Here is a 67,672-nt window from a genome sequence, read left to right as displayed (position 1 = left end):
AACTCTACACCATTTGCTTCTGGTGCTTCTGCAAAGCTGAAACAAGGATGAACCAAACATAGCTGGTGCTTCAGGCTTTTTAACATGGGAGTCTGCTTGAACTCATTCAGCCTGCTGTGAACTCATTCAGGAATCTAGCACCAGGCTTCTAGGGAGTACCCAAAAAAGAGAGATTTCATTTCCAAAAAAGATATTCCTTTGGATTTACAGTAGTCATACCTCTTTTTATCAGACATACTATCTGCTCCAGAGACTGTATATGTATAGTGTGCACACTGTGATCTTTCCATTTTCCCTAAGTCACCCCCTTGGTTTGATAAACCAGTATTTCTGCAGCACTATTCTACCTGGAAGCACAGATCCTGGGCATCTCCTGATGGGTATTGTGTCATTGCAAGCACCTCTTCCTCCTCAGTTTAAGAAGCTGAGGTGAGTCAGGTAACAAAATACCACTCAAAGGCTGTGGCTTTATTGTTGTTTTCTCTGAATAATCGAATAATAAAAAAAATTTTCCTCCTATTTCCCCACCTTAGAAGTGTGGCTGAGTGACCACTTGCATGTCTGACAGTCTGGTCAGGTAACTTGTAAAATAATATGTACAGCAATGGTGTAAGAAAAATTGCCCATGACAGCCACCCAGTCAAGACAGAATTTTCCAAATCTTTTTCATTACTAACCTCTGGATACTCTGACCTTGCAGGATGCAGCAATAGAATTAAACTGTGCAGAATGCCAAAATACCTGCTAATTAACTTCCTCCAATATCAGTCTGCGAACAGGATATGGTTTCACATAATTAGGCATGTAAGATCTTTAAAACTTCCTAAATTGTTTTATTTTCTAACTGTGTTAGCTGAATGATTTTTGAAGCCTTTGGATTTGTACATTGTTAGAGTTGATGCTAGTGAAGAGGTGCTCTGTGGCTTGCCTTCTGTGGGCAAGAGGAATCTATCGTTAAGATTACATTCTTAGCTCAGTTTAAAAGCAGGTTTGCTGAGCTTTAGAGAGCAACTGCACAAAATAATCCTATGTAGTAGAAATTTAAATCAAGAGACTGAGCATATTTCTTTCAATTCAGAGAATGCAGGTGGATCTGTATAAAAGTACAGACAAAACCCTCACTTTTCATACTAAATTAAGAAAGGAGTACAGCAATAATCCCTCTCTGCAGCTTACTGAACCATCTGCCTATTTATGATACTGCTGATTCTGCCTAGATCTGTTCCCTAATTTCACAGAAATCAAGGAGAATCTTGGTGGTTTTTATAGACCATTACACAGGTTGGACTTCTATCTTTGCTGGGGGAATTGTTCAATTCAAGTCAGCTGCACTGTGACTACACAGCTGCAGTAATTTCCCTTTCCAGAGAGAGAAACTGCTGAAATGCAGCCTCCCTTTGACAGGACACCATATAATCTTGTCTGAATCACTCATTAATGCCTCTGAGAATAGTGACCACTAAAAACATACAAAGTAACTTTTGCCAAGTGAGATGCTCCTGGTTCTATCCCCTTTCCTCTGGGTTTCTGATTTGGTTTTCATTGTCCCTTGTAGTTTCATTGAAGGTGCATTGGTTGAGCTGCACCACTGAAGTGTTGAAACTGGACAATAACCATTATATTTGGGTTCTTCATTATACCACTTACAAAAGAATGCTGCCTGTCCCTGCTCTCACATACCACATATGATGGCAATGAAAGGATGTGTGCAATTGCTAAGTACACTACAGGAGGGAGCTGGATGTAGTAACCAGCCCTTGTCTCGTTTTGTTTCCTTATTAGATGTGATTGGTGGACATAGAGAATTAAAACAGTCTTTCCATAATTCTATAAAACCCCCTATCAGCCACCTCAACAGAAGAAAATAATAATGTTTCACTAGAAGCTAGTGAGAATGAATGATGAAGCTCTCAGCAGAAAATACAAGAGTAGATTTGTGCATAACTGGAAATCTGTGCAAGTGTAACACAACTGATATTTCAGTGAGCAGCAGAGCAGAAAGCAAGAACAGTGTGTGCTATTCCTAACAGTAATACAACAAGAAGACAAAAAAACTTCAATGTTAAACATTTCTGTTTTGGAAACCAGAGAAAAGAGCCATAACCTTGAAAAAGGCCTTGTATTTTTCTTATGCAACATTTTTGCACTGACTGAATTGCCGCAGCCTCCTCTCTGAAAGCTTGAGGATAGCCAGAAAATTTCTGGAATAGAGATACTGTGCATAAAGGTGGATAAATGTATGAGAAATTTATGGTGCATTAAACACCAGTAAAAAACTATATACATATACATATACATATACATATACATATACATATACATATACATATACATGTGTGTATATATATATGGAAAGTGCATATTGGACGTCCTGTAACATGTGACGTTGCATTTACAGTGGCATGTTGCCTCCTACTTAGAACTTGTATTGTGCTAGGCACATGTTACCATTAAGATAGAATGACAAAAAAAGACATCTAGTAAGAAGCACGAGGTTTTGATGGGATGGATCCTGCTAGTCCGAAGGCAAGAGCCACTTCTATTCTCTTGGTCTTGCTCAGCACTATTCTCCTTCTCTAAATCACTTCCCTATAACAGTAATAGCCCATCTGGGCATAATAGCAAAAAAAAAAAAAAATTCTGGATCTGCACTGAGACTGATCAATGATTCATGAACGTGCTCTAGTTCCTTCCTGGCCTGAGCATGCCTTTATGATTACCATAAAGCAAAACCCACCAAAATGTAGATCTAATGTATGTTTGTGCATAACACACATAAACACTTATGATGATTTGGCACAGGGTTAGCATATGAATCAAAAGTAATTGTGATTCAACAGTTTAGATATAAAATTCACACTTTGATGCATGTTCTTTTTGACTTTATCTACAACACTCCTGCGAAATGTTCTCTTTAAAAAATGGAAGAGGAGGGGGGAATTTTTCCTCAGAAAACCCTGGAATATTAAAAACCTTGCTATTGACTTATACCAATATCATCCCTCACATATTCATGGGATATTGGATTTCTCAGGCAGAAAAATTAGTGCAGTTGTACTGCACATGGGGTTTGTTTGAGAAGTAATGCAGGGACTGTGGTAGCAGTAGGAGCAATAATGGGAAGTCCATGTTGTACCAATCCCTTTTTTTTCATTTATTGAAGGAGACATACCAAGAGACACTGTTTGCATCACCCTGTGAATGAGCATTATTTTGCAGCTGGCAGGAAGAAATTGCCCTTTTATTAAGAATAGGCCAAAAGTTCTCTGATAAAATAGTTCTGCATAAGAAACCCCAGGATGTGGGTCATGCCAGGGTTGTTAGCTATGGCTGCAGAGTTGCCAGGAATACTCACTGGATGAATACTCACTTCAACATAGCCAGAGATTTGCTTTCATTAGATAAAGTCCTATATGGGAGTAAATGGATTTATGAAGCAGGTGCTGCAAATGAACTCTCTTGTGAAAATTCTAGGAAAATCACTGGAAAATTATTTTCTATTGGAAGAGAAATTAATCATCACCATTTGTCTTTATCTCTGGTGTATGCTCATGACTACTCTATGAAATAAACCTGCATGCATTTGTCATGTCAGATGCTGAGTGCTTATCCCACCTCTTTGATGTTTTCCCTCTCAAGTGATACAGGGCTTGATCCACCTTCTGTGACAACCATGGAGCTGAATAAGACTCATTTGCAACTGGTACAGGCTATTTTAAACCATGTAAAAACAGTCTTCATCACAGCAGAGCTTAAATGGCTTTTGTTAGGCATCAAGTGCATGAATAAAATTATGTGGGCTATCTTCAGGATGCTTTTAAAAGAGCTTCCCCTGCAAAGAAATTCGTAGTGTTTTATGTTCTAGTACAAGCAGTAGATTCACATTGAACAGAGAACGTGCTGTTCTCTCTCATGATGCACTCTGAAGATGGATGTTGCACTTGGTGCTGAAAGAACGTGTGAATTCACTTGACTTCTTTCAAACAAAGCTCAGTATGTGGAAAAAGCTTGGCATCTTTGCTTGGAAACAGGCTGAATTGCAACAGCAACCTTTACTTGACACTGCACCATGGAGCCAACATGCTAAACAAATAGAAATACAGTGTAGCAAAATACACATAAGAAAAATAAATTAAAGAGTTTGGCACCATAAATGATAGCATTTGCTGTGTACTTGACAAACAAGAGGGGACAGAGCCCTGCTGTCAGCAGGCTTGCAGGGCCCTGCTCCATTCTGTACCTGCTGTGCTGCACCAGGCACTTCCCCTGTACCATAATATGGTATGAAATATTGTAATAAAAGAAATACATCAAAAGGAAAATGCTTTCTTCTTTAATTTTTTTTAAATTAACTATTAGGCGAAAGTATGTTATCCTTTCTGTGAAAAAGATGTTTTAAAAACAGGCTTTGTTTCCATTTACAAAAAAAAATTGACAATGTGGAAAAAAAAATTACATAAAGAGTCCATGTTTTAACTGATAACAAATAATCCATAAAAACAGAGAATTCATGAATAACAGTTTAGGAAATCCAAATTAAGGCTTACAATATTTTGTTAAAACTATTACCCTGATTTGAAAGCAAGGAAAACTAAAACATGGGAAACTGTTTTTTATTCAACGAGCATAAGCAATCCCTCTGATTTCACCCAAAAAAAAGAATAAATTTGATGTTAATAGCTCAGGAAAAATGAAGACCCCAGATTATACACTGATATCTGTTGGTGGCTCCCAAATTTATAGTGTTAACACTAATTGAGGCTTGCTTTAACTATGAGTTTAAATCTAGAGTAAGGTATTATTAGAGAAAAATTATTCTTCCTAAAGAAAAGACAGTGCACATTTGTATATGTACACAAAAGACATTCATGGACTGCTAGTTTGTGTGAAAATTATTATTTCTGTTGGAACATTTTTTTTAAATCATGTCATCATGATGAATGGTTTCCATTATCCCAGGTTTTTTAACATTTCTTTTAAATGTCCCCCATCATATATTATTGATTTCCTTGCAATAGCTCTGAAACTAAAGAAAAAAAATATTTCTTTTACTGCAATTCCTATCAAGACTTCAGAGGAAATGTTTTTATTATAGGTACTTTGAATGAGTATGTAGTCTTCTAATGTACTTGGGAGTTTTAAAAACCTTCTGACTTTTTCCAAAATATTCTCTTCAATGAACAAAGGTTTAAAACCCCAAGGATTTAAAACTCTGTGGGGACACAAGGCAGGTTGCTGCAGGTATTTTGAGTTACAAACAAGACTAAACTAAAAGCTGTAAACCATATGGGATTGCTCCAATTTTGAATTAGAATCCTGCTGCTCCTTATAAAACCAACTCCTCTACTAAAGCAAATTTCTTTCCATGAACCTCTAGAAAACAGCATTATCCCTGCCCTTCAGCTTTCACAGTGCTGCAATTAACCAATTGCATATTAATTAGTTACATATTGTAAAGATTTTTTTAATCAAAGTACTCTTTTTATACAAAAAACTGCCGCTGTTGAAGACAAGACTGAGCCAACGCTACCAGAGAAACAGCCACTGTGTGCACTCTGTTAAATGGTACATGGTAGGACTACTTTTCTTCCTGATTTGATCTGCAGTAGACAGAACCCACCAAGAGAAATAATGAAAATTTTACCAGGGATATGATTTAGGAATTACTTTTCAGCTGTGTTTTCATGATGACAAATGGACAGAGAAAGGAAAAAGGATCCAATATCAGGTAAATTTGATTTGCACTAGTATCAAAAAAGGATAAAATCCTCCCTTGATGCCCATGGATAAGTTTTAGTGCAAGGTCCTTTAAGCAATATCTTGCTTATATATATATATATATTTATGTGTGTGTGTATGTGTTTGTGTGTGTGTGTGTGTGTGTGTGTGTGTGTGTGTGCATCCTATGGATTTTCTTGCAACATAATTGCTCCATACACTTGTCACATTTCTGTATCATTACCATCTAGTCTTCATTTATATTTGTTGCTTGGTAGAGAGCAAGCATTCAAGATCCCATCTGTCTTTGAAGGTGATAGCAAAATGTTCACTGCTAAACTATAGCAGGAATTCATTTCCAGAAAGAAATGCTTTGTCTGTGAGCATTGACAGTAGCTGTCTTGACTCATACAATGCATATGTATACTTAAAGGATGTTTGAAGAATCTCACGTAGATAAAACTATGAGTCAGGTTTCAAACTGAGATAGACAAAACAGTAGGAGGAAGTACAGCCTTCTGTCTCTAGGCCTTTTGAAAACACAGGATACTTTATTAGACTATATGTTAGATATACAAGTCCTCTGTCTCTATCTATCTATATCTATATCTATCTATCTATCTATCTATCTATCTATCTATCTATCTATCTATCTATCTGACCTATTCACACAGCCCATTGATCTGTAGTTAACACTTGCGCCAGCTCTGACTTCAAGAGAAAACAAAGCAGGCCTGTGGCCCTGGGAATTCTGAGATGAAAACCAGAATTGACTCCAAAGTGATCAAGATGTAGAAAACCACACCATATCAGCATTCCTTTATCATGTTGTAAAAACAAAATACATCTGAAATTATCAGGTGAAGAACACACTGATATCAAATTGCTTTGGGACTTTTCTGAAAGGCTGAGTGTTCAGATTATTTGATTCTGGCACCTTGCTCCAGTCAGTAAAGAAGGATTGAAAAACCCCATAGCATACATAATTGTATGCTTCATCATTTGTGGCAAAGGCTTGGAGAATGGTTCAGTGTAGACAAAAGCATTTGTGTGAATGTATAAACAAGGGAACTGTATTTTGTTAAAAATAAACTCCTTTGGAATAGTTCTGCCAATTAAACAGTATCAATAAAAGATTACTTTCCTGAATTTCTAGAAAGAAACATGACAAAAAACTCTGAAATTCACTTAATTCACTTAATCCATTTCACTCTTATGCTTTAAAGGTGGTCACCACTACAGTTCCTGCAAGGACTTTCCCTCCCGTACTCATTGGGAATGCTTTTGCTGGTCCTGAAGTAGGTGTTAGAAAGCCTCACAAGGAAAATGACTAGTACCTGGTCCTCTAGAAGCTAGGCTGCTTCTACCTCTCTATCTACACCTCTTTTCTCTTGCTACATACCCCTCTTTCTCACATCTAGCCAAGGAGGCACATTTGTGGTACCAGTTAACATGGAGCCCAATATTCAGGTGTGGGGGAAAATAGTTATTCTGGCTTAACAGCTTAGCCTCTCCCTTCCCTCACCCAAGCCCCAGGGAGAACAAAAGTTGGGCTGTCAAATACCAGAAAAAATCTTTGTTCTGCTCCCCTGTGTAACAGTGGGACTTCACTGGGAGTCGTTGCATTATTAGACCAGGTACTTTTCAAAATAAATTGAGTCAGTATGGAATATCAAATACATTTTTCAGTCAGACTAGAGGGTGAGATTTGCTCAGTAGGTCTTTTTAAACTAAATCATACAAAAGTGGTTTTTACCATCATGTAGATTTTAGAGAAATGGATCATTAATAAAGAAGAAATGCATTATCACTTTTTTCAGGTGACTATGAAGATAATGACCTTATCTCCTATGAATAATTGTACAAAACTTCTTCAAAAGTGCTGCACAATTTTTGATCATGGTATGCAAGAACATTCAACTAAGTAAATAACAAAAAATGCTATCATATCTTTTTCATGTCTCTAGCATATAACTAAAATGTGCTAAACTCTAAAATATCTGGTGGCAGGATATATAAGCTACATCTTTTCAACTTCCTTCTTTAGATATACAAAGAAATGTAATTAAATGAATCAGTGTAGAAAGCCTCACACTTTGAAAAGCACAGGCAGAAAGGGACATTTCTGGTATCCATGACCCAGAGCAGAACTAAGTCATATAATGAGCATTTATTAAATAATATTAGCTTAACAGGTCAATCAAATCATATCCTCTCCACAGGGAGTGAGATTAAAGAGATGGCTCACAGTGACCAACTTTAAATGCAGTAAACTGATCCTTATAAGCTCTCTCTCCTACCTTCCTTTTCCTTTCCTCTTCCTCTTTCCCCTTCCCCCTTCTCCCCCTGCTCCATGAAGTACCTATTTTACAATGGGCTCAATAAAATTGTTTTAAGGATACCTCCCATGCTCCCCCATGCAGTTCACCAGAGAAGTCAAATGAAGAGATCAAGAAACTCTCAGGGCAAATGACTCCCAGAAAATTCAAGTACTCCTAGTTGGAATGTGCAGCCAGCAGCACCCTGCTTGCTCAAACAAGTGGCTCTGTGTAAGCAGCTCTTGGGAGCAGGTCTGCTGGTTGCTGTATTATGGCACAGAGAGGGAAGGGGAAGATGCTTGCTTAGATAACTGATCCAAGACCCCACTGTAGTCAGTGCAATCACTTACTTGGAGGTCAGTAGAATTTAAAAGGAGCCAAGTTTCTAAAACATAGACATTCCTAGGTGTAATTAGTATTTCCTCAGTGGTTATCCATTTGTCTTGAGTGCCCCCTTCAAAGATTATAAAAGAAAGTCAAGAACATCTTCAAAAAATATCCTTTCCAATTGTCTGATTCTCAAATCACTCTCTTTACCATGCAAACGTATCAAGAGCTGTCTTGACAGATTTTGACAGACCACTTCTAGCAAGAAGGTAGCCACAAGTGCTTTGATTAAAACAGATTTACAAAACTTCAGGCATCATAGATCTGTTGGATTTTCAACTTCTTTTGAATTTACCATTGGAATTAACATGTATTATTAAGTTCCATAATCTACAATCCTCTGCTGGACTGCTGGCATTTTTTATGCTGAGCAATGTCTGCAAACCCCATGAGCCCTTTTATGCAAGGAGAAGAAGCTTATTCAGAAAAACTCCCCAAACCAAAAACCAACAATGACCTTTGTTTTAGCTGAGTTCTTATTTAAGTTTAGCAAATGGAGATAAAACTTTAAGAAGAACGAGTGTTCTGTTTTAGGAGAACAACTACTCCTGCTTTTGCAGCTTCTATGAGGAATTACCTTCCTGGTGCTTCAGTTTTCTGAGGTGCACCTAAACCATTAGATGTGTTAGCATGATCATTGTATTTGAATTTCAGATAAGAGATTTGTCTTTTTGACTCTGAGGGGAATACCTTGACTTTTATAAAGCAGCACATAAGATCTGCATCAGCATAAAAGTAATGCAATTATTATATCCCAACAAACAAGACAGGGTGAGGAAAATAATTATCAAGATGAGGTAAAGCTGAAAGTGGTGTGTTGCAGCAGGAACTGGAAGCTGCAGAGGAAAATTAGGTATGAGTCCTTTAAAAATGTAACCCTTTACAACTTGAGAAGATGATGTAATGTGGAAAAACATCATCAAAATACCACCTTTGGTCCAATTTTGCTTTCAGTTGGATAGGTGAAAGCCAGCTAAACCAGTGGTGCCAGAAGGCAGCACTAATATGAAGAAGAAAGAAGTCCAGTGTCTTCTGCAAACTGCTGTTGAAACCACTGAACTCAGGAGTAGCAATCACACACCTGCTTACAGGGGTTCAGTCGGTCAATTGGCACCACTAGCAAACACTGGAGTTAGACACGCATGCAGCAATGTTTACACACAAAAATGTTTTGTGTGTGTAATAGAAAATGCATAATTAAGAACATAAAAAAAGAGAAAAATATGAGCTAAACAAAAATTCTCTTGAGGAGGAAATTTTACCGGTTTTGTTATAGTGCTCCAAACACTTCACTGGAGATTTGTGAAATAAAAAATATGCGTACCTTGGCATAACTCTGCTAGGGCAGACTGAAAAATGAAAAGACAATTTCCTTCATAAATACACTGACAGGAAAATGGAGTTCTCACAGTTATAAAAGTGAATAATTCTGGAGCTGTCCCCCAGAAATATATTTTGCTGATAAATAACCCAAAAAGACTGATCTGGAAGAGAGCTCCATTAATTTTCAGACATCACATTACAGGAGGCAAGCACAGGGAGTAGGTGAGTAGTCTGGAATCCATCCATGTAACACGCTCTAATTATAACTTGTTTGTCATCTTTCCAATAGACTGTGTGTTTACAAGAAACTGTCACTGACTTTTGACATATGGGAGAGCAATTGCGTTGACCAGGGGTTTTAACCTATGGGATCTTGAGAGGGTCCTATTTCTGTTTATGGTTTTACTTCTCAGTAGAGTGGCATACCATCAGGTGCTGTAGAGCTCCGACATGGGTGAGTAGTCTAGTTTTCCTTGGTAGTCAGCAGAGAGAGATGACCTCTGGAGGCCATTTTAGAGCACTTGAATTTATCATTGTTGTTTACTTATGGAACTTAGATTCCTGAGAGAAGGCACATAAATCAGGTCATTTCCAAGCATTAAAAAATGTCTCACCATTAAAATTGCAATAGTGTATATCGATCTCACAAGTAAGTGCAGAGCTTGGTCAGAATTTGCTTTTATTCTTTTTCTGACAAGGTGAGCAAGTCAACAAGAGCTTTAAAGCAGTTTTATCTTGTGACCATATTTTTAATGATTGATTGCTATAAAATTAGTAGAGTGATCAGCAGAACATAGCCTTGTACAAGTGAATGTACTTTAAGAGAACACCCCCTTTCATACAAATTACTGGAAAGGTCTTTTAAATAAGTGTCTTGAAAGTGTTTGGCTTTTTTCACCCATTTTACTTTTTAGATTGACTCATATGAGTAATGAGGTGGTATATAAAGAACAGCATCCTTTGCTGCTGATTTGTGCCCTTTGTGCAGATCCAAAGAATGCTCATCATGGATCAGTATTTAAATTCCTTGAGAAGGAAACTCAACGTGATGTGAGAATTTGAAAGAATCATATGAAAGTGAACTTTGCAATTAGCAGATTGAGTGCCTGAGCCGATCAAATTTTGATTTTCTAGTCTCATGTCTTTAAAACTAAAGTAATAAAAATATAGAATTTCTTTATTAATTAATAGGGAAATTACACAGGTGATTTCAAAATCAAAGTCTAGCCTGGTGAGCAGATGCCAAGCAAGTTAAGTACTCAGTGAACTTTTCACTTGGGCATTGAGTTCTTGATAAGAGTCTTGGAAATCCAGCAAGACCTCTGTTGTTATTGGTTGCTCAGATTTACTTTTTAAAGGTTTTTTTAAACATGAATTTGATTTTATACTGTCTAGAAAATCATTCGCATATTTTTGTCATAGTTCCAAATTTGATCTAAAACCTTTCTCTTTTCCTGGACTGAAGAATGCATGGCTGCCCACGCACAAAAATACACTGAAACTGCTCTCCACCTACAAAATACCAATAATGAAAATAACTGTATCAAACCACACATGTCAAAGTCTAGGTAGACAATCAGAGAACTGATTTGGCACATTCTCTTTAGATTATTTAGGTGTTCTCCAAGATTAAAAGTATGTTGGGTTGTTTTTACTCACCATTCTCTTAGGACAGTGAACTTATCAAAAGGCAAATAAAATTAGATATTTTCAAGGAAGCAATGTTTCAATAATAATAATACTGAAATTCCTGCTGCTCCATGACACTGAGGGGACTGTACCTTATCTTTCTACAGTGATTACCTGGAATAAACTGACATAGAAGGCCCTTTCTGGACCTGTATTTCTTTATGTATCTGACAAAGAAATTAATTTGAAGAATTTTCAGTTCTGCTTGGTATTTCTAAATATCTTTACTTGTGTGTTTCTTGTGAAAGAAAGAGGGAAAATACTGGGCATTTTTTAATGAGCAAACCCACAGCTTCAGCTGATTATTATTTTTCAGAGAACAAAGCTTATTGCGAGCTATTATGAGTTTGAAGTAAATAATATTGTCGTGATTCAACCCCAGCCAGCAACTTAGTACTCCCCCACCCCTGATGGGGAGAAGAATTGGGGGGGAAAAAGCAAACCTCGTGGGATGAGATAAGAACAGTTTAATGACTGAAACAACCCCAAATATACTAATAATACTAATTAAAATAATAACAATAATCATACCATTTTTATTTAAAAGGAGAGAGAAAAGTAATAAAACCCAAGAGAAATACGTGATGCATAATTAAATATCTCACCACCCACTGACCAACGCCCAGCCCATTCCTGAGCAGTGCTTAGCAGGAGCTGACCAGCTTTCCCCAGTTTATTGACTGAAAACAACATTCTGTGGTTCTTTGCCCAGTTTGGATCAGCTGTCCTGGCCCTGCTCCCCCTGCTTCTTGTGCACCTGCTCCCTGGCACAGCATGGGACACTGGAAAGTCCTTGACTCAGGGTAAGCACCACATAGCAACGACCAAAACATGAGTGTGTTATCAACCTTATCATCGCACCAGACCCAGGACACAGCACTGTACCACTGACTAAGAAGAAAATGAACTCTATCCCAGGCAATGCCAGTGTCTGGGCCTATTAATATATTATATTTTATGTGATTAATTAAGTAAAATATTTTAAAATTCAATATTTAAAAACTTTAAAAATTATTTTATAAAATGTTATATATTATAAATTATCTCATATATTAGATATTTATACATTATATAGATTTAAATATATATTATATATTTATAAAATGTAATATATATAATATATTATATAAAATTTTATAAAATATTTTAAAATTTATAATAATTTAAAATTAAGTTAAATATTTTAAAATTCTCTGACTTGTAACAGCTTTTGAGTAAAAGGAGTCTAGCAAAGCAAGAAGTTAAACATAATTTTTTTCCCGTTGAGCTATGTTTCTTTAGCACAAATTCTTAAGCAAATTTCAGGGATGATTAATCAAAGGAGTAAGTCATGACCTGTTCAAATCTGTTGTTCTTATGAATTCTCTTCTAAACACCACTTCAAATCTCTAAGATTACTATTATGCAACTCCACTTATTATGAAAGACTACAATGAGCTGGGGTGGCTATCTGTTATTATTCACATGTCAAATAATAGTGTCATCAATGAAATGAGGAAGTTAAAAATTCTGTGTGAAAACATTTCTTCATTTTTCGAATGTTTTTTCACTATTTGTCATTAGTGTCAGTAAAGGAGGTACTAGGGCAGATCCACTGCCAAATGTAACCCTCATTACCCCATGCAAACCATTGACAAGGGACACTCAGGCCACTGAAATGTCAGCTGTAAACAGCTCTGCTTGAGTGACTGACTTAATACTTGTTCACACCAAGCACAGCAACAAAACCTCTTCCATTTATTCTACTTCTATAAAATGTCCCCACATTTACAGTAAGGGACCTCACTTTGGCGCGAATTAAACAAATTATTTAACCTGTGATTACTGCTCTAAAAAGATGATTTTCATCCTGCCTTCAGGCAAGAGCTGCATTTTTGCTGTATTATGGGACCAAGTAGCACTGCACCAGGGAAGCTGGTTGGCCAAACCACACAGTTAATTCTGGGGACCCAAACTCCATAATAAATGTATTTCCAGCAGTTTTACCCTAAACTCACTCAGTCTGCTTGAGGTACTGGACATCCACCTGCTGCTGCAGCACACGATGTGTACTCTGTATCATGTCCCCAGCTCAGTTTCAGCTGTAAGGCAGCCTCCAGGCTGAGCCTGAGTGGGAAGAACTGAATTACAGGAACCAGTGTCAGCTGGGGATTTGTTTCAAAAACACACTCCTGAACAAAATTAATATGCTAATGCAGACATAGCCTAAGTGAAGCCCTGATTTGCCTTGCATTCAGCCTTAATTAATGGGTTTTCTATGCCCTTCACTTCTGTCCTTGACAAGAATTTAGTGAAGATTTATTTGGAATAAATCTCCAGAGCCTAATTTATGCAGGCTTAAGTCTGAGGCTGAACAGCAGCAGTAACTTCAGGGGAAGTGACCTTATGCAAAGCTGTTTGGATACACTGCATTCCACTAATACAGGGATTGTTCTTTGTCCATAATCCTTTAACCAGTTTCTTCTTATATTTAAACTTGCTGTTTTGCCCTTCCAGCAGATGAGCTGCTTGGTGTCATTCAAGGGATATCAGCCTTTAAAATAAAAACAAACCCAGTTTATTTGCAGGGATCTAACAATTCTGTATGGATCTGTACATCTAATTCTGTTCAAGTCAATGATAATTTCTTTCTTGCTGTGTGTGAGAAAAATTTGAAGTCTGAATCTAGACAGCAAATTTTAATCCAGATGTCTTAGAGCAAAATATTGCTCTATAGTATGACCAGCATGAAAAGTAGGGACTATTTGGTGCTTAAGATTAATCAAGAAAGGTCATTTTATCGTTCAAATATTTCTGCACTGACCTGAACCTGACAGAGTTCAGTATCATTTAGCTTAGCTTTATGCAAAAACTGAATCTAGTTCTTAAACAAAAATGCCCAAACACAGGAGACAGCTGAAGCAAGACACATTAATTGTGGGGTTAAATCTTAAGGTTAAATCTAATAAACTTTATGAATAAAAAAGTTAATAAATTATACTTAGCACAGTTTGTGATAAGAATGAATGTTTATAACACAAGTTTTAATGACCAGTTTGGCATGTAGTTCAGTAGGCTGGCACTACTCTGAAAGTAGAATCTGACTCATTACCAAAAACTTCATGAGATACTGTCAGCTTTTGCATTAGCTACAGTAAGATGGCACGTTCCTAGCATGATGCCTTGCCTTTCTATCCATTTTGCAGAGGGATTTGATCCAGATCATGAGTTTGATTAATGTGAAGAATCCAAAGAGGGGCGTGTCACTGAGGGTGCTCGATGCCTCTAAACTCAGCTTCTCATGCATCTGGTGCTGCAGCTCACAGCCTCATTTCATCTGCTGCCGTCACAGATCTGCCTCTCCACACACCCCTGCATTACACCAAGTAATTAAAAACCTGTGAAATGCTTAATATCATTATAGGCTAAATAAACTTAAGCAATTTCCTTCATCTTTTTAGAGTTCTTGATGCTTTTTCATAAGATTTAATATTGGCTTTGAAATCATAACCTATGATGCTTCTTTTCCACTATAAACATAATCTCCTTTGAGTAATAAGTGATTGGAAAAACTTTATCCCAGAAAAACAGCATATCAATTTTATTTTTACCAGTGAAACAAATCCCCAAAGAAGCAGATATTTACAGAAAAATTACCCTAAAATTAGAATTTTGTCAGGAGATTACATCTTATTATACTATGTTTTTCTTGATAAGCATATCATGATTTTGAGCATAAAGCTGGTAGCTCAAGTATAAAAATCACTTGCAAAAAATCTATCAGCTTTATGACTCCTACTAAACATCATCCCTGTCTAGTACCATTTAGGCTTATTTGCAGGATAAGGACCTTACAAAAAGGCTCAAGATAATTGATAAACTGGAGAAATACTTAATTAATGAAGTTTTGTCCAATTTCCTTGAAAATTATTTTTGAGATTCTAGTTCTTTCCTTACAAACTTATTTTTCTAATTTTCTAATTTTCTACTATTGCCCTTACAAGCCCATTTTTTAAAATACATTTTTCTCTAATTTTCTATTATTTGTATTATCCTTATAAAATAAACCAAGTTTATTTTATTGCCATTCCATGGCAAATCCCTCATTAAAAGGATTTGTATTGCACTAAATATGTAATTCAACCCTAAACTTTCCCTAGGCTGAGAGATTTCAGGCAGTAGATGCACAGCCATCATCAGGGAGTTGTCCTCTGGTCTCTCCCACTTCTAATCACATTTCTATGCTCTGCTTGTTCCTATTTCTTTTTCTTTTTTTCTCTTTTCCTTTTTTTTTTTTTTTTCTCTCTGACAGGTCATAATGTTATATGCAATGCAGGGAACTAATGCTCTCTGCTGTAAGAATTGACCTCAGCCCAATCTCCATCTGTGAAGTGGGATGTAATGCTCCTGCTTTTCCAATCATGGAAAGTAGCAAGTGCTCTTTTATAAATCTTCACAAGCTGACAAGAAATCCAGTTCCAGTTTATCTGTCATTAGTGATAAAAGTGTACTGATTGAAAGGATTTTTTTTCTCTTTTATGGTAGCAGTAACATCCTATTTATAGGAAATTGTTAGGAAGGGAAGGAAAAAAGGAATTAAGAGCTTTTGATCTTAAGAACTGGTTATCTGGCTTTAGGTCTGGGAATGCTTTAACAAAATGCCATTCAAGTGGTAGTACCACCTCTTAAGCACATGATTAGCTGTTCTGCTAGTCCTAAAAAAATCAGTAAGGTCTCCTATGATACTCCTACCTGTGGAAGGCAGGTAGCTACTTAGAGGTATTTTCCATATGGTTGTCTCAGTAGTAATCGAGTTTTTGCATTCCCTTTAAATATAAATATGAAATAATCAGATACTGTTTGATCATGTCAAAATGTCACATCTTATCAAAATGTTAGGAATATTAAAGTTAAATAAAAGTTGAAGGATTTTTTACTGGTTTAGGACAAATAAAACCCAGATGAATTTTCTGAATAGCTGTTTAAAGGCTGTTGTTTAGGAAGATCAAACAGCTGCATGTCTGAATTGGAGCACAGACCACCTATTCTTATCAGTAATTTACTCACTTTCACTTTGTGGGAACAGATAAGAAAATTATTCTTGCTGGGTGGTTTTATAGAGAAATTATTAAGAGAAATGATAAGACACAAACATAAGCAAAGGGATACACAGCTCAATTCACCTGTGGCCATTAGATCCAGACAGGAAAACTATATTGAGTCTGGTTTTCATCCTAATGAGAAACATACATGTATGTAAAACCAGACTCAATGTAGCAATGTACCTGAGCAATTGAAAAACTCCCTGGGAATTTACTAATGATAAGGGAGGGGGAAAAAATTAAATCTGATTACTTGCTCAATATATAGCATTAAAAATGTTCATGTAAAATAGCTGAGTGTACATGTACAGCTCTCAGACACAGTCTCCCAGCTGCAAGCTTTTCCCAGAGATTGCTGGTTTCTTTTTTTTTGGGTTTACAAATATAATTGAAGTTGAAGAATCAATCTATAGTGCTAAAATGTAACATAGGCTGCCTTTTTTTTCTGTCCAGTTTAAAAATCTAGTCATGAACAGCAACTTCAAACAAAGAGAATTTCTACTATTTCCTCCTATTTTTTTAGTGGAAGTGCAGAAGCTCCAACGCCAGAGAAGCACTCATTCCCTTCTGCTCCTGTGACAATCTGCCATCCCTCATGACTGGATCTTGTCACATTGTGAAACAACTTGTGAATCAGAGAGTCTGTACCATAACACAGAGAGTGGGAGGCTTAGCAAACAGAAGCTGGGTTCCTGCCCACAATTTTTGAGGCTTGTTTCAGCATGTTACTCTTTATTCAATACCCGCTATCACTCAGAGAAATTGCCAAAGAGAAATTGCCACACAGGTTACACTGTTTGTAAGGTAAATGTACTTTTACTGTACATTTCAGAGGATAAGGTATGAACATTCAATAAGATGTTTGGGACTGAGGACAAGGTATCACAAAAAAGCCAACTTTTACCTCTGAGAGGAAGCAAGTACCATTCTGCTGGTAATTTTCCCATATAATACAAATATTATGAACTCCAGCTAATGAGTAGCAATCAAAAGGCCAACACATCTGTTCATTAATCATTGGACCCTCTTGTGGGGTACTTTCACTGAATTAAGTACATCTACAATTAAGCAGTACTTTATCTGATGTTAAATCATATTATATTCAAATTCTTCAATCAATTGTCTTGAATATTGATCTTATTGTATGAGCTACCGTGGAATTAAAAGATTATTTAATGCCACATCCACAGTGCAACCATAAATGATTGAAACAAGAAAAACAAAAATGTTCTTGTACAACTTCCACAATTTGTGACAGTACAGTCAGGAAGTTAAAGAATTCTCATATTCTCATATTAAAAACTTGATTCACTTTATACTGTTTAAAAATACAGAAAGAGCCAGCACTAATTTTACAAAATGGTGTTAAAACCCATCTTGCTGGAAAGTGAACCCATGCCCTTCCACAGAAGAATCTGGGCCTGCCCATGATATTGCTGAATTCTTCAGACCATCATCTTAAGAAATCTTATAAGGAGCATTCATTCTAATTACAATCCCATATTTCATCTATTGCTAGGAGAAAAGGTTAAGATAATATAGTGGTTCACTGCCATTTACATTTAGAAATGTATATCCCATTAAGCACATTCAGATCCTAACTTTTCAAAATGCAGACATCCACATACACAGATGAAAAACTTCAGACTTCAGATTCCAAATTTAGTCCAGCTGTTTTATTTAGGTGCTTTCAAAAGCCACATTATTTTTCTCTTTGTTCAGGTAAACATTTCACTATTAGCAGTCGCTTAAAACTGGTTACTCATCTTTATTCTAAATATGTGCAACCCCAGCAGTATAAAGCAGCTTCTGCTTCACATTAAATCAATCAACTAGTAGGCTTCCAGTAATTAACTTCTTCTAGCAACTAGATTTTCAGTAGTTCACAAAGTGCACTGTAAAATTAAATAAGTTTTTTTTTTTTTTTTTTGCTTGAGCCAAGAATTTCAGGAGATTTTTTATTTTTATTTTCCAGCGTGTATTTGCTTTTTTTGTAATAACATCATGTTGTTCTGTACAATCCAGCCTAAAATCCACTATGATCCTGAGATCTTTTTCTACAGCAACTCTGCCTCACCTGTTGTTCCTCACTGAATGAGAGCAGATTTTATTCTGCCACAAAGGGCACTGGTGTTCAGTTTTTCTCAAATCTTTTTGATTTCTAAGCTTGTGCTTGAATGTGTTGACTACAACAGTGTCTGCAAATTTATTGAGTGTAGTCTTTATTCCACAATTCAAGTAACTAATGAAATTACAGTGAAGGACATGTCTGAACTAAAACTTTTTGCAGTTATCCCATTTGGTACATGAGTTGATTTTGACATTGAACGATCGTTAACCCTGAAAGCTATATTCAGAAAGAATATGAATGTTCTAATTTCATTTATACAGCTGTGATACCTCGGCTTTTCCTGTTACCACAGTGATATCAGAGAGTTATTACCAGTACGGAAAGAAGAAAACACATTTCTGAGTCTTCAAATTAAATGTCTTTACGTTGTTTAGTTGGTTGGATTAAAGACAGCCCTTAGGAGAAGTTAAGGCAATTTATTTCTTTTTTTTTCTTTTTAAAAAAAAACACTTCAGCTGCTGTGTACACAAATCCCCACTAACTACTTAATTAAAAAAAATAATCTCTAGATGCGGTTTAAAGAAATAGATGCATCATTTAGTCTTCATTGTCCTCCTGCAGGATTTCAGCCAGGAAACCATTCAGCCATACAGATTTCATTACTGAAATAGATGGAAACATCAGCTCGTGTAAAAGCTTCGAGCACAGGAGCAGAAAGGCAGGATCAGTTTTTCTTTGTCGATGTTTTTTTTCCCCATCTCCCTTTTCTGCTTTTCCGCATGGTTTGTGGGACGCGCTGCTTCTCGGGCTCCCTCTGGCGGGTGCCGGGCGCAGGCGGCGCCTCCCCCGCGGCCGCGCAGCAAAACCCTCCGGACTGATGCCATTAGCGTTTCGTGCTCCAGTAATAATTAAGAAATCATCCACTTATTAAAGTATAAAGATCCGTGTAGTCTACGTGTGTAATCTAGATCATAATATGCTTCCTGAGCTAAAAAGTATTTGAAAGCTATGCAATGATTCCTTCCCCCCGCCCACCCCCCAATTTCTTTTGGGGTTTGAAAAGTGAGAAGTAGAAGATGCAACTAACCAGTAGATTAATATCCCATAATACCCATACTAATAATCCAAATGAAACACCTAAATACAAAACTTCGGGTAAGTGGCTTTTAATATCTCTATATACTCAGTCAAACTTCTCCAATAATCTGGATGTGTCATGCTTTCTCTTAGCTGGCATTCTTTTCTCCTAACTCAGGTGTGGATGTGCATTTTCTCTTGATCCCCAGGATATTGCAAGCTAGCATGGGAGAATTTCTAGATCAAATCTCAGTAGACAAGTCCCTCTTTTGGGCAGATATTCAGCCGCTTATAACACTACTATAAATTTCTAAAGTATTTCTATAATCGGTATAATGAAAAGTCTCCTCCAAAGGCTCAAGAAAGTGAAGCTGGTTGGTTTTTGTTTTTTGTTTGGTTTTTTTTTTTTTAAGTAGAGTAACAATATTAATAATTTTATATGGCAATTCTTTGTATTAAACCAGAATTATTTAAAATCGGAAGAAACACAGGAAAATTTGCAGGAGGCAGCCCCCAGATCGCAGATCATATGCTCAAAAAGTCTTACTTGGATCACTTTTGCAGGTGAACAGAATTAAGACTAAGTAAGTTTTCACTTTGGTCAAGCTTCTAACAATTATTGCCTTTTCAAAAGTTCTTGTGGTTCAAATACCTGTATTTCATTTCCAAGAAACAGCTAAGTACAGAGATAATGAGAAACAGATACTGAGGGACAAATACATATTTCTATGATCATGCCTTCAATACCAAGAAGCTGCCTGCTCCTCCGTGTATCCAGAAAATAATGGTCTCAGGTAAACTTTGATGTTAGAACAAACCTGTGGAACGCCTTTAGGTGGCTCAACACATCCCTACTAATGGTGCACCCCTGTCCAGGGATAACATCTGCTGGTGGAAGTGTCCCGTCCTGAAGTTTATGATGGTCAGTCAAGGTTGTGTGAGTATGGACACAAAACTGAGTTTCACTGAGAGAAGCTTAAAAATGACATCTCATGCAATGGCTGTATAGAATGCCTTGAGAGAATTTCAGCTTTACGTCCTTGGCAATATGCATTACTTTGCATAAATATAGCCAAACTGCCGAATAAAATATGTCATTTATTGCACAATTTTGTCATGAAAGCTTTCTATTTTAGTGATGACTAATAAATACAAAAATAAATTATTTATATGGCTGTGCAAGTGGCCATGAGTTAGTTTGGTATTGGTTGTTTCAAGTTTGTCTACGTTAGGTTTTCTGAAGTGTTTTAATGAATATTTGCTGCTTTGTTTTCTGTAACCTAAGGCAGCAAAAATTTCAAGCATTGAAATTTTCCTTCAGAACTTTTATAAGGAAATGTGTACTACAAGAGCCCAGTGCAGAATTGTCCTAAGACAATTTAAACACAAACCATTCTCTTCAACCATTGCTATGTAATATTGTCCCCCTCTTTGACACACAGGTTTTCTCATGGTGTTGCAAAGAAATCGTATTTGCAAACATCGTGCTCTTAGAAAAGATCACAGCATAAAATAATAGGAAGAAAGGCAGCAAGCTCATGAAACAAAATCCCTGAAGTATTTGAATTTCATTAAATTCAATTTGGATAAGCTCTGCTGAGGATTTTACAACACTACTCTGGGTTCTCTGCAACTCAGAAGAAATGTTTATCTATTGATTATTTTTCATACATGGAAAAAATCTGAGGAACTAATTATATCCCCAGGAAACAACTGATAGATACAACTGATGGAATATGTTCTTGACATGATATTTTTGGGTAAGAATAGCAAAAGGTCATATTCATGAATAAAGTCATCCTTTCACACCTGAAACAAATTATTGAAAATTCTCAGATAGATAAAACGAGCTATCGATTCACTCCAGATGTCTCTTTTGAATATTTTTCTTTTAAAAGTCTTTAATAGAAATGTGTACAAAAAAAAAATAACCTGAGAAATATGACTAAAGTAATTGAAAAGTGGTTTTAGTCCTTAGTTTCTCTGGCCATACTTTTCCCTTCAGTGTTTCAGTTTGTCCTTAAAAAAGTTAAATCAAACACTGGCCACCATTACAAAACTAAAAGGTTTGCATTTTAACTTTTGTTACCATATTAAATTCTTAAATGAATATGTGAATATAGGCTGAGGATTTCTTTAGTAAATAACTTTTTATAAAATGTCAAAACCCAATAGAAAATTGGTACAAACTGACAAGGTTCCAGCTGAGCCAAATTTCATCAGTGATATATTTCAAACTCAGTGAACCTAAGAGTTCCCTCTCACCTCATTTTTTAAAAAATGGAAAAAGATTCACAAAGTTATGTCAATTCTATAATCTACTAAATTGATGCTGTGATTGTTTTATTTCTGGACAATTACTTGTGGGATATCAGTGAAAGATGAACATAATTAGAACTCAAAAAATTTACTTTTTATTAAAAAATAGAAGTCTCAAAAGGTGGTTTCTGGAGTTTTTTTAAAAGGGGAAAAAAAAAGATATAGCAAGAGTCTAATCAAGATAAAATGAGTTAGTGTGTCTTCTTTTCCACACCAAATCCAAACTAAAGCTAAAAATCAATTTATTAGAAATATCAAAGAGAATACAGGAATAATTTATCTTCTGACACTCAGTTTGTCACTATATTAAATATGAAACCCTATCTGCATGTTGATTTACACATGTTACTCCAGGCTTCCTTGGGGTGAAAGACCTCAAAAATAATGTCCTGAGGGCATTTGATGACCAAAAGCAAGCACAGCTTCTCAGGCCAAGCTGTTGACACAAAGGACTGACAGGAAAAGTTGGATTTGTGAAGGCACAAAGTATGGATGCTCTGCCATCGAGCCTACTTGAAATGCTTCTTCTGGGTAGTTTATATAATCCTCTGGATTCACTGTAACTGATCATTGTACGCCAAGGCACATTGCTATTTTCCTTCCAGGAGGAAAAGCCAAGGAATCTTTGTATGTTGGATCAAATTTTTACCTCAAGTTCCTCCACCAAGTGGGCACATGTGAATCTGAACTGTCTCCAGCAAGGGCTGGTTGTCTTCAGATATTGAATAGTGTCTGCAAAAACAGAGAGAATACACCATTTTCCATATTCATAGATAAGAGAGGAGTATGCTTAAATTGCTGCACTAGGAATGTAAGTAAACAATAACAGAGATTTCTGGTTGCAAATGACAGCTGAGCACCAGGAGGGTCTACAAAGGTGGGTGTGGGAATCCTGGATGCTGAGAATTTTAAACTTTCTGTGCTTAAAGGCACAGACTCACAAGTGAGCACTGCATTTGACCTGAGGCCGTGAAACAGACTTCCAAAATTAATTGATAGTACTGAGATTACAGGTGTGTAGTTGGTTAGAAGTGAGTAAAATCACAGGGTGGAAAACTTGGAGTTTGGGGTTTTAGAATATAGAAATAAATATGAAGCAAGATGGAGGTTTTAGGGCAGAAGCAGGTTTCTCTTCTTTTCCTTCTTCTTCCTTCTTCTTCATGGGTTTGGGTGATGTTTTGTGATTGGAGAGAAAAGTCCACATTGCAGGCTTACAGGGATCAGTTATTGGTTTAAAAGGGAAAATAACAGATGTCCTTTCTTATTTGGATAGTGTAGTCATAAAAGACCTCGTAACAAGAGATAGTTGGCCATTTTGTGCCTTGCTAATGAAAGGCTGCAGAACTCAGGGTTGTGAGGCTGATTCACTGATAAGAAATAATAAACACCTGAGTCCGAACAGGAACTACCGTCTCAAGTGCCTTCAGTCCCGACCCTGAGAAACCAATAGGTGTGGGGGGGTTCCATCAGTGCTGTTGTTTTATGATAAATAGGTATTTGTGAAGATTGGTTACACATAATTAATTGTTCTTCTTTCTGATTTCAGTTTGCCTTCGGAGATGAGGGGCAGATAGATTAGGAACTCTTCCAGCAGAACCCTCTTCCATGGAGCTCTGCACATGCCCAGTGAGTCTTGAGAGATGAGGGAAGGGAAGGCAACCACATCTATAATTTTGGTGAACTTCAAATAAACCCTGTGTCATAACATCTCCTGTGAAATGTCAGAAAAAAGAAAAATAAGATCACTTTAATGATCTGGACTCTGAATGAAACCCTCTCCCAGAGCAATTAAAACGCCGCACAACTGAGTCTGAACCCAGAAGCCGCAACTTAGGCAGTTGCTAAAACCAATAAAAAAGAAAAGTCTGGCTCAAAGCTTAAGCTACCTCCATCCACTACAATAAAGTGTTTCAGTAATTACCTGAAAGTAAAACTGGTCTCTGTTCTGTCAGAAAAAAACATTACAAGAGCTGGGGAAAAGATTCACTAAAGCCCAGAGAGCTGGCAGCCGAAATTGGCTTCTGCAAGACCTGAAGCTGAGACCTATGGCAACTATGGAATGAATTTGCTATGCTGAATTTGTTGGTTTTGATCTCTGTATCTTAATTCCCTCTCCTTGAATTCTGATGCAACAAAAGTCCTAACAGCAGTAAAGTGATGTGCAGCATACAAACCTGTAAAGGAAAATAGTCTTTTAATCATCCCCAGAACTTGGTAACTGAAAATAATTTTGTCAATTTGCCTCAAGATAGAAGATATATCTTATAAAGCAGACAGGATTTGATAGTAATTCTAATAGTAGTTCTAATGAAGACTATTAAATCTGCATTAGGGTTTTTGTTTCCTGATTCACAATTCATATGATGACAGTCTAACATACAAAATGAAAAGAAATAGTGAACTAGCAGCTTTTATCTACAAAAACCCTGGTTTTCTTTGCTGCATCTTTGCACAGCTATAGAGGTATATTTTACTATTTTCCTACACACTATAAATCTCTGCTTATATAAGTATCCATATAAAAAAAAGTCAATATTCCAAGAATAATAAAAATTATTATTTACATGCTTTTTTGGACATGTTGTCTCCAGGAAATTGGCAATCCACTCACATTTTTTTCCTTTATAGCTGTATTTAGAGCCATCTCCATGCTCCTTGGCAAGGTGTATAAATCACATTTTGCTTCTCTTGAATGAGGAAGACTGGTATCAAGCCAAGTCCGGGGTGCTGCTGACACACAAGCCCTTTCTGAGTGCTGTGGAGAGCCTGAAGGAGACAAGGTTGCTGCAACTGCTGCTGCCAGGATGGAGGAGAGTGTAGAGGGAGCAGTAAGTGCTGGGAAAAGTGTCCATTGCCTCTATCCACTGTGCACTGCCTACCTGTTATTTCCCTTTGCCACAGAAATGCCCTGGTGACCAAGGTCTCCAGGGCTGGACAGTGAGGTCCTGGCCTTTTCCCTGACATCAGATGTTCCCTGCCTCTGCCTGTGCCTGGAGCTGGCCCCAGACAAGGCAACCTGCAAACTCCTGGCTGCTTTGCCAGCAGCACACCCCTGCCTCAGCTGGAATCACGCTGTCCAAGCTACTTCTTCCTACTGCTGCCTCTTTGAGCCCTGATAATTTTGATGTTTGCCAACATCATGGCTAAGGTAGCTCCTTGAGCCTGTATTTCTGCTTTTCCTATATAGAAACATGATTCTCCTTTTACAGAACTGAAGCCTTTCATAAGCCCTATGACCTCACTCCAGTCAGTTGTACATTTTACAAAGCAGTTTGAAGGTGGAGCAATTTTCCATTTAAAAGACTTCTGCAGCTGCTGTGCCCATGACCTGGATACCTGCTGCATTCTCCTGAGTTTAGTAAGACCTGATCTATTGTGTTATGTTGTATTACAAGTGTTCACCAAAATACACTTGGTTCTGTTTTAGACAAAACACAGCTGTGTTTCCATGCACAGGCGAGTTGCTTCTGCAGCCAGCATTAAAAAGCATCCCACGGGGTAATTGTCACAAATCAAGGAAAATGAAACCAGCAACTCTCTTTAACAACTATAAAGCAAGTTCAAGTTGTTAGACCATGGTGTTTAGCTTCTGGCATTTTTTACAGAGAAAATTTCTGGGTGTTGAATAAAGAATGGATACATGTTTTTATGTACAATTTTTAAGCCTAAAAACTTGAAAGCACAAAATATAGAATGGGATTTTGGAAACTTAGCTCCAAATTTATTTTTGATTGCCTGCATTTTAACATTTTTTGGAACTGATTTTTAAGAACTGGAGTAGAGAACTACAAGGACAAAAAAATCAGCACAGACTCAGGGATGGAATGACAATGGCTCTCAAATGTATATGGGCAGATGTTTACTTCTTTTTAAATGGCAGCAAGAAGCAATAAACTTCAATTTATTGGTGACACTTCTTCACTATGGAAATCTGAATGTAGTGACAGCTGTGACGTGAGGGTTACATTATTCCCAAGAATATAGATAAAAGGGGAATAAATTATATAGATGCTTGACTTCTACATGCTAACTTTATAGAAGGTGAATCAAAGGTTGGTTATGAATCATGCACTTTTTTATTTTGAATTTTGAATTGAAGTTCCACATCCACCTTTAAAAGGCAAATTTCTACTCCAGGAACTTGTCACAAAGGAAAATAACGGGGCATGATGGACATGACTGTTGCATCTGATCTTGTTTCATGAATAAATTAAAAGAGTCAGTCTTCAAAATAGACCTGTTTTCAGTCTTGTGTTTTATAAACAAAACATGACCAAATCTGGAAAATCTTTTTTGCAGCAAAGAAAAGTGAACAATGAGCTAAGGACTGAGCTGTCAAAAATTTCTAAAAGTCAGGGTTACTCATAGGCTTTAGTATAAATACACTTCAAATGGTTTTTCTTTACTGACACCGTTGTGCAGTTGAGAGCCTTGAACCTCAACTCCAGCTTCAACTTCACTATGGAAAAAAGCCTGAAAACACTCCCAAATGGCCCCAGTAGAATTTATACAGGATTTTACTAAAACTCTTCTCTGAAGAAGTTGTGTATCTTATTATTTTATTCTTGTGGAATGATAAAATGCATACAGACATCGATGTATGTATTTGTATAATCAGATGCTGGTTTTTGTGCCTCAGTTATTCAATGGAATCAAAAGTGAGACAGTGGCTAAAAAGTGCATTTTTTATTGTTTCTGAGGTGCTAATAAAATGTTCATTTTAAAATATAAGTGCATTTTTCTGACATTATATTCACTATATGTTTATTATACCTATATACATGCATTAAATAGGGACAAAGAGCTTAGTAGTAATTAAGTTTTTAAATCAATACATTGGAATCCTCATTCCCGAGATAAAATTTTATCAGTGTAAGTCAAATATTTTTATTATTGGAACAACATAAAAATAACATAACCAGCCATTGGAGTGAGCAAAAAGAAGGACATCCTTGTATGTTTTTACAATAATATCTTCTGGATTAACCTACTGAGGAATAAATATGAAAGCCTAGACTTAGCAGGGTACGTAGGTTCCCATCCCTTTTAGATATTTCTAGTATTTTCTCCATTGATTGCAATGAAAAATTTTGGAGCCAAACAAATTTTTGGAGGCGAGTTCTCTCATAAAGATGATTGGGGATTCTAGCCACAAACAGAAGAACATTGCATGCGGTTTCTTGCTCTTTCTGAAGTTCCTAGGCTATTTTAGTTTAAGTATATCTTTTCACATCAAATAGTGTTCAGGAAAACAATAAAATAAATTCAATAACACTAGATTCAACTAAATGTGTGAGGCACATGCTGAAGAGATCTCTTTTGCAAAGACATGAAATTTATTTTCTTAAAGTGCAATGCAATATTTTTACTACTTTTTTTCCTCATAGCTTTTCAACTAGTTCCTGTATTTAACTATATATTTATTTGTACTGAATTCATAACAGCTTTTCCATCTCAATTTTCTTTTGCATGAAAATTTTGCTCAGTGTAGACAAGAAGAACAGTGGTTTAACATGTCAATACCTGTTTCGTTATGACAATCTTAACAGCAATCATGAGTGTTTTCAGTGTGGGAACCTTCACTCATTCATGTAAAAGCTGATGCCTGGAGGTCTGTGAGAAAAGCTACAATACAGTTGTATTCTTGAGGTTATTCCCCCCTAATTCTCAGGGTAGCCTTATAGGAGCTGTATAGGAACTTTATATTCATAGCAGAAAATCAAAGCTTGAACCACAGAACTCTCAATTAAATATCCAAAGGAAACCAATAGTCAACTCTCCTATCCAAATCACTAATGTGATTTTCCGTTCGATTCCCACTAAAATTGATTTTGTTTCTGTACCCACTTTTCCTGCTTGCTTTTATGCTAAGTGTAATATCCTTTGTTCTAACCTTTCAGGCTATTCTGTACAAAACATATTATTTTGCGAGAAAACAGAAGTGTGAGTGATGAGGACCAGCAGGATATCAAAGGCAGGATTGCATTAACTTCATCAAAACCAGGGCTGCACTCCAGACATCCTGGAAAATGAGTGGTGTCTGGCAACATGACATGATTCAAAAGCAAACCATCAGTTGTATTCAAAGCATTTCTTGTATCTCCTTCACCACATGAAGGAATTCATAGGCAAACACAGGCATCAGCAACACTAGGAAAACCTACAGACTTCTGTACATTTTCACAATATATTCAGAGACTTTCCAAAAAGCGTGTAATATCTGATGTATCCTAGAAATGTTTAACAGTGTTTTCTCACATCCTTTGCAGAAGTAGACACTAGTAGATTTGCATGGTAATCAAACATGTCAACAAAATTGTAAAGAATGCACATTACAAAAAATTCCAAACACAAGTCTTTGAGGAATCCCTACTAGCTTATTTTTGCTTGATATATTTATAAATACTTAGATTAGTTACAACAGATGTAGAAACCAGCTCAATCCAAATAAAAGTTTCTTAGATCTATATAAACTGAATTGTGCTCTCCCATGATGTGTTCCTTCAGACGTAATGGAGCAGACCATACATTAGTTTAATTAAAATCTAGATCTGCAGAAGCCGATGGCTTGCAGTCAGCTGATGGACAGCTGCTGGGATGCTTCAATACAAGTAGCAAAAAGAAAGGGAGAAAAAAACCCCTGTCAAACTGCACATTGAAAAATATGCGAACAAAAGCTCGCTGCCTACAGCAGCACATCTGGGCAGTTCTGTTGGTCACTGCTGCTGCCAGCTGTAGCTCACTGACTGATAATTTGGAAAAAAATGAATATAAAACCGCAGGCAAATCCGTTTCATTCACAAGGTGTATGTGCCGGTGACAATATTCTCATGAACTCGCACCCGTGTGCTGGAGGAAGTTCCATGTTGAACCCCGTTCTGCAGGGACTGCCTTTCCAGGTGCTCCCGCGTAGCGCTGCCCGCGGCTGCCCGGCTCCGAGAGCCCGCGGGCGCCCAGCACGGCTGCGCTCCTGCCGCGGCGGCGATCCTGAACGCCGTGATTTGGCAGCGAAAAGCGGCTAGATTTCCTATTCCAATTATTTTGCTTTATGTGCGTGTGTAGTTTTTGGGTTGTTGTTTTGGGTTTTTAATAGGAAGGCGTGACAATGTCTGCCGCCTTTTGTCATTTGAGATACTCAGTGACTGATGGAGGAAACCTGTGAAGGAGGTGAGAGGAGTGAGCACAGACGGCGCTTAGTCTGGAGAAACTCCTGCTGCCGGCTACCTGTTGAGGTGGGTTCACACGGGCGCTTCATCATTTCTGTCTGTCCAAGCGAGTTCATTGATGCCCGGGAGGACCAGCCGAGTGCCGCCTAGCCCTGCTGGGAGACACGGCTCCCGAGCCTCCTTGGGAGCGGCGGCACCGAGCGGAGAGAAGTTTTCCGGGGAGAAGACCGGGATTCCGGCTGCCGCCCTGGGTGGGGGAACACCTACAGGCTGAAGGGTGGGAAGAAAAGGCGGGGGGAAATAAAGAGGGCAAGAAAACCCCACCTCCCCTTTCTGCGAGGACACGTTCCCGGGGAGCTCAGTCTCCTGGAGCAGCGCAGAGGCGCGGAGGCTCCGCGGGCGGGGCGGGCCCGGTGCCGGGGCGGGCGGAGCGCGGCTGCGGAGGGCGGCGGGGCGGCCGCGCCGGCTCCGCTCCCGGCAGCGCAGGCTGCGCCCAGCGCGGCGGCGCCTCCGCCCTTCCCTGCCCGCCGCCCGGCGCTGGTGGGGCGGCCGCCCCGGGATCGCCGCGGTCCCCGGTGCCGGGAAGTTTGCCCGGCGCGCAAGGGAAGGATGGAGCCCCGAGAGCCCGCGGCGGCGCCCCTCAACCTGTCCCGAGCCGCGGCAGAGACGCCCCGCGGGGAGTTCAACCTGTCCGGGCTGCCGGAGGCGGAGGGGAAGCCCCTCTTCGGCATCGGCATCGAGAACTTCATCACCTTGATCGTCTTCGGTTTAATCTTCACCCTGGGGGTGCTGGGCAACACGCTGGTCATCACGGTGCTGGCGAGGAGCAAGCCAGGCAAGCGCCGAAGCACCACCAACATCTTCATCCTCAACCTGAGCATTGCCGACCTGGCCTACCTGCTCTTCTGCATCCCCTTCCAGTCCACGGTCTACGTGCTCCCCACCTGGGTGCTGGGAGCCTTCATCTGCAAGTTCATCCACTACTTCTTCACCATCTCCATGCTGGTGAGCATCTTCACGCTCTCGGCCATGTCTGTGGACCGGTATGTGGCCATCGTGCACTCCCGACGCTCCTCAGCCTTGCGCGTTCCCCGGAACGCGATGCTGGGCGTGGGGCTCATCTGGGCACTCTCCTTCGCCATGGCCTCGCCCGTGGCTCACCACCAGCGCATCTTCCACCGCGAGACCAGCAACCAGACCTTCTGCTGGGAGTTCTGGCCCAACCCACGCCACAAGAAGGTCTACGTGATCTGCACGTTCGTCTTCGGGTATCTGCTCCCGCTGCTGCTCATCTCCTTCTGCTACGCCAAGGTGGGGCAAGTGTAAAAGGATGGGAGGGACACAGTGGTGGAAAAGGTGTCCATAAGCCATAGGGCCATTTCTGGGCATGTGGAGAGACTTGGCACTGTTAGGAAAAAAAGGAGCAGGGGTGAGTTTGTGCCACGAAGGGCAGGTTTTATAGCTGAGGGATGTCTGAGGGATGATAACGTGTGTTCAATATCACAGAGAGGTCAGAACAGGGATTGCATGGGGTGAGTGGGGAGGTCTGTTCTGGCAATTACTGGGGTCTCCCTGTCAGATTTCCTTGCTACAGAATGCCAAGAAGCCCCCATGCTCTGCTGGTTTCTCCGTCACCATAACTCTTAATTTCTTGCAGTGCTCTGTGTGAGGAGTTTTACTCAATAAAGTACAACAAAGCAACAAGTTGTTCATGCTTCAGATGAAGCATTGTGGTTCTTTAAAATGTACAGTGCACTTGAAAGTGACAAAAATTTTCTTTTTGGTGCTACGAGTAAATTGTGCTTTATGCTGCCTGGTCCCTGTGGTGCCATTCCTTGCCTCAGTTGAAGTTGATGAGAGAGTTACCTCTGACTTCAGCAAAGGCAGGTCATTCCGGGGAGCAGGGCAGGAGAACCCAGGTAGGAAAAAGCAATAGTTAAGGGTGCCTGAATATGAGTATTTAAGGACATTTCTGCTTAAGAAAATTGTCACATTTTTCTGGAGTAATAATTGCAGCCTTCAGCATACGATCCTCTCCTTGCTGCTGAACAGGACCTGGAGCACCAGCTGCTACCTGCTGGTATCTTGCTGTTTCTGTGCCAGCTGCCTTCAGTTGCAGGATTTCTCCTCAGGCAGTGATTTACATTTGAGAGGATAGGACTGCTCTTACAAATACGGACTGCTTAATTCAGTTCTTCAACTGGCAAGTTCAATAGATGTACCTGAAGTATTTAATTTGAACAAGTAATTTTATGTTCTGCTCAGTTTCACATATATTACATCAGCTTAATTGTGATGTGCAAATTGAGGCTGTAACGTTGTCCAACTCTGATGAAACCAAGGCATGCAGAACGCAAAGGACAACATTTCTAAATGGCTGTTCATAGTGGAAAAAATGCAACCTGGCAAATGAAGCAGAAACACAAATTTTCATACATAAACAAAATCCTGCTTTCCCTGAATGAATACACTGCTATTGCATCTACTGTGGTGAATATGACTGAGCTGTAGTGATAGATTGTCAGTTTGAGGAAATTATTACACATTGCAGGGAGAACACTATGGAATGTGTGCACAGGGGGCTTTCAGGTACTAATTCTTCTCTTTTTCAGAGCCAAAGCATCATCCGTTTCAGCATAAAGTACTGGCCTTTGAAGTCTAATTATATGAGAGAAGATTAAAAAGAAATCTTTCAAAATTAGTATAGTCCTGTACAGTTTAGGCATCAAAAAAGCAAATATGCTTAACCAGAATAGTAAATAAAACACACTCTGTCATTACAAAGCACCTCTACAGAAGTAAATCTCTCAATATTAGTATTAATAGGTAGCTAAAAAAAAAAACCAACAAAACCCCTCCAAGCCAACAAAAGCAACTCTGTGTGAAAAACATGCCCAAGAACAAGTTAATAAAATCAAGGCTACTTGAAATTACAATAAAATTGTGTGCTTAAACTATTGCCAGGCTAGGGTCTCACTCTGGCTTTGTGATGTGTTTTGAGCCTGTGTGTGTGACCCTGCTTGCCTCGGTGTCAAGCTGGAGGAGCTGACCAGAAAGGGTAAATTTTAGAAGATATCTAGGAGATAGCTGGCATTCCCATCAGTTTACTGGCTGAAAAGTGCCGTGATTTGTACAGAACTATCGAAGGTATTTGTGCCCTGCAGCTCGAGACTCACTCCTGCCCTCTTTAGGAGCCACTGACAGACCTCCAACTGCAGTATTTTGGGACAGGGAGAGCCTTCTCAGGCTGAGCAACCCCAACTCCCTCAGCCTGTAGACATTAGGAGACATTAATCTCTGCATTAGTTTCTTATGGACTTCACTGGTTTTCATGAACTGTGGATCAGCGAGATAACGCAATCTTCTGCTGCGGTAAATTAAGACAAATGACACTTATTTCTCTATTTGAATAGATTGCCTTTTCCAGACTCCTTTGAGGCAGTTCTGCCTCTTTCATAAACAAATTGTAATTGAACTTTCAGTTTTGAAAGTCTCATTTTTTAGGCACTCTAATAGGGAGCCAAGTTCTTTTTCTTTCTCATTTCACATTTATTTAGTATTAGCAGAGATTCTTATTTTTTCTATGGATAACAATGCCATTACAATGCACAGAAGTGCTGAAGTAGTGCCAGGTATTTGGAAGCAGCGTCCTCCCAAAATATCTCATGGTGATACATGCTCTTCAGGCAGAGATTTATGAGATCATGCTGCGTCTTGTGTGTACAGCTACCTCTTTTCTCTCTTCCACAAGTAACATTAGTTCAGTTTTAATGCAAATTTTTGATAGAGGAGTGAAAATATCAGAATTAAGGATGCTTCCCTAGTTTTGTGAAAACAGCAGACAAGGAAGAAGGTGGAGAGGCTCCATTATCCTCTCTCTTTTAAGGAGTCGGCTTGCATTCAGCTGTTAAACACCAAACAAGCCATAAAAGGAAGAGGTCTTAGCAATGTACAGGGAAGACACATCTTTTTGGGAACACCGTAAAAAGTCACAAATTAATAGAAAACATTAACTCTTCTTATGTTACACACACTAAAAGTCATTCTAAACCAAGTCTTTGACTTTTTATGGAAGAAGAGAGATTGCTAATTCTATGTTCTCTGTTTCCTCAGAGAAGTACTCTTGAAAGAAGGTTACTACGTCAGAGGGAGGAACAGTGGTTATGTAGTGATCAGCTGAGTCTCAGCACTGTGTACTTATCTTGTGTTCTGACTCTTTTATTGCTTATCTTTTTACTTGCTGCATTTTTGTAATGCTGACTTTTTGTATGTGTTTTCGTAACAGTGCTACAACATTTGCTCACTAATGTGTCCTTAAAGGGTAAAGTGATAAATGATTCCCAGGCAGCTTCTAACAGTTGACATCTGCCAGGGTTGTGCAAACCTACAACTAATTTTGGGTACCTCCATTTTTCAAGGATTCACTCCTTGTAAGTCAGGCCTCTTTCAATCAAACCTTTAGGTTGGACACCTATAGTTATTAGCAAACATTTCCTTTTATAGATGCATAATGTTAAAAACTTTCTTTAAAGCAAACATGTCTTGCCTTAAGAATGTTTCCATTGTTACCTATCATTCTGAACATTCTGAATTCATATCATGTATGATTTGCAGACTTGGTTAAAACTAAGCTATAAAAAGTAACAGCCTCAACATAAAATACAAGCTTATCTGGCTTTGGATATTAAATCCTAAATTTTGCTGAGCAGCAAGGGGAAAAGTTTATTAAACTTCATTGAAAGAGAAAAATAAAAGCTATGACACGTTAGTAACACAGTCTTAATTGAAAGAGGATGAAGAATAGGATGACCATAGAAGTAGTGAATTTAAAACATGGATTGCAGGCAATAGCACTTGAATTTCAATCAGGTTCATTCTACAAAGGTGGTTCAGAATGTAATGCTTAAATTATCTGTAAAACAAGAAGTTCATTCTTACTTGACAGTGACCTTGTGCAGGCTTTCCTTCTGCATGATTTTCAGTGGCTCATTATGAGGGTGTGGTCAGTGAAATGCCAGACAGCAAACATGGCTTTTAACACTGTAGACTTCAAACTTTCATAATGTTTGGTGACTTGCGTGAATAGGCACAGGTAATTGAAGTTATTTTCTTCACGCCTGTGTTGAAAAAAAACTCTTTCTCAACTTGATTTGGTCAAAGTCCTCAGTCAGGGCACTCATGCCATCTTGAATGTAGTTTCGGAAACAAGTGAAAGAGGAAAGAAGTGGCGGAAGGAAGGAAGTGGCGGAAGGAAGGAAGGAAGTGGTGGAAGGAAGGGGTGGAAGGAAGGGGCGGAAGGGGCGGAAGGAAGTGACGGAAGTGGCGGAAGTGGCGGAAGTGGCGGAAGTGGCGGAAGTGGCGGAAGGAAGGAAGGAAGGAAGGAAGGAAGGAAGGAAGGAAGGAAGGAAGGAAGGAAGGAAGTGTCGGAAGGAAGTGTCAGAAGGAAGGAAGGAAGTGTCGGAAGGAAGTGTCGGAAGGAAGGAAGTGTCGGAAGGAAGTGTCGGAAGGAAGTGTCGGAAGGAAGGAAGGAAGGAAGGAAGGAAGGAAGGAAGGAAGGAAGGAAGGAAGGAAGGAAGTGTCGGAAGGAAGTGTCGGAAGGAAGTGTCGGAAGGAAGTGTCGGAAGGAAGGAAGGAAGGAAGGAAGGAAGGAAGGAAGGAAGGAAGGAAGGAAGGAAGTGTCGGAAGGAAGTGTCGGAAGGAAGTGTCGGAAGGAAGGAAGGAAGTGTCAGAAGGAAGTGTCGGAAGGAAGTGTCGGAAGGAAGTGTCGGAAGGAAGTGTCGGAAGGAAGTGTCGGAAGGAAGTGTCGGAAGGAAGTGTCGGAAGGAAGGAAGGAAGGAAGGAAGGAAGGAAGGAAGGAAGGAAGGAAGGAAGGAAGGAAGGAAGGCTATTAGAGGAACAATTGATTATTCATTGGCCCAGAGAAGAGGCAATTTTAACAGGATAGTGGAGAGTGTCTTAGATTTGCCGTGTAGTGTTTATGCATAAACATGGCTCTTTTTTAACACACCATGGCAGTCTCTGTAGGTCTTTGAGAGCTGTTCCACTGCTGTTGATAAGTAATTGCATTTTGCCTATTTGTCTTGCTGCTACTTTTCATGCCATCTGGTACAATACTATGCCAATATGTTTTCACTGCAAATACTTATTTTATGAAATATGTATGTAATCCGAATGAGGGGAAGCTGATAAGGTTCATTTGAAGGTTATAATATAAATTGACAACAAAACCCTCCTCCACCACCTCCCAAACCCCTCAAATATGCAATTTATCTGTTTTATCTCCTGCATCTTTCTTTGAACTGGAGAGAGATACAATATAAAACTTTGGGCTAAAAGTTTCAGAACGGAAGAAAAAAATGTTTGTAACTTTAAAAACTGTTTTGTAGTTCTGATTTCTGTAAAGAGTTTATCTGACTTTAGTTTTGGGATGTGAAGGAGAATCCCTGGGAGGCATGTGATGGGATTTGCAAAGGTCCAGTAGAAACAGCCCATCACTGTAAGTTATGTGAAGGGGGTATGAGAGATGAAGCAGCAGTGATGGGACATGAACTTAATTGCTTTTCTCCCATGCCTTTTTTTATGTTTTTCACTGATGGACTCAGCAATTCAGCTGGTTCCTACAGGGTGACTGGAGGTGAATAAAAAGTCTGTGAGCCAGACAGTCATCTCCCAGTTCTGCTTCTGTCCTCTTCTGGGATTCTGTTCTTTCCTTTGGGCCTGCTTCATACTGAAGAAGAAAGAAATTAAATCAAAATGTGACTTTCTTGGGGAAAGTCCATTTATTTTTCTCCTGCTTTTTCTTAGCTCAGGTTAGCCCCCAGAAGTGGCCTGGATAGTGTTTCCAAATAGGAAGTACACAGACAGACACAAATGAGCTGCACTTACAATATGTAGTGGTTATAAGTAATTTTTTTTTCATTGTTGTTGGTGTTTCTCTGGTAGCTAAGAGTAGATACCTAAAAAATTAAGTCTGCTGCTGAGCTCTGGATATTCATAAATACCATCTTACTTGTTTTAAATCAATATGTGTGTCTATAAAACTCAAGTGCCAAAGTCTCTAGATCATTTTGACTGATGTCTGTCCTAATAGTGGTTAGCTGTGCAACCCAAAGAACACAGAGAAAATGTCACCAGATGATATGAAAGAATCTGAATTTGGACCCTTTTCCCCAACCCAAGATCTCTGCAGCCTCTATCCAAAACCTTATGTGCAAATAATTATGTTAAAATTTGAACCCTGCTCTTGGACAATGAGCCTTTTAGTGATGTATTTTTAAAACTGGGTTCTGAAAGATGCATGGTGAGTATCATCACAGTGTTGTGAAAAGTCATGCCTCATGTGTCATGCCTCATGTGTCATCTCTCATTTTAGTATAAATTATTCTTGAAAACCTAAGCTTCTTTCAAAGATCAAATAGTGCCAGCATCTTGATTATACTAATCAAGCATTCATCTGAAGGAAACAAATTATACAGGTGACTCAGAAAAGCTCTGACTCAAAACATATCCTTTTCTTATGTTATACACACTAAAGGTCATTCTAAACCAAGTCTTTTGACTTTTTATGGAAGATGAGAGATTGCTAATTCTATGTACAAGATAGATTTCCATCCATTTCCTTGTTAATTTGTGATATGTATTTGTTATGTAATACATTTGAATATTTTAGTAAGAATTCAGTTGTAGTCTGCTTTATTTTTGTTGGTTCACATGGACTCACATATGTAATTATTTTCATTTTCCTACTGTGCATGTTTGAAATGTGTAAGCTGGTTCAGTGATGTCTGTTAGTGAATCATGCAGTAGTGGAGATCACAAAAGTACTCTAAGATGCACTGGTTTGAACTTTGTTTGAATAGAAATTGGGGAAATATGATAAAGAGATGCAAATTAATCTTTTCAGGTTCTTAATCATCTGCATAAGAAGTTAAAAAACATGTCAAAGAAGTCAGAAGCATCCAAGAAAAAGGTATGTTGCATTCGCTGCAAATACTCATTTGTGTGTATTTTAGTTTTATGGCTAAGCTAATTTGGTACTTGTTGCTAAAGATGTAACAGAGAGAAGAAATTAGAATGAAGTATTTAATTAAATGTTCAGTGTCCCTCTGAACTTAGCAGATCAGAATCTTTTCTGATCCAGGTTTTCCATGACATTGCATCAAGCCATTACCTGAGATCCTCATATTTGGAACTTCAGAGCATCTGAAACTTAGGCACAGGGAGACAACCTGTCTTTTGTATTAATTTGTTTCTTTTTTTTTTCTCACTGACATTTTCCCCTGACTTGCAAATTTGGGGACTTTGAATTTTCTTTTTTAGCTATCTGATTTTGTAATGTTTTAGTGAATAATTCCTAGGTTGCATGAGGGAACTTCAAAATTAAATTTATTGTGCTTCCCAATAGGAGTCTAATAAGAGACTTTCAGTGATTCACCAATTCTTCTATTGATTTTCCACACAATGTTTTCTTCTCTTACATTAAAGACATGAGTTATGTACTGGATACAAATAGAATCATGAAAGGTCTTTAAAGAAGAATATAAGCTTCATGATTTAGAACAATATTTGAAAGATGCATTTAAACAGAGAATTTGTCAGTTATAATGTGGTTGTGATTTTTGAGCAGATTTGACCACAGTGATCATTTGACTAACTTCTCATTTTATGGATTTGGAGGAAAAACCCCTTAAGCTATAGCTCTTCATTTGATCTGATCACTATTTTCATATGAGCATGGAGAGTGCCTGCAATGTAAATGAGATATACATGGACTCAACGGGGAATAAGTACTCTCTCATTTATGCATTCTCATTTTTTTGAAAAATATCCTACTCAATAGATTTTGATTCCTAGAATTAAAAACATTATGGCCCCGACTCAGTAAAATACTTAACATATATACTTTTGCATTTAATGTTGTCAAGGCCAAAGGTATAGTTTTCAAGACATTTTGTACATTGCCATCTCTCATCTAAATTCTTCTCAAACTGGAAATATCTCTGCATTTCCTCTAACCACTAACTCTCAAAAATTGCAGATCTGACTAGGAATTAACTTTCATAGCTTCAGGATAAAGCATTACAGATATGATCAAGACTTCTTGAATGTATCAGGGCTCAGTAGCCAAAGAGGAAAAAAAACCCAAAAAGCAATCCAGACGGGTTTTTTCCCTTAGAAGATGAGTTTCTAAATCTAAAGCATAACTCATGTTTTTCAAAGTGACTCTGTCCTCATTAGTCTGTTAGTGCTCTCTCTGGCTACCATGTCTTTCTTCTTTTCCTTCTACTGTCTCATGAAGAATGCATTTCAGGTCTAATGATACATTTTTAGTGTTATTCAAACCTTTATGAACATTCTAGCAGCAAAATCTTAAAATAAATTTTCTGCATGTGTGGAAAAAAATAATGAAAAATATTAATTTGCCTAAATTCTATTTTCGTGGGTTTTGGTCACAAAGCATCAATATTAATGTCATATATTTCAGGTGGGTTCTATTTGCTAATGAGAAACCCTAAGCAAGCTCCCAGTAAGTAAAAAAGAGCTGCTCTTTAGTGATACCTTGCTTGCAAGACAAAGGGATTATTTTGGAAAAGTGAGCTCTGAAGTTAGGCTAAGGAGGAACATTGGGATAAAGCAGGTGTTGTGAGATTTCCTAACACAAAATTGCTTTTTCTGCAGATAGGAAATACCTTTAGTAACAGTTACAAGAGACACATTGTCACCCTCTGCTTTCAGGTGCATCAACAGCCTGTTGAATGTCAGTGATTTTCCTGGTTAATTTTTTTCAGAATTCTGACCAAACTGAAGTAAATGCCTCTTTTGAAGTAATTGTGCATGTGGTATCCTGAACACTTGTTTTTGCTTGGAATATTAACCCATTGAACACATCAATCAGAGAATAAACTGTTCTTAATTTATGCAGTCTTGTTAGAACACAATCTCCTGATAAGACCCGAAAAAGAAAATATCTCTGTGGCTATTTAAGTGGCAACTGATTTAAACTCCATATAGCTAAGTTGAGGAATGTCTTATGAAAAAAGATGCTTGCTTTAGACTAACCATGTTATATTTATTGCAGATTTAATGTCTTTTGGTTTCTGTTGTGAGATTATACTGACCAACCACAGCATCTGTCATAAGTTACTTTGACCTGTTGCTACAGAAATCAAAATGTCTTTCCCATAAGTTTTTCTAAGCTAACTCATGTTCTGATTAGTTAGGTCAGTCTTAATTATTACTGAGCATTGATCAGTTCAAGAAGTATAGACCAAGTTCAATAAACTAGCAAAAAATCTACATATTTTCTATGCTGCAATATTTATCACTCTGTGACCCTTGGGTTAGTTTTGGATGTGAAGAAGTTATCAGAAAAATTATATTATAAAGTGCTAATATAGAAATTATAATGGCTTGTGACAGAATATGCTTTGGAATTATTATTAGACTTTTATTTGGAGACTTATTTAGTTGAAAGAGGTACTTGGTAGAGGACTATATGTTGATTACTTAGGCCACTGCAAAGCACTAACTGCTGTTTCTGAAGTAAGTGAAAGCTAAAGAAAATATTGACAGTCAAATTCCATTGTGCCCTGAGAGAACACCTGCAGCACCTGCAGGGTCCCTCCTGACTGACTCTGGAGCTTAAAATGGATCTAGTGAAATTGATGGTCCTCTCATAGATAGTAGAAGTGAAGTGTGGAAGCAGCACTGAGGATATTTTATGTTCCATTTTTAAATTTAGTGTTGGGTGGTGAACTTTAACTTCCAGATTGGTTTTGATAATGTGCAATCATCAGAAATTTCAAGCCCTTACCTTTTTTTTCCCCCACTAGTTGTATCCCAGAATGTTTTGCATGATTCTGTGGAAATTCTTTGTTTAAAGGAGTCACTTCCAAAAAGCTTGCTTTAGTAAGCACTTGAGCAAGCTCTAAGCTTTTCCACCAGCTGCCTCCATGCATAATAGATCTCCCTTGAAATTTTAATCAGAAATTATTGTGCATGGTACTAAAATTCATTGGATCTGGAGGAGATTTCCCAATTACCCCTGTTGTCATTCTTTTACAGCAGGCTTAGGTGCACTTCAGAAAAGGCTCAGCTTTTGTGTAGGGAGTTAGGAATATCACTCTTCACCTTTGAAGAAAGCTGTGCATTTGCTGTTTACTATAACAGTTTCCAAGGCTGGGGTTCTCCTTGCAGTCATTCATTATGCAAAATAAAGCCCATATAGGTAATGGGGTGAAATCAGTAACAAATATTGCAGTGTATTCCCTCTCAGTGTACTTTTTGTTGTGGTTTTTGGTTTTTTTCATCCTAACAGGAGTTTGGAAGTAGGTTTAAAGCTGATTTCTTGAGTGCTCATCAGACATATGTGTTTTCCTTTCCTTGTCTCAGACAGCACAGACTGTGTTGGTGGTGGTAGTGGTTTTTGGCATCTCCTGGCTGCCTCATCACGTGATCCATCTCTGGGCTGAATTTGGAGTTTTCCCACTGACTCAAGCCTCCTTTCTCTTCAGGGTAACTGCACACTGCCTGGCTTACAGCAATTCTTCTGTGAACCCAATCATATATGCATTTCTGTCTGAAAATTTTAGGAAGGCCTACAAACAAGTCTTCAAATGCCAGATTGGTAATGAGTCACTTCTGAATGATGCTAAGGAAAATAAAAGTCGGATAGATACACCACCCTCTACCAATTGTACCCACGTGTGAATGTTGAGAAGCCCTGTGTGTTGGCTCTTCCTTATGTAAACTAAACACCAAGAAAAAGAAAAAGCACAATGAGCTTTATCCTGGGTTTATCTTGATAAAGCTAATTGGTATTTAATGTACTGAAGTTGCATTTGTAACCAAAGTTTGTGAAACTCATATGAAAGTAACCTGGGCTGATCCTTTGCATCTTAGATAGCTTTGTCAAATAAAGCTCTTGGACTTTCATAGATATTTGAGAAAAAAAATGTTGAGATGACATGTCTGTATTCTTACTCAGTAATCATACAAAGGTACAAGAAGAAGATGTTGATGTGGTAACTTGTGACATCTTACTCCATGAAAGTGAAAAATGGATACATTTTCTGTCCTACAGCTAATAAATACTGGACTACTGTGATTTCAAAGAGGAAAGCTTTTGTTCTCTCTTCAGATTGTTTCAACAATGCTTTTTTTTTTAAAGTAAACCTGGGCTCTGATTTGGAGTTGGAATAAGTTGTGAACACCTTGAGGCAATTGCTTTAGAGAGGAAATGCTCTTTCTATCTGTTTAGCTGGTTTTAATATGTCTTACTGAGCAAGGATGGATTGGTTTTCAACTTTATTTGGCTGCCTTACTGTATGCACAGTGCTTTTGTGAGCACTATATAGGGATTTTTTAATGGCCTGTCTGTAATTGTACCAAAATGAGGATTTGTGTCTAACTGAGGGAAGCTTCTCTTCATTTGCTGCATGTGCATGTATAAGTGTGTTTTCTTAATTTCATGGGCTTTGAGATGGAGATGCAGTTTTAAAAGTGCAATGTATACATATGTTTTAAATTATTATGTTTCATAAAGAAGCTCTAGACAATGCTTAAGGATTTAAAGGTAGCATTCCCTTAAAAGTTGTAGGTGGAGCTTAATATCCTCGTTTTAAACTGGAAATATAAAGAAGGTTGCATTTAAATTACTGCAAAGTACAAAAGGTAAATGGTACAATTCTGCAAATTCTTAGATAAAATGAGTCGTTTCCACAATTTTATAACTTTACTTATAATGTCTTTAGGTGGTAAATTTCTAAAGAAATAATGGAAAAACACTTCTTTAAAAACATTCCTTTAGCTGGAGTGAGATATGATTTTACCTATTTTTATTAATGACCCATAGACTCATAGAACAAATCAAATTAAAGGAACCCCTGGACAGGGATATCCCTCAAGTCAGAGACACCCTCAGTTGTGTCACTTCCTTGACTTGGAAAAATCTGAAAATTTCTAAGGATGGCAATTCAACAATATATTTGGAGCAACCTGTGCTAGTGCCTAATCACCCTCACTAAAATATTTTTCCTTATCCACAGCTGGGATTTCCCTTGAGGTGTCTTGTGACCACTGCTTTCTTTCCTTTCACCGTATACTGAAGTCTTTTCTCTAACTGACTAATGTGTAATTTTAGGATGGCCATTGAATTTCCCCTCAGCCTTCCCTTCTGGAACCATGTGCTGCCCTGAGCATCTCCTCAGGTCCCTGGCTGGGTCAGTGGCCTTCCACTGCCCTTCCTCCAGCATCTCCATCCCTCTCATGACCTGAGGTGTTCAAAACTGAGCAGTGTGTTCCAGATGTGGCCTCACAAGCACTGAGCAGGGTAATTGCTTCTCTTGACCCATTGGCTGGCTATTGCTAATACAGCCCAATGTTATCATCATTTATGGCTGCAAGGGTACACCGCTGACTTATATTTGATTACAAGCCTTCAAATCCTTTTCTGCAGATTTGCATTGAGTCCCAGTCCAAGTGTCAGGACTTGGCTTTTGGCTTTCTGGATCTTCATGCATTTGATAGCTGTTTCTTCCATGTTTCCAGCTTACCAAGGGCCTTTGAAGGGTATGCCTGCTCTCCAGAATGCCCACCACTCCCCCAGGTTTGGTATTGTGTGTAAAATTGCTGAGAGAGTCCTGAAACCTTCTCCTGGTTTTTAAAGATGCCAAGTGGTGTTGGCCAGATGCTCTTTCAGATTCTTTTTTCTCTACAGACTTGCTTTAAAAAAACCCAAAAATTTCAGAGTGGTGGAACTTCAACTATGGAGAGTTAGCTCAAATAAAAATAGCTATGTTTATGTGTCAGTATTGTCTGCTTGGAATCAGTAAAATAATATCAAAGACATGCTATTGCATGCATGGTGTTTGTGTCCATTCTTTCATGTGAAGAGATTATTTGATGGTATTTCTAGGAACAAAATTATAAGTATATACAAATATATATTTTAAAAACCTCTCAATTGGTAAAGAAGGGTTTATCTATGCAGGAAACCATTTCCTGGGCTGGGACTGAGGTTTGGAGACAGCCTAGAAAGAAGTTCCCTTGAGTTTTGAGATACTCATCACCTCAAGCAAGCAAATTATTAAAACATTTTCAAACTTCAGCTGAAATTACAACATTTTAGGAAATTCCACTATTTTGAAAATCATATTTTTAATTTTTAAAAATTGCTATTATATGATTTTGAATAAAAATTGAAATGTAAACATATAATTGTATTAAAAAATTATAATGACAAGCTGATTTTACTGTTTCACCTGGAGAAGATTTTTTTTTCCTTAATTGTACATAATTTTAAACCTTGGTGCTTGATAGTAATGGAGCTACATCTGTCTGAAAGTTTTAGGATGAGGAAGTGGGAGGGAAGGGACTTCTGTAACAACTATTTAGAAATGTCCCACCTTGTTCCTGGTGAATGCTAGTAAAACTTCTACCTGACTTTTCAGGCAAACCTTAAGAGGCAGCTGACACTCTAAGGCTCAGTTTCCTTCCTGGAAGATGCCTTTGTTGGTCTGTGTCTCTCGTGTGACTTTGTCACACTCAGCTGTGACACGAAGGTTCCAAATATAGCAGCAACGTTAACGTGTGCTCTGAACTGTGTCCAACCCTATACCCTTGGTCAGCAAGGTGTCCTGCCTCAGAAATGGCTGATTTGGGTAGACAATCAGGCAATGTATGCCAAGATCCCCTGCAACTGAGTGTTTGCTTCCAGATTCTGAGCTTGTTGGCAGGGATTGTGGTTTCTGGTGAAAAGCAAAGCAAAAGTTTCACCTCATTGACTGGCTTAGTATGCTATTTTACATCTTTTCCTAACAGAAAGGTTGATTTCAATGTACATGAAGTAAAGGAAAGGAAAAAAATATATATTTCTCTGGCTAGGCCTGAGTAAATAATCCCACTTAATTCCATCCATTGTGTGAATTTGAAAATGCTATGCTGTACAAAACAAAATGGGTAACAGGATTTTTTTCTCAGATTCCTCTGATACTAAGACACTGCAGGAGGTTTCTAACAAAGTTTGCATTTTATACATTACATTTTCTGCTTTGCATCACTTTTGAATTAAAAAGATACAGAAATCTCCTTAAAAGAGCTGAAGAAATTATTCTACCAGGGCTCTTAGTGCCGAGTTTGCCCTGCCAGATTGTGAGAAGTGTGTTTGAGGTATTATACAAAAGATTACAGCAGTGCTTTTCTTCCTCTAATAAAATCCAAAATACAGTTTCAAGATATGTGTGGACCCAGATGCACACTGTGCATTGTTATATATAAATCAGATTTAGGATCCATTCTTTAGCCAAAGATTTCCTTTAGCCAAAAAAACCCAATTAAATGGCACTTGGCTAACATACTCTTGAATATGTGCAAACATACAGTAAAATGAAGGAACTTGTGTAACTTTTATGCTCAGCTGTACTACTTCATAGGTAATTGTGTTGTCCACTTACAACATTTTGAAGAAAGGAATCTTATTAGTTGCAAGTGAAGCTGACACTTAATTGCTGCTTCTGAGTAATTAAGCTACACTGTTCTCAGTCACAAATATGTACTAAACATATGTAGTAATGTAATCATTCATAATTGCCTTTAATTCTTGTATCAGAAAATGTACAATTTCTTCAAAACTTTTGAATGTCTATGGTTGGTAACAAAATTTTATGCTGTAATAAATTACATAGATATGCCCAAACTGGCTGAAAATATATGTAAAAAATATTATGACTGTATAAGGAGCAAACTTAAATTTTGTAGTTGAGAATTTTTAAGTTATGGTCCTTTGAGCTTTGTATTGCCCCTTTTACTTTGTGTGCATGCATCTCTTCCTTCAAGCCGTCATTTTATTATTTTCATAATTGATTAGATCTCCATTTTCAAAAAATAATGTCACTATCTCCAAGAGGTAAACATTAAGCTTTATATATTTAATGTTGCAGTGAAATAAATTTTGCTTTAAATCCCACATTGTAGGGAAGGAGAGGGATATTTTTATAAAATAATTCCGTGAATACATTATTTTATTACGTTATCTTCAAGGTTGCTTCACAGTGTGATGTGACACATTGAACCTAATGATATTTGTGGTATTTTGAGAAACAAGGACAGCAGAGAAAAGAACAGCAGAGAAAAGAACAGCTTGTATTTTACAGAGCTTGTGTTAGTGTTGTTTTCAGTACATGGGCAAATGTCAAAGACTAAAAAATTTAAAAATTGTGTTTGTTTCAATGTGTAGTGCATGTAAAGTAGTGTGCATTTGTTCTGAGATAAATTGTACCTTCCATGAATTTTCAAGGGATAGTTCCAATAGGTCTGTACCATCTCTTCTTGGCTTTGTTATATGAGATAGAAAATGATTTCCTTAAAAAATGTTTACATAATAATTAAAACAAGAAGCATCTTCAGGAAAACTTCCAGAAAAAAACAGTGTAAACATAAAACTGAATAGAGTATGATGGCTAGATGTCACTAGGTGTTGAAAATTTAACTGATTTAACAATTACTCTGATTTTCAAGTACCTACATGGAGGAGGCATGGTCCTCCATCCCAGCTGGTAAGAAGTCTATTGATATTTATGTAATATATTTCTTAATCAAGTGTTGTTTAAATCTCTGTAATTTATGTATAGTTTAAGAGACAGATTCATATATTTGAATATGCGAAAAAACTATGAGTTCTTCAATGATGTGAAGTCCAAAACTATTTTATGAAAGCCTGTATGTGGCTCACTTTTGGAAGAAGAAAGCAGTCAAGTATGTGCATATTTGTCTGTATAGTTGCTTTAACATTGATCAAAGGCTATTTCAATACAGTAAAAATACATGGTTAAGCATGAAACCAAAATATAATCCATTTTATACCTAACGAAAACCTTTTAAGCCAAAAGTAAATGCTACAGCATGGATTCAAAATTATGTACACTTAATCAATTTTACTGTGCAGTACTCAAGAACCCTTTGTGTATGACATTTGTAGAAATCTTGGTGCACCTTGGCCAGATACATTTATTGGAGGAAGACTGAATTCTCATTTTATAGAAGTATTACCCTAATGGCAGCATTCTCTTCTTGGAAAACTTTGTACAATTTCCATTGCATGGTCATTCCATTCCTCTATAAACATCTAGCCACATCTAAAGTTTGCTGAGAAAAATAAAACCTCTCCTCTAGTAATATATCATCTGAGATACATAGACATTTCTAGCAACACCTGTCAAGAATTTATCAACTTGTTGAAGTTTAATATTAAGATTTTGAAAGAAAGTACAAAAATTACTGCTAATGTCTTGTAGCTGTGACATTTACAGTAGAGGTGATGGTGGGACAGTTCCTTTACACTGAATTTCACAATTTAGCACAAGCAAACAGATAGCTTTAAAAGAGTATAATGGAAAGGTGTACATTTGGGAATGAAGAACATGAGGCAAACTTTAAGAACTTATTATTGTACTGGAAATTGATGAGTCTGATATTGCCAGTAAACTAAACACGACCATCAACTCCGTGTAACTGAAATGACCTGCATAGCCCCTGGAATGCTGAATTCAGAGGATGTTGGCGCTGGAGTTGAGCCACGGGAAGCACCACTGCAAGGGAGGGGCTTTCACAAAGACATTTCCTAGAACTTCTTAAGAATACCAAAATGCCCCAGATGAACTCTGCTGGCAGTTCAGCACGCCCTCCTAACTAGACACAGTAGAGAAAACATAAGGAAAGGCTCATTGATTGAGGTAAGGACAGGGAGAGAGCCCTAATCATTTACTGTCATGGCAAAAGAGATTCAGCTTGGGGAAATTAGTTTAATTCATTACCAATCAAATCAGAATAATATAATGAGAAATAACCCAAATTTTCAAAAATATCCTCTCCCCACCCTTCCCTTCATCCTGAGCTCAACCTTACTCCTATTTTCTTTACCTCTTCCCCCTGACCAGCACTGGGAATGGGGACTGCAGCCAGTTAATCACACTCTGCCACTCCTTCCTCCTCAGGGGAAGACTCCTCACACTCTTCTCTTATTCCACTGTGGAGTCCCTCCTACCAATGACAGTCCTCCATGATCCTCTCCAATATGAGTCCTTCCCATGGGCTGTAGTCCTTCACAAACTGCTCCAGTGTGAGTCACTCCCATGGGGTGCAGTCTCTCAGGACAAGGCTGCTCCAGCATGGGATCACAAGTCCTGCCAGCAAACCTGCTCCAGTGTGGGCTCCTCTCTCCACAAGGCCACAGGTCCTGCCAGGTGCCTGCTCCAACATGGGTTCCCATGGGTTCCCAGCCTCCTTCAGGCTGCAGCTTGAGGTCCTCTGGGGCTGCAGGTGGATCCCTGCTCCACCATGGATTTCCACGGGCTGCAAGGGCACAGGTGCCTCTCCACAGGCTGCACCACAGGCTGCAGGGGAATCTCTGCTCCAGCTCCTGGAGCACCCGCTCCCCCTTATTCTGCTCTGACCTTGGTGTCTGCAGGGCTGTTTCTCTCACATGTCCTCACTTCCTTCTCCCACTGCAGTTTCCATACCCCATGCCCCCTTGGCTGTGCTGTGCCAGAGGCAATCCCTCCGTCACTGGTGTGCTCGGCCTTGGCCAGCAGTGGGACCGCCATGGAGCTGGCACTGGCTCTGTCACACAGACACCTTCTGGCACCTTCCCCTTCAGCCACCCCTGTGGCTGCCCCGTTACCAAAGCCAAGTATCACTATGGGACACGAAATAACACAACATTGACACGCAGCTCTCTCAAGGCAAAAAAAAAGAATATTTAATTTCTGACTCCAACATTTATAGATTTCCAAAAGTGACAGTGGATTGGAGGGTGACAGTGCCACCTCTCCAATGACACTGGACAAACCAACAGTCCATCACATTTCTCCTCATCCATAAAAGAATGCAAAACAATAAGTTTTTTACATAAAGTGTGTGAGAAAGTTCGTTACAAGAATAACAAATCATTCTGTAAACATCAGAAGGCTTAGAAAAACTTTAAAAAATTTACGTCACCTGGCTGTTGGCAAGTGATGTAAACTCAGTGCAGGGGGCTTTTGTTAAGAAGTGCCCTGATAACTTCACATTGCTCTGTATAGAGAGAAACACCTGATGCTCTGAATCTCTGAAACCAGTGAGTGAATTCACAAGGTCACATACAGTGAAATTAGGCTATAGCAGTTGAATCTTAATTAAGAGAAAGGCTTAACAGTAAGCCATGGGTACAAATAACCTTAGAATGCTTAATGAGCAAGTGTAATATATTCATCTTGCTTCAAATCACATCTGGCTATTTCTTGAAAGATTTTGTGTATTTCAGTTTCAAAATACGGACTACGTGACAGCACTGCTGTGAGGAAGAAAATGCATCTTATGTAGACCTTATGATCACAATGGCTCTTCTGGCCTTAGTCAGTTTGCACTCATATTCCTGTAATTAACAGTATGAGAGCTATGCAGATATGAAGGACAAAAACACAACAAAACTCAGCTTTTATTCAGTCAATTAGTGATCATCTAAAGATGCGTAAAGAATGACTCCGCAAGTGGGCTAAAGCCTGGAAAGGTCTTATGGTGATTAAGAAATGTGATTGAAAACTGGCATGTGGATTGCCATTGGTAGAGGAAAAAGGCAAATGATGCTGTATGTTCTTCTCATCTTGCTTAATTACTTTTTGCCATAATTACTCTAAATGTAATCACTCCCCATTACTCATGCATAGCAATTTATTGTTTCCATGGGAACTATGAGCTGACGGTTGCCAGCCCAATACAAACACCTGAATTTCCCTCCATAAATTGATGTCAAGGACTTTTACCAACCTGTTGTGAAAGTATTGTAAAATCTTTGCAAGCTAAAGCCTCTGATAGTAAAGTCTTCAATTCCCCCTTGCTTATATGAAACATTATAAAAGCTAATACTTCATTGAATAAATATAATCTGCCATGGTGTTTCTGATAGAGCAGTCAACATTTTGGGCAGATTTGTACAGGTTGTGTGATAGGTAAGCCTGTCCAATTTTATGGGTGTCCTATGTGAGTTTTAGGAATAATAGTTATAAAATTGCTGCTGTCATGAATTCTGCTCACTTGCAATAGTTGTACAACACTCTGATCATGGAATCCTGTCCCTTTAGAGGGGTGGCCTCCTAACCTGCTGTCAGCAGTCTACCTTTGTGGAAGATGCTACATGGTCAGACCAGCATCTCATGCCATTTATAGCTGCTTCCCAGCTTGCCTACATGCCAGGCTTCCAACAGAGTCGTAGGTGGGAAGGCTGATGTGAATGTGGACCTTGCTGTTTTCAAGACTTCTGCTTCTCCTAACTAAAATATACACAGAGCAGTGCTACAAATGAGAAGCAGAGAGACTTGTTTGTCCTTCGTAAGTAAGCCTAACTGGATCATGGACAGAAAGAAAACTTCTTCTGTACTTTCAGCCCTGAAATCTGTGGTACTGCAATATCACAGTGGCCACAGGAAACACCTTTGCTTCCTTCTCATTATCTTCTGTCATTTGCCACCTTAAGTGAAATTAATCTTGTTCTAGTTATACAAATAAGCTACTCCCACAGCTCTGTATCTGTGAAGACAAAATGAATTGCTATGGATTTAAGGATATCCTGATTTAAGGATGGCCTGATACACTAATTGAAAACTGGTATCTAGTTGTTAACACCAGTGGAGGAGAAGAAAGGGCAGGAGAAGAGGGAATAAATGTTGAAGACAGTCATGTGTGTGAATGGAATTATTTATGGTCCCAACTTTCAACATCTACCTAGGCAATGCTTAGTAGTTTGTAGGCAGCGTGTTACTATAAGGAACACAGAACCCTCTGGACTTGAGTAATGTAATTTTTTTTCATGCATTTATCTTTGCATGCCTGTAATAAACCTTGCAGCATCATATTTCTATTATGTTGCCCCTGGTTGCTCTACAATGTTACCCTGAGATGTGTTTTCAGATTTTCTTGCAGTCATATGGATGAAGATTTAAATATTCTTTTAACTCCTATGATAATAAAGGGGTTTATTTTACCTCTAGTTCTGCAGACACCTGGCCAAAAGGCACAATTTATGTATGAATCACTACTAAATATCCAGAGAAATAACCTAGTGGCAGCTGAAATCATTCTCAGGGCAAAATGAGATACAGCAAGGATGTTCAAATACGGACTTAATTTTCACTGCAGTATTACAGCTGATAATAATGTGTGAAACATGATTGCAAAGAATACTTATATTATGATCCCATGCTGGAAAAACTGTGTAAAAGTAATGCAGAACTGCACCATGAGCAAGGCTTAAAATACTGTTCATAAAAAGGGCTCATGATCATTTTGCTATTGATGAAATGATAAGTGAATATTTAGGATCTTTTGAATCACAGACACTTCATTAAAAGGCAGAGGTTCTGGTGTTTTACTAATTTTGCCACATCCAGAAACCTTCTATTGTGTTAATTGAACTAGAACCTTATATTTAAATTATTTTTCCAACCGATTTAGTTAATTTACATGGGCAAGAGTTTTTTCCTCTTTCTATAAGACAGACTATTATCAATGGTTTAGTTGAGTACAAATGGAAGTAAACAGTTTTTCCTACTTTGTGTCTTGTCATATTTCCCACTCCTAAATATATTATTTGGAGAGTTTTCTTACTTTTCATTGGTGAATACTCATTTCTTGTAATTTGAAATCTCTTCCATCAGTGCAAAAGAACTTGGTAATAAAATGGCTGCTTCATGACTGATAACAAAGAAATTATTATAGGAGGAAATATGTTGTGCACTTTAATTTGTTTATAAAATTTGCCTTAGACCTTGTGATTGGAATCCTTTTCCTATGTATGAATGTTATTAGCTGTATTTCATTCTGTCTAAATAAAATGATTGAAACAGATCATATTATCTGCTTGGTGACTCAAATTTCTAAAAAAGTGTATGTACTAATCAAATTAAAGCTCATGGCACTGAATGCCTGTTCATGTCCTGCATTTCTTTTCTGTAAAAACCCCTCACTGTTACTGAAAAATATACTGCTTTTAAATTACTTTTATCCTTCCGACAATTAGTGCTTGAGAGAGAAAGAAAAGGAGGAATATTTGTAAGACTGTAATTCTAAAGCCAAGAACTGTATTACACATTATTTTAAGAGGCAAATGGGTAAGTTAGGGAAGTGCAAGTAAGTGTGAAACTGATATATTACCGCTCCATTTTTATGTAGATGGAGTCGAGGACATCCTTTGTGCATCCATTAGGAGAAACAATGGAAACTGTTCCTGTTGCCCAAAGTCCATTCTGTCATCATTCTCCTTGTATTTCAACTCTCCATGTACTTCACCTGAGCAAAAACAAAGTGACTGCTAAATTAATCTGCTGGACTTCACTGAAGGAAAGCAAAAGATAAAACCATTAATATGTAACAGTAAAAGATCTTGAAAGAAATAATTGGGAGACGGGGGATGCTAGCTGCCATTGGGCATTTGGAAAGGTCTCCAGCATGCAATTTTTGGGGATGGATCACTACACGATTTAGCAGGTCAGTTAGCCTTCCCACCAGCCATAGTTCTGTTATGATATGCAATTGATTTTGTTTTCATTTTTTTATCTGGTTTAACTTCCCAGGAAAATACAGAGTCTTTCTAATTATTTTGGTGGAAATCAGATCTGACTTTCTCTCGCTACAAAATAGTGTTCAAATTGGTGTTTCTGCAGCCTTTTTCCATGCTACAGGACAGTGTTCTTGTGAAGATAGAAAATGAAGTATTCTCTAAGGAAGAAGAAAATCTCCTGATAAGCCTTTAATGTCATGAAATCTGACCTTTATGTCAGGAAAGCTGCAATGTCTATCAGGGTGACTTGACCCCATTTGCTATTTCTTAAACAATACAAAATTGAGGGCTTAAGTTCATCCCTGGAAACTCCATGGAACCCTTACTGCTGCAAAAACAAGAAAAATGAAAATAAAAATCTCTTTTTTTATATGCCACTGGGTTGTGGAACAATTCAGAAATATCTAGATGATTCATAAACATTCTATATCATTGTTTAATGTACACTGCATATAGAATAGTGAATTCCAAAAATCTAGATAAAATGATTCTTCAAAAAACCCCACCCTTTGATGTTGCCATAAGCCATTCAGTTAAGGAATTATAAAAAAGTCCCTTAGAGTGGCAGCCAACACATATTAATCAGACTTTTGGTCTAGCTGCAGAAAGTAGAGCACATATGTTCTCGTCTTCCTGTTTTCTGTATTTCATCTTAGTATTGCTTCAGATTTACTTTGTATCTTCTTCTTACTTTGCTTTCCCTGTGTGAATCATTTATTTAAAAAATCAAAATCACAATTCTACAGAACTAGTCATTTACAGGCCTGATATAATTGTTTTGTATTAGAAGTAACATGATTAGCAATAGCCACAATTTCTTGCATCTGCTCCTAAATTCTGTTGAAGTGGTCATGAGCTCTATGGTCTAGCACTGTGTAAGCAAGAGAAAATATCGGTTTACCCAAATTTAAGTGACCAGCCAAAGGCAAATAGAGTTTCCACAGAGACATCAAACAGATGTTGCCAGAACATCTCATTGTGCAAGCATTATCATCCCATTAGGAGCTCTGAGATACTCTGTTCCATTAAAGCAGGAGCAGGCAGGCTGGACTAGGTGTCTAAAACATGATGTAGCTCTGTGCATCTGTTTACTGTGCTTGGTCATGCCTAAGCCTCACTGCTTCTAATGAGGTTTTTCGTGAAGTTAATTGTATTACAAGGTTTTGTCTCTAAGAGCTCTGTGACTGCAGTTGCATGTCTGCTTTGGTTAAATCGCTGAAAGTAGGTGCCTGCTGCATTCTGAAAGCTTATTTTGATATAGATTTCTTCAGAGGTTTTTCTTTTGTTATTATTTTGTATTTTAACTCTTTATTGGTTGTCAAAATCTCCTTTTATTGATGTTAAAGACAGTATTCTTTCTAATGATGTGTGTTCCTAGAAAAATTCAAGGTTGGGCTGGGCAGGTTTTTACTGCAACCTGATCAAGTTGAAGATGCTCATTGCAGGGATGTCCCACCTAGAAAACCTCTAAAGCTCCCTTCCATCCCAAACCATTCTGTGATTGCTTTCAGTAGGATTAAAACCATTCTGGATTGCTTTCAGTAGGATTCATAACAGCAAGAAAATGGTGGGGTAAGTAATGTAATGGACCAGCACCACTGGACCAGACCTGCTCGCCCTTGTATATGACATTCCTTGACATCAGCTGACACTTGTAACTGAGACATGGGGCTGCTGTCCTCTGAGAGACTCATGAGGAGTGTCTCACCTTCATCCCAGGCTCCTGGGGATGGAGCTCTGACAATACCAGCTGTCACTGAGGTCCTCCCTGGTGCTGGAATGGTGTCTTCTGATGCAGCAGCTTTGGGGGACTGATTTTGTGAGTGACTGATCACAATTACCTGATGCAGGCCAGTCCCATTACTTTTGACATACCTTGATTTTTTCTTCTAAACTTGTACTTTCTGTACAAGTTTAGCTCATAGCACATCCTAAACAATGTGCCTAATACATTTTGTTAATTTTACTGGAGTGGTGCTCCTGAAATCCAAGGAGGATTCCACAGTCCTTAATGCTGTCCTTACAGAGGGAAACAACATGTTCTCCCCATACACTTCTTAAATCAGGGCCATCAAACTCAAGAATGTTGGGTAAGAAATAATGGAAAGGATTAGCAGTACAACTGTTATTTCATACATCAGCAAGTCATTTGGTATTTTCAACAAATGGAAAGTTATTTATTGGCTTGCTAGGCTAGCTGCTAATGTTTATGAGCTTAGCAACTAAGTTACAGGGTCAGATGACTAAAAATATGTTTTGGAGGGAAATATTCTGGGGACTTGTAAAGAGAAAACACAAAATGAGATCAGGATTGATTAGGTTAGGGTAGAGAGAAGAATGCTTGAAGAATACAGTAACTCTGTGGTGAAAATATCAGCTGAGTGAGGAAAATATATCCATGGCTTTCTAACAATCCTGTAGGCCAAAAATTTATTTTCTGATAATTTCTGTGAAACCCTTAGCAGTTAAATTAAATAGACCCATTCTTTCCTGAATCTAATTGACTTGTATCTTTTGCTTTTCCAAATAGCATATGTTTAATTTTAATTAACTCTTCGTTTCCTCTGCCAAATGCAAGCATGCAAAGGCTCCTATGATCCAAATGGTAGTAGCTCTAAAATCAGAGAAGATAATTGAAATAGTAGCTTCTTAATAATGGAAAATAAATATTAGAGCAGTCTCGAACAATACTGGGGTCAGATGTATCTCAAAATGTCTCTCTTTTTTCACTTTTTCCTTTAAACAAGACCTCTGCTGAAGCCATTCCCTGGGTCACATGTGAAGGCACCTTATTTCTCCCATTAAGGAAATTGCTGCTCCTCCAAGGTCCTTGGGTTAGCAGAACCATGATAGAAGTGTGGGAGACCCAAGGAAATCTGCTTGGTGTCACCTGCCAGGAGCAGACCCCTCCTGAGCAGCAGCTCTGGCCCTCAGCCATGGCCAGGCAGGACTGTAGGGACAGGGCCAAGCTGAGTCTGGCTGATCCTGGCTCAGGGTCCATGGCCAGGCAGGACTGTAGGGACAGGCCAAGCTGGGTCTGGCTGATCCTGGCTCAGGGTCCATGGCCAGGCAGCACTGTAGGGACAGGGCCAAGCTGGGTCTGGCTGATCCTGGCTCAGGGTCCATGGCCAGGCAGCACTGTAGGGACAGGCCAAGCTGGGTCTGGCTGATCCTGGCTCAGGGTCCATGGCCAGGCAGCACTGTAGGGACAGGGCCAAGCTGGGTCTGGCTGATCCTGGCTCAGGGTCCATGGCCAGGCAGGATCAGGCCATGGGGAGGTGGAGATTGGTGCAGCATCACCCACCCATGGCCCAGGACCCCATCTCACCCCATGTCAGCCCAGGGTGAGATGGGGTCCTGGGCTGTGGGCGGGTGAGGGCAGCCCCAGGCTTGGGCAGGAGAGGCAGGACTGTGGATACTCTTGGAAACCGGAGATAAATAATGAACTTTTTCATTTACAAACCCATCAACGCTTTAACCAGAAGATGGAGCCGGAAATTAACTTGTGCTAATGACACAGAGCTGACTGGAAAACTGGAGGAATGCCATAAAAACACCATGCACTGGTAACAGAGCAGGTAAATCCAGTGTATTCAGACAGATATTATTGTGCATTTATTCCATGTAAAATTTCCAAATATTCATTGTTTACTAGGAGCTGAGTAATATTTTTTAGGGATTTGAATGCACAAGCCAAAATATTTCACAGCATGTAATGGGCAAATAAAATACACTATATCATACAAGTAAGTATTTTCCACATAGCACATAAATATAGGGACACTGTAAAATTATGCCTGGTTTTGCAGAATGTAGCAGACTAATAATTATCTGTGACCGTGTTCACAGGGGTTCTTGGATGAGGCAAGAGACGAGAATGTTGACTCCACGATCAGAAGCCTTGATTTATTATTTTATGATATATATATATTACATTATAACTATACTAAAAAGAAATAGAAGGAAAAGGTTTCCTCAGAAGGCTAATCTAAGAATAGAAAAGAAAAGAATGATAACAAAGCCAGCTGTCTTGGACTCTGTTCAAGATAGCTCAGTGCTTGATTGGCCATTAATTATAAATATTCAAGATGGCCCAATCAAAAATCCACCTGTTGCATTCCACAGCAGCAGATAACCATTGTTTACATTCCTTTTCTGGGACCTCAGCTTCCCAGAAGGGAAAATCCTAAAGAAAGGATTTTTAGTGAAAAAGCTGCCGGCTACAATTATCCACAAGATCAGCCTAAAGGCATGGTTCTGAAGAAAGTATTTGCCTAATCATCTTTCCAAGATTTTTGTTTGTTTCCTAGCAGGAGCATAGGAAGCAATAAATGTTAAATAAAGTTAAGGTGAGAGCATTTTGAATCATTCATATTTTATCAATTTGGGTGGAAAATAATAAGATTATTAATAGAGTTAGAGCTCTAAAGAGCCAATAGATTGCTAAGTATCTACTTTTTCTACTCTGATGCAGATAATAATAAGAATTTGGGTTTCATAATGTGTTATATTTATCTGCAATGATGACTTACACATCACATGAAAACACATTTACAAATGTGATTGTTTAACAGCAGTGATTTGAGTTTCTATTGATCTCCATATATATATTTTTACTTGGGACTTTGGTTGCAGTTGGAATGAGCTGTTTGGAATGTTACATGTTATTGTAAGCAAAAAAATAAATAAGAATAAGGCCAGCTGATGAGATGGCTGTGGGTTCCAATGACCAAATCTGTCCCTAGGCTCATAGTCCCAAAATCAGAAAGTCCACAGCCTCAGAGTACAAATCACTGATATGTCATGAACACATTTTTCATCTCTGCTTCAGAAAAAGCTGACTGTTAACTTGTTGCCAGAAAGTTTTATGCTGGATAGCATTCTGCAAACTATGTAAACGACACACAAAAATACAAGCTGACACCAACTACATATTGTGTACTCCAACACATTTGCAGTAGTATATTTACATCTAACAGCAGCCAAACAGTAGTGCTGAGTAATTGAGCGGTGCCCAGAGGTAAAGGATAAGAGTCACACATCCAGGGAGTGCCTTAATAGAAAGCAAAAACCGGAAATATTGCCTCTTCAAAGCAGAAAAACTCACACCAATAAGATTCTTTGCAAATTCTACTGATGACAATGGTAACTTAACTAATAAGGAAAACAAAGCAAAACAGTGGCTAAAGCTCTTATGGTTTGCACACTAAAACTATTGAAGCTTTGCTATAGTAGTTGATGGACATGGCATTTAAAAATATCTAAATTATGCGAGAGTTAAATCTTTCATAAATTACATAAGTAATCCCTGTGATGACCTAAGCTTGTGTTATTTTATTATTTATTATAATTATAATTAATTAATGTTAATGCTAATCCTGGTGACTTCAAAAGCTGTGTGGGCAGCCTATGAAGGGACAAATTGTTGCATCCTCAATTAAATAAGTGGCTTGCATACCATGCTTTTTTTGCATTGCCTGTTTGCATGCCTCTCTCCCGGATTACAGATACTACCTCACAACATGACAGTTAACATGTAGGAAAATAAAAACAGCACCATTACAGATCTAATTTTAAAAATAAATACAGAAAGTTCTAGCTAGATGTGTCAAGTTTTTAAATCAACTTAGTGAAATAACATGAGAATCTGGTAAATTCCCAAGCTGTTGATATTGAAGTTTTGGTATTGGAAACTTTTTTGTTTTGACAGAGCTCCTTGTTTTCTCTCTTTCTTTGCCAGGATGCTATTACAACCAAACCTTCTTCATTATTCTATTGTGTGAGAATGACAGGTTCCTGAAAGGAAATGAGCAGCTTTATTTACTACTAAACTGTTAATATCAATTGACACTTATAGGAAGAAGGAAGGTACCAGCATTTTCATAATTACTGAAATCGTGCATTTGTTATTAGATACAGCATTGTTAGATAATATGGTTTTGATTGAATAGAATATTTCCTATTGTGTAGAGGTTAAAAAGCCAATGCTAATTATAGTTGGATACATTTTGACCTCAGAGGTGAACTATCACTTTATTTTGATGGATCTCCCAAATTAAACCACTCATAAAATTTCATCCTCCTCAGCTACAGGTTTCTCATGGAAAGGGCAGGAACTTACTGCAGGCACATATACATTTCATTTTAGTATTTGCTTTCCAGGTTCTCTCCCAGCCAAAACTGTAAGGAGAGTTTCATGGCCACCCTAAACCAGCATATGCTTCATCAGATTCTCTGTGAGCTTCAGGATATAGCTCCCTGAATGCAACTTGTGCCAGTAGAAATATGGGATGATAGAGGCAGAGGGTGAGCACTTGCAGACAGGAGATAGACTGGGTTTTTTTGACAGCTGTGCCTGCTTTTTGTCATTGTAAAGCAGTTGTGAAATTAAAGCTCGTCATTAGATTTCAGAGATATCTTAGAAATGTCCACTAGTAAAGGAAATAATGATTAACACTTGATCTCCCTAGCTCATGATTTTTTCTTATATTCCTTGTCTGCATTAGGCAGAAAGTATGTTTATCCCTTATTTAACCCAAGAGGCTGCTTTCCTTATATCCTCAGACCTTAAAATTCTAAAGGAAAATTGCCCATCTCAGTGGCATTCCTCTGCAGCACCAATCAGTTCTATGCCATCTCATTACTCTCTCCTCCATGCCATGGAAAGAGCAATTTCTATCCATTTCTAACCCATTTCCCTACTGACATTTCTCTGTATTCAGACCAAGCATTCCTTAGCCCTCAGCAAGAGCATTTCTGGCCTTTTTTTTTTTTTTTGCGTTTATATGCCTCTGCAAAAGGATGAAAGGGTCTAATCAAACTGGTCTTCTTACCTGGGGGCAAGCTGTCAATACAGCGATGAGCTCAGTGCAGAGTTTGGTTTGTCAAGTTTCTCTGACAGACTGTGCTCACACCTTGCTCCTAGATCAGATGGGAAGAAAGTGCTGGCATCAAGTGTACTGCAAATCCAATGACTAGTGTGCTGCTTTTGTGGATATTTGAAGTTAATCACAGCTGATAGAAAGTGCTTCATGCAGATGTATTTCCTGATGGGCATGTAGTATTTTTCCATTATTTCATATTCTGTTGGAAAAGGCCTTAATTCATCTCCTCTTTCTGCCTGCTTTTTATTTGACCTTAGAAAAACAAAGTAGCCTAACTATTGAGTTGTTTGGCTAGTGGAAGTGCTAATTTTGACAGACCTGCAACAGCCTGTGGTAAACAATGGTTTTAATATTATCTTCAAAGGGGCAAGTCTGAAACATGAAAAACACGCTGAAAATGTGGGCAAGTGTAAAGATGGATTACACAACTTGGAGTTATTGCAGAGACTTGCCAGGGATAGCTGGTTGATATATGGTGAGAATGCAATTTGCTGGCTGCCATGTCTTATTTTAGAGTGCACCACAACTGTTTAAACATCTTTCCACTTACTATGGAAAATTTGATAAAATAATTTTATATTACTCCCAAATCCTGTTAAGATCCTCTCACAATCAAGATTTTAAAACCAAACAAAAATGTAGGCACAATTCATGTACTAAGTAGGCTCCCAACTTCAGACACCTTCTCGAGCATATTACAAAACCTGGCACTCAAATGGGACTTTACTTGCCCATATTTCCAAAGACGCACCACTGGGCCATTTCACCACCCCACCTCTTGCCAGTCAGTCTTAATTTTGAGCAATATACATACAATGAAATAAAGAAAATATATGCATTTACACTGAAATTTTACTGTTTTTAGAGCTTACTGAAAGTTAAAAGGGAAATGATGATTTATTAAGTGGTTTGCAGTTAAGTTAAAATAAGATAAAACTCCTGGTAATTTTAAAGGCATTTCTTCATGATAAATGATCAACACTAAAGGTTTAAAGAAAACTCTGAACTACAGCCTGTCTCTGTTTAGACTGCCGAAAGAAAACTTTAATAAAGTATTACAGTATTTTTGAGTAGCCACTACGACTAGATTAAAAAATCCTAAACATGTATTAATTGCATCTAATTCAATAAATCAGTTTATGTTAAAATACATACTACTGATAATTCATTTTTTCCTTGATGTGTTATATATTAGGCAGTTTTATATTAGTAATGAAGAACTTTAAATTATTAATATGACTTAATGTGACTTCTAGTTTCTATACACATTCAACATTTTATAAATATTAAAGAATGGTATCAACTCTGTAAAGAAAATGTTTTAATATGTGTCCTAGGTTACAATATTAAGATGTATTCTATTCCCATCCTCAAGAGCTGTTGAAACCAGGAGGGACATTGTTTCTTCCTTATCTCCTGTTAATGGGCCCATCAATGCCTTTCCACTTGACTCAGAGATAACTCCCTCCAGGAGCCATTTCTGTTTAATGGACCCACCCCAGGACTCACAGAATTGATATCAGCCCATTGGGAGATGCTCTGCCCGGGGGGGAGGAGCTAAGAATCCCCACCTGGATATAATCTGGGGTTGGGGACAGAACAGTGAGTCTTTCACTGGATTCCCAGAACAGCTGCTTTGGATCTTCAGGGGAAGACTACACCCTTTCTACAAGACAGAACAGAACCACAACTGTCACTCCAGGAGGACTGCAGCCACCAATCCAACTGGACTGCTACCAACATCCTGACCAATAGGGTGTTAGGTTGTGCTCTGACTCTGTCAGAGGTTTTTCTTTTGTATTATTACATGTATTTTAGTTTCCTTTACCCTTTTCCTAATAAATTGTATTTCTGACTTAGAGTCTCGCACTGGTTTTGCTTTCAAACTAGAACAATATGTCACTTATTTAAATTTGCATTATGAATTCATGCCTTTATGTCGTTAGTTGATATTTTACTAGAAGGTTAGCATGATCCTTAGGTTGTTCGAAGCATAATTTTATATAATCCTATGATTTTCGACAGGGACAAACACAAGGTCCTGCCCCTGTTCAAAGTCACATTCAATGGAGCTTCAGGAAACCTAGGCTAGAGGGAGGTGTCTCTGATCATGGCAGGAGGGTTGGACTACATGATATTAAGATGTCCTTTCCAACCTGGGCCTTTCTCCAAAGCGATATAATTCAAAATTGTAGGGGTTTTATTAGGGAGCTTCATATAGAAATTTCAGATCGCAAAACAATATTTGTGATTTTGCTGTTTACAGATTTAAATAACCATCTGAATTTATCTGCCTTTTCATGCATGTTTTGTGTATTTTATTGGTTTCCATCCTCTGCTGCCAGAAGTTAAGATGTTATCATCCCACTGCTGGATTCTGAGGTTGCTGTGGTTTTCTGATTTCCAGAGAGGAAACGGGTTAATACCATCACACTGTTCTGGGCAGCTTGAGTCTGCCTCTTTCCGCTAGAAAGGAGACATGCAGTGCCTTTTTACCTACTTATAGACTGCAGGCTTTTAGCCTGAAATCTTTTTTCACAGTTCAGATTTTTCACGCAGGCAGGGAGTCACTCAGTCCCTCACTCAGGGACTCTGTTCCTCTTTTTCCTTCCCCAGGTCACTCTCACACTCTTTGTTTGCACCATCTGAAAGGAGGTTTTTTCTCATCCACTGTAATATTTACAACTGGAATATTTTCTTGTGACTGACACTGAGTTTGGGTAGTTAGATATGTTACAATCTCATGCTTAACTTAATTATATCACACTGCAGTCATCTGGGAACATATTAGAGATGTACTAAATGGAAAGACATATGTACATTCTTAATGTATTTTATACATATAGGTGATATCTTTTTTAATCCATCAGTCTTTATTTCAGCTCACTGAAGGCATATTAAAGATTATTAAGCATTCAGGGATGGCTGAAGTGCCACAGTAATTGCAGAAGTGGTGCAAGAAGCAAAGGGATACTCAAAGCAGTTAACAAACACTCATGGCAAGTATATTGTAATGATCAGGCTCTGCCTTTATTGGGATTTCAGAAACAACTGGGGATAAATAAATCACATAAATGTATTCAGGAGCACAAATCTAGAGTAAGTGTCAAAGAAATTGTAAACTGGAGAATCTTCAAAATTAGCAGCTAGTACAAAAAAGCATGTGTCAGATGCTTGGAGGACCAGTTGATTGCTTTTCAGATATAGATCTGGGGGAAGGAAAATGGATCTTTAAATGTCACTTGGGGAAGGGGAGAATGGGAAGGAAAAACTAAGAAAAGACATCCATGAAGCAGAAGAGCCTTTAGCGTATTTTGAGATCTTGACAGATGTACTTATGATTAAGCTTGGCTGTGAAAAATATAGATGTCATTGCTGTTTTACTAGTATGAGACAATAAAATGTCAGCAACTCACAAGTAACTGCAACTTGTATAAGACAGCCACAAGGATAACATAATCTTGCCAAGTTCCACCAGTAATTATATGTGTACAGGCAGCAATTTTAACTTGCTTCTGCAGAATGCAATAAAAACATAAATCTGAAGTTTAATCCTGTAAATTTACTGTTACCAAATGCTTACTCATAACATATTTATTAAAATTTAGATCTGTGTTTGAACAGTTTGTTGCATAGTGACAGAACAATCTACAATATAAATTGCAAAGCTCTGTAGTTACATCAAAATGAATTTCAAATGAGATAGTCCTACAGAGGAAGCATAAACATCTGGACTGTTTATATGGCTTGAACAAGGCTGAAGAATGTGCTGTCCTATGTACGCATAAAGTATAAAGCTGGGAATTTAAATTAATTGTTCTAGTACAGGTACAAACCACTGCTTCTTATCTTTACCACTGACCACCGAATGTTTCCATTAACTCAGTGAGGCTAAAGGAAATACTGAAGACCTAGTAAACATTGTTTGTAAGCTCAATGTTTCCTGAAAAGGGGGAAAATACTTCTGTAGTAGTATGTATTGCCTATTACTATGAACATACAAATAGATCCAGAGTTCCTGAACAGCAATAAATGGATGGTGTTGTGCAGAGATAAATTGGAACCTGTCAGTTTCCTGTCTTCCTATAAAATAGTTATATAAGATTCATTTGAAGAAGATGTTGTCCACAGAGATAAATGTTGCCTTTGTGATAGCAGAGGGAGTGGAAAAGGTATTGAGTTTATCAATTTGTCTGACATCCATGGTAATGAAAACCTAGGAAATAGAAGAAGGAAGAATATATGCTGTCAGTTCTTTCCTACTTCACAGCTAAGGAGAAAACCTACTTTTTAGAAATGTAACTACTTAGATTTCCACTCTTGATTAAATAAAGCCAAAGATCTAGACAATGGTAAGTTTTATATGTGAAGAATCTGAGACTCTAAAAGCAAACAACTAGTTGAATTCCTGATTGCATAGTTTAAGCAAACAACTAGTTGAATTCCTGATTGCATAGTTTTTTCCCTTAAGTGCGCTGTGAAAAGCAGCTGAATAAGTAGCAACTGTGGGAGCTGGAGAGAAGCTAAAAAAATTTTCTGAGCCCTACCTGACCACCTGTAAGCTTTTTGATTAACCACAGCAACCATCAAACTGTTGCCTGTCAGAATAGTTGAAAGATTTCCTTAGCAGGACCTTGATCAGTACAAATGTTCTGGGTTTGGAGGAGTGTTTGCTCCTTAGGCTGGCCTGACAAACAAATGCCCCAGTAGCACCAGCAGCTAGGGTAGGGATGGAAAACTGACTCTCCTTTGTCACACCAAAGGCAACTTTAGCCTGGTATCCCATTTTCAACACTGTGAAAAGTGAAGGCTTAACAAATAATACAACCATCAGGGCAGGTTATGTGGTAGTGCCTTCTGATAGCTTTGCATCTTTGTCCTGTTTTCAGTTTGGGGACTCAAGAGTTTGATGGGATTTCCAAACACTTTGTAGTGCACAATGACTTTTCCTTCAGCAAATTCAGTGGATTGCAAAGGCTACTGAATCTCCAGTCCAACCTTTGGCCCTCTGGAGACCTCCAAATTGCAGGTTGCCAGAAACAGGGACAATAAACCAGGGGTGCATTGCTGTCTTATTCTCCTAGACAGCAGGGTAAGTACAAAGCTCAGTGTGCTGTAGCAGTGCACACTTGGTAAAGTTCAAAAGGTGCTCAGAAGCAGAGGGGGTGGTCCTGTGTCACTGAGCTGTGTGCTGCAGGCTTTCTCCAACTTGAAATAATACCGTGCATGACTGGAGATGACAAATAAAGGAGAAAGCCCTTAGTTTAGTTTCTGCCAAAGACACAATCCCAGAAGCTGTTGTCAGTGAGTGCTAAGGAGTGTTGATGGGAAGAAGCTGCCCTGTTCTTGTTTCAGAGGTCTGTGAAGCAGGAGCTGTGTGAATGTACTGTGCTGTGAAAAGGAAAAGACAATGACGTTTGAGGAAAAGGTTGTGGATGGTTCATAGCTTGTTCCCCTGCATCACTGTCTTTTCTATAAACTCCTGAATCATAAAAATGTTACTGTTACTGAAACTCCCTAAAGTGTCAGCTTGTGATCTTTCTGGCCTATCTCTTTTCCTGAGTCATATGCCCTGTTTCTTCTAACTTCTGCTCTCTTCCAAAAAAAAAAAAATCCTATTTTCTGTATTTTTTAACCCACTCCACTTCACCACCACTGAAATCACAGGGACAGTTTAACAGTTTTCTACTAAAAGACTGTCTCAAGTGCAGTTCCAGCTGAAATTTAAAAAAAAAATGTACATTTATTAATACTTCCGTTTCCATGGCACTGAAGAATTCAGACTTCTTCTCTTTATGTTTTGACAAGCTGTCTTTGTACTGAGAGACATAGAGATCACAAGTGGGTTTTATGCTGAATCCTTTTGTGATATCAGCTGCTTATTAATCAGGAAATACATGAATAGTAGGGTTGCCAGACATAAGGGTCTGGTAGTCTGTCACTCTTCTTTGTACCACAGAAGTGGTCTCAGAGAAACTTTGGCTGTATGAATGACAGGAAGATGCAGAGCTGAAGACAGGCAGGTAATTACTCTGAGATTTTTTTGCCTTTGAACAAGCTGACCTGGAAGTGAGCACTTGGTTAAGAATGCTGATAAGAGTGCTGCAAAGTAATAATGTCATTCTTTAAAAAGTGTCTCCCTTGAGCTTTACTGAGTACATTGGTGCCCGTGCCAGATGGACCAAGACAGCTCTATTAGATAGGAATTATTTTACATCTCCTGCCAAGGTACAGCTACTGTGTGTTTCACATAGGCTGCATAGCCTTCTCTCTCCCCCACCTTACTGCCTATTTGCACTGCACTGTCTATCCAAAATATTCTATTAACTGCTGAACTTCTATTAGCTTTTGATGGGAAATAACAGCTAAATTGAATTATTTGTAACTTTTTTTTCATTCAGTTATTAAATGCAGAATATGCATTCAGTAATGAATCTACTTCAGAGAGTTAGGTAGTGTGTGGTTAGTACAATTAAAACTTTTTCAGACTCTGAGACAGATAATTTAGTTGATATGTATTACTACAATCAGGAAGTTTAATTTGAGTCTTGGACATGGTAAAGTAATGGAAGTTAGTTACTTTGAAAAGCTGATGGCCTAGCTAGATTGGCTTGGAGAGTGATCATGCTGAGATTGCAAATGGGAATAAAAGAAGAAACCCTTGTGGTAGGTGTTAAATCCATCAGCTGTTAGTCTGTCAAACTTTGCATACATCATCATCCCCTCGGGCAGTCACAGGATGACCAGATTGCAGCTGTCTGAAGACAAAGATGTGGTTTTTCAAGTAACTCTGAGGCAACCTCCCTTTGCCCTACCCCTTTGTGCTGCTGGTTTCAAGAGGAGTCTGGATGGGATCCTTCCATTTGACCTATGCAGGAGCACTGAAAACAGGGAGATCTGTAGTAGTGCATGTAGTGGATGTTAAGGTAAAACCAAAAGTATTCCAAAGCAGTCATGTGTTCCCCCCACTGCAGGTTGTCAGGTGTTCATCAATCTCTTATCTTCTGCCTTTGGGAACAGTCTCTCTGCTTGTCTCGGTGATTTGTCTGCCTCTGTCTCTTTGGGAAATTTCACTGTGGAGAAAGTCAGATTTTTCAGCATTTGTTTTTCACCCAGAAACACTAGCATTTTTCAGGATGTATTTAAAAGCAGTATTTCAAAGGATGGACAGCCACATTTTTTTCTTCTTGTTTTTTTTTTTTAATCAGATTTTGAAAAGGAAATCACAGCTATTAATTCAATGGAATGCTTGCTTTTATGAAACTGATCTTTGCCACACAAATGACCAAAGGATACTATTACCTTGGGTATTTATGGATGTATTTCCTCAGCTGAAATAATTTTCTTATAAGTTAGACAATAAGGTATTTTATCAGAGTTTCAATATTGCTGCTCATACTGGCATTGCATTTTATTTCTTAGGGTGGTTACATAAAGCCTGAAAAGAAAGAATGTACTGCTTTACTTCACAGAGGGTGTTACTGCTTAATTAGCATTTGTTTGATTTTGTGTGTATGTTGTCACTGATCTTTAATAGGAGGTTACAAAATTAAAATAGGGACAATTTTGAGACCCTTTTGTTTGGCATCTCCATAACCTGATGATTATTTGAATATTCAAAGTCTCTTCAATGAATTTCAGAACTGATCTCGTGGCACTTCCCCTTCCCCTTCCCTTCTATTTTGTTTCAATAAAACATGGATATATATTCAAAACTAAGTGAATGAAGTAATTCAAACTCTTTTTCTGCTCAGAGTAGGTATAAGGCAGATTATAGGGTTTTTTCCATTGGCTTTCAACTTGGAAATTAACCCTCACCATCTGTAAGAATGGATTTCATCATGTACAAACTTATGTGATTATTTGAAGGGGCTATGAATGTACAGGTGAATAATGAACAGATATATCTGATTCCTTCTAGCTTTGGATGTAAATTACAGTAAAACTCACCCCTTTTGAAGAGGTAGAATACTCTTTTGCCATTCATTTTTGCATTTGAATTCAATGTTTAGAGCTTTGGCCTTATTCAACGTTTAGAGCTGCACATGTATTCTTCTACTTGAATAAAAACCAGGAAGTACTCAATGATAAAATAATAATGATAATAAAAAACCAAACAACAACAGCAGCAGCAGCGGATCAGTGGAGAGAAGCTATGAGGCTGCTATCAAAGTGCACACAGCAGTGAGCTATAGGTGTTGTTTCCTGATGCTGCTCCTGAGACATCACATTTCTACCACAGCAGAAGTGCTGGGATTTTCTTATATTGGCACAATTAATTTCTGATTCACATATGTTGGTATAAAAAAGCTCATTTTTTTGGCATGGTACCACAATTTCTTCTGAAATAGCTGGTCACGGATTCTTTCAGTTACTTTTTACAGAGATGAACTGGAAGCGTTAAAGGAAGAAAGGGAACAAGGACAGAAGAAGAATAAGGGTGGGGTTGAAGAAGTTGCTATAATTAGTTCCAAAAGGAAGAATTTGTTACATTTCCAGCTCAGCATGCTCATCAACACCACTGGAGAATGTGCAGTACATGTCAAGCAATTCCCATCTGCTCTGTAAACATAGGCATGATTCCCTGCAGTGCACAAGAAAAGCAATTCCCCTACCAATAAACCACAGAAACATTTCTACCAGCCACCTCTGTTTTGTAAAAAATTCCATCTGTCTAACACTTCTGACTTTCTAGAACCTGATACATCTTTTTTATCAGTTTCTTTTTTTGAAGTTGATCAAGACCAAAGACCATTCTCAGTCATAAATTTCTAAATATTTTTTAGGTTTCATTCAGATACTTTCTTCAGAATTCACAGAATGATTAGGTTGGAAGAGACCTTAAAGATCATCAAGTCCCACCCATGCCCTAACCCCTCAACTAAACCCCGGCTTTCCTAATTCTCCCTAGAAATGTTGTCTATATAAATGTCATAATTTGTATTTTTACTTCTATATAATATCTGTATCTCTCGATATATTTGATTTTTATTGATACAGTAATATCTATATGATTGAATGTTGGAATATTCTTTCTGGTAACAACAAATC

General features: G+C 38.2%; 1 protein-coding gene and 1 long non-coding RNA gene across 2 annotated transcripts; both read left to right on the top strand.

The window, feature by feature from the left end:
• The first annotated feature begins 10,062 nt into the window (after positions 1-10,062).
• Positions 10,063-14,855, top strand: LOC131568465 (uncharacterized). Its single transcript, XR_009275727.1, has 3 exons — positions 10,063-10,200; positions 12,148-12,238; positions 14,621-14,855. It is a non-coding gene; the product is annotated as an uncharacterized LOC131568465 (long non-coding RNA).
• A 14,903-nt stretch (positions 14,856-29,758) lies between these two features.
• On the top strand, positions 29,759-40,858 carry GALR1 (galanin receptor 1). Its single transcript, XM_058818455.1, has 3 exons — positions 29,759-30,460; positions 37,053-37,118; positions 40,541-40,858. Exons 1-3 carry the CDS (start codon positions 29,759-29,761, stop codon positions 40,856-40,858), a joined length of 1,086 nt encoding a protein of 361 aa, XP_058674438.1.
• The last annotated feature ends 26,814 nt before the right edge of the window (positions 40,859-67,672 follow it).

The sequence above is a fragment of the Ammospiza caudacuta genome, chromosome 1, assembly GCF_027887145.1.
Source record: "Ammospiza caudacuta isolate bAmmCau1 chromosome 1, bAmmCau1.pri, whole genome shotgun sequence".
NCBI lineage: Eukaryota > Metazoa > Chordata > Aves > Passeriformes > Passerellidae > Ammospiza > Ammospiza caudacuta.
Note: the sequence above shows the minus strand (reverse complement) of the source record. Positions and strands in the feature narration are given on the sequence as shown.

What these genes read in the sequence shown, in the direction of transcription:
- GALR1 (XM_058818455.1), top strand. Translation starts at nt 29,759, where the DNA reads ATGGAGCCCCGAGAGCCCGCGGCGGCGCCCCTCAACCTGTCCCGAGCC. An exon ending in TCTCCTTCTGCTACGCCAAG is followed by an intron (nt 30,461 to 37,052) that starts GTGGGGCAAGTG and finishes TAATCTTTTCAG; the next exon opens with GTTCTTAATCATCTGCATAA. An exon ending in CAGAAGCATCCAAGAAAAAG is followed by an intron (nt 37,119 to 40,540) that starts GTATGTTGCATT and finishes TCCTTGTCTCAG; the next exon opens with ACAGCACAGACTGTGTTGGT.